General features: G+C 46.1%; 1 protein-coding gene across 3 annotated transcripts; it reads left to right on the top strand.

Annotated features, from left to right (window-relative positions):
* Positions 1-7,003: 7,003 nt before the first annotated feature.
* LOC146185337 (venom protease-like) lies at positions 7,004-61,007 on the top strand. 3 transcript variants are annotated; one of them, XM_084606287.1, is made up of 9 exons: positions 7,004-7,612; positions 17,946-18,002; positions 24,249-24,309; positions 32,840-33,124; positions 35,037-35,113; positions 37,042-37,160; positions 51,550-51,827; positions 53,437-53,624; positions 60,801-61,007. In XM_084606287.1, exons 3-9 carry the CDS (start codon positions 24,249-24,251, stop codon positions 60,963-60,965), a joined length of 1,173 nt encoding a protein of 390 aa, XP_084462413.1. In that variant the 5' UTR covers positions 7,004-7,612; positions 17,946-18,002; the 3' UTR covers positions 60,966-61,007. The 3 variants fall into 3 exon arrangements, with proteins under 3 accessions (XP_084462413.1, XP_084462412.1, XP_084462410.1); XM_084606286.1 differs by lacking the exon at positions 17,946-18,002 and having other exon boundaries at positions 7,007-7,612; XM_084606284.1 differs by lacking the exon at positions 7,004-7,612 and having other exon boundaries at positions 17,947-18,002; positions 53,479-53,624.
* The last annotated feature ends 5,561 nt before the right edge of the window (positions 61,008-66,568 follow it).

Here is a 66,568-nt window from a genome sequence, read left to right as displayed (position 1 = left end):
AGACATGGCTATGGCTTTATAAGCACGTGCATCAGTTGTGGTCAGAAGTAACGGTTACTAAGGACATCTCCAACCGATTTTTGTTCTCAGTGTAAACTGACTCTGTGATTATGTCTGGCTACGTTGACTATTTCTTTATCAGTAAAAGACTCACTTATCTTCGCAAACACAGCTTTGAAAACGTTTCCCATCACTGAATTTAAATCCAAGTCAAGGCCGAAAAAAAGTGTCACTGAATGGTAGCGTTTCCTGACATCATAGATCAGCTCAGTGCAAAAAACATTGCTTTCTATTCTCACATTTCTTTGTCGTTTTCTTTTTTCTTCAAGAACAATCGGGGGTGGCGATATTTGTATTTAATTTCTACTAACGTTTCTAGTTCATTGAAAATCAGAGAACGTATAGCCTCTCCGTCATTAGAACTGGATTATCTACCCACACAGGTTCATGCCATTACGTCATTAGTGACCCCCTATGAAATATGCCGGGCTCTTAAAAATGGATTTGCACGGAAATTTGAATTATTTGGACACTCCAAGCATTGGTAAGTGAAGAAAATGTGCGGTGTAATCCTTGCTACCCCTATATTAACCACATTCAGGAATGCATGCCTGCTGAAAGTTCTGATCCCCTGCAGACGCAAGGAACAGCAGAAAGAAAGTTGTCATTAAAGAAACCTGTGGGCACTACTTTTTCATTTTTTTTTTTACGCAGTATCGGTGACGTATAAGTGACGTAAAATTCTTGCTTGTTATCATCGTCTCAGTAGATGAATTTGTTTTGATCTCTTTCATTATCCAACTGCGCCGCATGCTCCAGGTGAGGTACGTCTGGAAGACGCAAGCAACGAGCACACTACAGCGTTGGCGAAGGCGTACTCAATTTTTATGCGCGCGGCGAGCCAACCACACACACAAAAAGAATCATACCCCAAGAAAACCAACACGGTCACTGAAAGCATGTACTAGCACGGACAAGAGCAAGCACGAGGCAGACTTCGGCCGTACGCCCACGAACGCAACAGAGAACACAGCAAAGAACGCCTCACCAATGAAGACACCCTGCGTGTTCAAATTAAAATGATATTAAGCAAAGTTTTATGTAATAGCATAAGGGTGCCGTATCGCAGAAACGTCATCATTATCGGTGTCAGCGCATATGGCCGTGAGCGAATAATCTTGATTAATCGACGCGACCATGACGTCAGAGCCACTTGCGCGGGAAATTCAAACCCACAAAAATCACGTTAAAACGCGCATCGCCACTGGAATAGAAGTCATGAAGACAAGGTATGTAACGCAAATTAGAAATCGTAGCATTCCTGAAATCGTTTACCTTTCTACAGTAATTCATTTCACTCAGATAAATTTATAGGATTCTGGCAAATTACGGCAGGATTTGGGCAGGATTTGAGCCCGTGACCTCGCGTTCGCGAACCGGGCCCGCTGCCGACAAGGCCAAGTAACTTTTTTTTTCTTTATTATCAGCTTTATTTTTTGCTTGACCTGTGTTCTTTACAGGCTACGCAAATAATGTTCCGGCGCCTTAAAAACAAACGACAGTTTATATATGTCATGTGGTATATTTTGCGTTAGGATGGTATGTAACAATTGCATGTTATGACTACGTAATACAACAGGGCCAAAAGTCGCTATCGAGTCATACTCTCAAGGAGAGCTGAACAGTCTCGCTATTTTTTCAAGCAATCTCTTTTTGGTCGTCTCGCATGAATGTCGTAAATTTTAAAAGGGAAAAAAATTATCTCATATGGTGCCTCTTTCTGTACATGTCTGCATAATCGTCGAACGCGTTTGTGTCATCGGGTCCCTTCCGGTCGTAAAATGCATTCGCTAATCCATCTTCATTCAGCTTGAAACCAAGAGACTTCGTGGCTTATGACCAGCGCGCCTCTCTCACAATACTAAATTCATGAGTTAGATTTCCATCCCATCCGAATTAGTTCAATTTTTTTTTTAATTTAGCTTACCTTCTTTTGGCTATAGGCAGCTCCTTAAACATTTTTAATCAAACCCAGTATTTTTTACCTGTGCACGAATTTATATGACCCAAAATCCTATTTTCTTGGTGTCTATACGGACGGACGAACATACAGCCGAAGAACGGTGAAAATGTAGCTGTTAATTCTCTCTTGCCATAGACACTTAAGGCTGCTTAGGTGTATAAATGCGAAAGCACTATTGTTAAGTGAGTAAAATGTTTTTCGGTGCAGTTTTCAGCATGCTTTTAAGTTCATTCTTTTAGTACTGTACTCGGCGCGTGCGTTTTTTTCTTTTTTTTCGCCGAAACCTCGCCGAACATTCGCCGAAACCTCGGTTTCAAACAGGCAAATCAAGGTACATATGTTGTTGGTTGGAATCCCCGTCACCAGCCAGCCTCCAACTTCGCTAGCACATTTACACCACCTGCAGCGAGAAATCGTATGATGCCACCCGAAACGCTGCATGACAGACGGCGGGTGCACAGCTTTTGTACGAAAGTCGAAGCCAGCCAGTGGCGATTACGTCTATAGACGAACAATATGTACAGAATAACCTGAAATACCGGCAGCCTCGATTGCGCATAGGTCTGGATCCATCCAAGTGATCCGTGGTGATAGGAGAGGATAGGATATACGTTAGTTTCTCTAGGAAGGTCTTGTGCTAGTAGCAGAAGAGGTCCATCTTCCGTCTTCTCACAGGGTCGGTGCCCCTATTCCAGGGCTCCGCTGAGCTTCGCTGCTCGCTGGGCGTGCTGGATTAGACCTAGCTAGCAACCCAGATCGCCGCTGGAGAGCCGGCTCTCCCACTGTTCCGCACTCTGGTCTTTACGAAAGCTATCGTCATTTCTGCATTCCCACGTGATGTGGTATAACGAAGGTTTGCTACCACACCATGGGCAGGTGTCCCGATATTGCGACGGGTAAATCTTGCTAAGGATATGCAGGTTTGGGAATGTTTCTGTCTGCAGTCTTCGCCAGTACACTGCCTCGTTATTTTAGATCCCGATGAGGTGGTGGATAGGGGATCCGTACCCCCTTTTAGTAGTTCAGAATGTCTGAGTACGTAGAGCCGACTCTCTCGGTATATCGTCCGATTGGGAGGAAGCTCGACGCGTGTACCCTCGAGCTACCTCGTCGGCGCGTTCATTCGCCGCTGTGTCGGTGTGTCCTGGCACCCAGTATATATTGTGTGTGACTTTTGATGGGGTCACGCTCTTGAGGAGCCTGAGCGCGGCGCGACTTATGCGGCCGTTCATGTAGTTACGGCACGCTTCTCTCGAATCTGTAAGAATGGTGAGGGACGTGTTGCTTCGATACCCGGCTACCACTGCTAAAGCAACGGCCAGCTCCTCCCCTTCGGTTACCGTGCAATCCCTTACTGAGGCGCTAGCTAATTCCTTTAGGTTGGAATCAATAGATACCGCCACTGCGCTGTTATGTGAGCTTCCTGTATACGGAGCAGCGTCCGTGTATACCGTTGTGGATTTTGTAGCTAGATTTTGTTGTACATACTTCACCCGGGCTGCCCTACGGGCCACATGCAAGTTGGGGTCCATGTTCCGGGGAAGAGGTTAACCTTTAGCGTCTGGCGAATTGCGTCCGGTATGCTCGCAGTACAATTCTCAATTTTCGCAGTTCCACCTAGCCCCAGTCGCCTAAGAAACGAGCGCCCCATAGGAGTCTGCTGGACCATGGCTATCTGCGTGACCAGTTGGGCTTCTTTGACCTCTTCGAAGGTGTTGTGAACGCCAAGAGCTAATGCTTTTGCGTTGGAGGTGTTCATTGGTAGGTGCAGGGCTATATTGTAAGCTTTGCGGGTGATGATATCTGTACTTTCCCCTTCTCCTTTGTTGAGGTTGGAATACGGGAGGGCGTAGCCCACGCGACTGAACACCAGGCTCTGAACCAGGCGCAGGGTATCCCCCTCTCGCATGCTGCTCCGCTTTTGCGACACGCACCTGATCATCCTGGCGACCTGAGTGGTCGATTGCTTGAGAAGGCCGAGCGTATGGCCGCATCGCTGGTTGCTCTGGAGCCACATTCCCAAGACTCGTATCTTGTCTCGTTCAGGAAGTAACTGTCCCTCGAGGGAGACATTGAGGGTCCCTTCCTTGTGTTTCCCTTTGTGAACTCGCAGGAGTTCGGATTTTTCCGTGGAGCAGGCAATCCTTCCACACAGGTAGCCGCTGCTTGCAATCGTTCTTTTTTCAGGCCGAGCGACCCGGAGGCAACCCAGACCGGTAAGTCGTCAGCGTACATGGCGTGCTGTATGCCTTCGATCTTCTCGAGTTGTCTCGCGAGTCCGATCATAGCCCCGTTGAAAAGTAGTGGCGAGATGACGGATCCTTGAGGTTTGCATTCGTTGGGGGTCTAGATTTTATCACTGCGAAGGTCTCCTAGCTAGCCCAATTGTTGCAGTTCGGTTAGAGAGAAAGGTCTTCACATAGCTGTGAATCTTCTCGCCACAGTGGAGGTTGTCGAGTCCTTCCATTACAGCCGCCTGGCTAACGTTGTCAAAGACCCTTTAATTATCGAGGGCCATGACCGCGTTCTCGCCTACGCTCGGGACATTGGTGAGGACTTCCACTTTGAGTTGTATGAGGACGTCCTGGGTGGAGAGGTGAGCTCAGAAGCCGAACATGCTGTGGGGGTACAGCTCTTCGTCCTCCGTGTAAATTTGGAGCCTCCGAGTAAAGACACGCTCGTAGAGCTTACCTAGGCAAGCTCTACGACTCTACGAGCAGGTGAATACTCGGCTTGATTTATGCGTCACATGGCCTCATTTCTTACTTTGCTACGTAGCAGGTAATGACGTATACTTCTAGCCATCTCGTGAACACAACGCCGCCGTTTTTTTCGCGGAACGGGAGGAGTAATGCTGTCGCACTTATACTTCAGGTACGTCCCAGCGAGGTGAGTATTCTAGTGAGAGCTACTTTTGAGGTGGGTCAGTAATTTGAAGAAACAAGAGACCAAGTGAAACCAGGGCTAGTTGCTGCATTGCTCTTAAAAGGAAAGGTTAACAGTACTAACAAATAGACACTACACATATAGCGGCTGTCCTGTACGCCTATTTGTTAGTGTCTATTTGTTAGCGCTGTTAACCTTTCCTTTTAAGAGATCAAGAAAGATCAGTAATGTGTGCAAGGGTAATAATTATCCTGTTAATACAGTCACTAGGAATAATCATGTTGATAGCCTCATGGAAAACCATACGCGTTGCGTCGATAAATATAAATTTATAAGAGAAGGCTTGGTAAGAGTGGTCTCGAGAAGGTGAGACAAAGCCGTCCCTCTCCTATCGCTATACCTTTACGATCAATACTTCTGGCTTTTCACTTCTTTTCAATTTGCAGCAGAAAGCGACTGCGGTACAGGCTACTACAATACGGAACGCTTAGTTTCCGCAGAACTAATTCTGTCGTCATTTTTGCACTGAATTACAAAATGTGGCATGGTTATTATTTGTTTTGAATAAACCTAGGCAGAAAAATGGAAAGTGTCCTTTTTTTTTTTTTTTGTCTCTCGCACAAGCCGGATAATTCTTGTTTGAATGTTCATGGCTTTTTCACTTTTATTCTGCCACTATGTACACATAAAGAAACCCGAGGGTTATGAAATGTGTGTTCCAAGATTGTGGTGTTTGAGAGTTAGGGTTCTGTGGCAAATTGCTTTGAGTTAACGTTGCAGAAAATGCCGTCTGCAGATCGAAGGATCAGTTTTTTTAAGTGCCTGTGCAGAAAAACGATATAAAGGATGCTTGTAAAAATAGTGCTTAATCCCATTAGCTTTTGCCCATTTAAAGGGAAACTGCATGGAAGAACAGAAGATTGCATTCAGTGTGGCTGCGTGCTGTAAATAATGTCAGGCCGTCGATTGTATTGCCATGGTGTTTAACGTTTTCATTTATTTATTGCGATGAAATGCTCGCCGAATTTCTCGGATGCTACTTGAAATGAACGCCATGGACAGTGAGTGCGTCGGTTGACTCAAATAACTAAAATCAAGGCTCAAAATCAAACTAAAAGAGTGATCGCGGTTTTCTCCCATGACCCGGCACGGGTTACAAGAATGAATGGAACATTGAGGTTAACGAAGTTATTTAAATTACATGTACCATGCAGCATCTCCCTTCGGTGCTGACAATGATTCTTGCGAGTCTCGGCCATCATTTAGTTTCAAAGGCCCCATCAAGGTCTGGGTAAGGGGAGCAGGAATGATCTTCGCTAGCAGGGGATCCGCGCCGAGGGGGTGAACCGCGCTGATGTCGTACAACATCTTAAGTTATCACTAGCATAATTACAGTCAATGCATATATGGCATGCCTTAACTGAATAGTACTACGTCCAGTTGCTTCTGGTCAAGAATTCTGATCCCGTCTTGCGAATAAGCGTTGTGCACTCTACAGCTCCAATTTATGTGAGCGCAGTACAGGAGGGCGGCAAAACTACAAACGGTAGAGATGGTGCAGGGCTATGGCGAAAAGTCCAGTACGAGCTCGTAGCTTGGGAGGAAAAGAACGAAGTGGTGGCTTCCGACCGCCTCTTAACGTGACAACCGGAAACAGGGTCTCCTGGATGAATACTTCCGAGGATCGGGACTGCCTCAGTCAAGGTGCCGTCTCTCTAGAAAATGTTATTTCTTCCATTTATTATTATCATTGTAACCAACTAGCAGGGTGCATGCGCTTGTGTTGCGGAAGTGTGGGCAATTTACTCAATTTAATTAAATTGTGGCCATTGGTTGCCTATCGATCCTGCTAGAACCTTACCTCGTGGACGTAAGCACTCGTTCGTAGACCATAACCAACAAGGCCAGGCAAGTATCGCTTCTTCTTGAAAGCATGCTTCACCTGACCTAATCCCGTCATCATGCTGTCTTGCATGCACCAAGGGCCATTACCCAGATTTCAGGGAACTTCTATCACCGACAGGCCGCCCCCGGCTTTTTCCATGGCATCCGGCCGCTAATGGTTTCCTCATGTCCCTAACGCTTTAGTTCTTGTCTACGTATCTTGTCACGTCGCATTCCGCCTTCCTATCGATGCTCTTTGCATTCCACGGGAAATCCACGAGCAAAACAGCAGCAGCCGACTGACCACTTACGCAGAGTCATGCAAAGAAGGACGCGCACTCCGCGACAGATTGATGCGCTGCACACCCATCGTCACGCAGCGAGGCGCCCGGTCAAGACGAGTGGCGCTATCCGGGACTAGCCCACCGACACCACCACTAGTGGCGTCTACGCTGGTCAGAAAGCGCCCCTCCTGCGAGTGCAGCGCCCTTGTTCGCGTGGTGTGGTGGTCCGAGAGAAGGAACTGGCTGAGCGACGCCTGCAGAAGCTGTGCGAGCCTGCAGCTCGTCCCGAAGACTACGACACACTCTGTGAGAGTACGCGTTTTTGGTGGCAGGACTTCTTGGCTCGTTTGACCCTCTGAGCGTGTCGCAACGGCTAGAGTTGACAACGCGGACGCCCCGTCGAGAAGAAAGGAGGCGTCCTCTTCCCTTCTGCTGACGTCAGGAAGCCGCCAGCGCCGACGGCACGTGGCACGGATCCGGTTCTTGCAACGCCTTGGACGAGGAAGCGGCGCCTTCGGCTCATCCGACGTGCACCGTAAGTTGCGCCGCGGCAGCCGCTTTCCCCGGCGGCGCGCTCTCTTTCGCCTCCGTCGGCTTCGCGCGGAATCGCGACTTTCGCTAGGCCCGGGCAACGACGGCGCGTTACGGGCGTTTCTTTTGTCTTTGCTTTTCCCCTTTCTTCCGAAACAAAAGGAAGCTCCTGTCGTGGGCGGAGTGCTCGCGCCTAGAAATTGTGCGTCCGCGCAGGAGTGGCTTGCCAAGCACCCCTATCCGCAGCACCACCGTCGCCGAAAGCAGGTGATTGTCGGAAAGAGTTTGACTGGATCGCGCCTACGGGAGAGAGTGTATCATGTCGCGCAGCGTCCGTGAAAGCCCGAGTGCCCAGACGACTCGGATTTTCCGGCGTAAGGCGGTCATGGTACGGCCCGCGTCACGCATACCAGGGTCGCAGCGTACAGGTTGCTTGGGTAAAGGCCATACGCAAGGTCACGTAAAGTGTGAGATCACTCTTAGCAGTTGACGAGTGCCCCTAGTGCTCGTCCCCATTTCCTTACCACTGCTGCGACAGGACACGGTGCAACGGACTAAACGCGTGGAATTTGAAAATCGCTATGAAAGAAATGAACAATCGCGCTCCTGTCCGTTTCATCTCATTCATATAAAAAAAAAGTAATGGTAGAGTGGGACGCGCTTTTTCTCGTACTCTTGTTCAAGGCCATTCATGAAGATCAGAGAGCCATTAAAGAATTCGGCTATCGTTGTAGGCTTGTTTATGTCTTCCAAGTGTCGTTGTGCCTTGGGATGTTTCGCAGTCATGAAGCCGTCAGCATGCATAGTCCACTAAAACCAGTAATACTAGCTTTTCTCGGCGTCCTGCCAAGCCTTGAGGCGTAAACAACGCAAAGGGTTTCTTGTGACAGTCACTTTGCGTCACCAAGCGTCGACGTAGTTTTATTCCTGCCTTCCCTGCGAAACCCACGAGAACATATAACGAGATATTCAAGCCTCCGGTGATTGACCCTACTATGGGGGAGGGGGGAGGGGAGAGGGGGGGGGGGGGGGGGGGGGGGCTGTCTTTGTTTTCTTTCTGTCTGTACAGTATATATGCCCCATTTCCCTCATCTGCTCTCAGCAGCAAGCATTGGCGAATACGCGGCAACAGTCGAATGTGGCCCTCATCTTAAACCCTCATCTAGTTTTGACAAACTGGCAGAGTTGCGACTGCGAATTCGCGGTCGAACTTTTGCCGCACAAAAGTTGTTTCCATGAATGAAAGTTCTTTTTTCGTTTCATTTTCTTCAATCGAATCTTTGAAAACACAAATATTGTTATTGTTTCTTTACCGCCGGTCCATATTAAAGCATGTAGGCGATGGATGTGAAGCTGAATAGAATGTGTAACTCACTTACCAGACCAGGGATTGCTCATTCGCGCATATTCGGCGTTGCAGACTTGCTTTCTTGAAAAATATTTCCTACTGGAGATAAAAAAAATGGCAGGGGAGGAAAGATAGCTTGCTTTGTTCTTACTGGGTCGCCATTCGCACTTCACGAAAGCTCCGGCTTTCCTTTGAACTTACATGCACAGAGTATGCTGGGTCCATACCACAGTGCACATGCATCCCGATTATCGGCGATTATACACGGAGAGAGCCGTCCGAACTGGGCGGTTGAGGGTCCCGATCACGCCAGCCAAAAGGTTTCTCGTTCCATTTTCCTAGAAGCACTACATGGGTGGGCCTTTCGAGAAAGCGTATTCGCCATCCCAGGTCAATGTGTGCGCCGAAATCGCCTGCGGGAGCAGAAGAAGATTGAAGACTGCAGTCGGTCACCGCACCCTAATCGTGTGCGCACGCACTTGCCTCAATGACTTGAACTACTGTGGTTGGGCCTTTGTTGGTGGCAGCTGTTTCTACTGATGTGATCCCGAGATATCGGCTGCTGGTTTCAAACTGCAGGCTGCTTCAGGTACTATGGGAGAGGAATGCTAAGGCGCAAAACGACAGACCTCGTCAGAGCACTCCAAAGCTACACGGTATGACGCTGGCCAGGTTATCAGTAAGCTGTATCACATGGTTGAAGAAAATAGCGCAGAAGACGGGACAAGGAAGAAGACACAACACGAGCGCTAACAACTGAATGTATTCAAAGCTTGAGCGTATGAATACACTGAGCGACAGATGCGCAGCAAAGGAGAAAGAAGAACCACAACGTCAACACGAAAAAAATGCAATGCTCATCATTAAGAGTTAAGATAGGCCAGTTCGTGGCGTGATAACGAAACAGAAGGTATTCTTGAGCATGAAGCCCCTTTGCGGGCGGTGATAAGGGCTTCAAAGTTTTCGCTGGTATGTTTGTCAGGTTAACATTCTATAATGACGCACTGTTCATAAAGAGGAAAGCAATTCAGACAAGATTTACAATACAGCGCCAAGTTGCTTTTGGGCATTATGTCATCAAGGGACGATGCATGTTCCCTGAGGCGATCGTTGGTGCATCGGCCCGTCTGACCTACATACGATGCCCCACAAGAAAAATGCACCTCGTGAACAACGTGGATTCGGTAGGCAACAAAACGCTTATTATGCCTCTTGTCGCATGTAACCATGCGAGGACCTGAAAAGTTGACCTCCTTGCACATACGCTCCAGTTTGTATGGGGTGCTGGACAAAACATGTACGCCTAGCCTGCGCGCGACACGCTTAAGTATATGGGGGACACTTGATGCACGTACGGAACAACCATGATGATTTTCTGGTTCTTCGGCTTTTGTTTTTTTTTGTGGCCCAAAGAGTCCCGGAACTTTCTCAATAAACCCTCAACAACACTTAACAAAACAGGAAAATCTTTGAAGCCCTTATCATCGCCTGCAAAGGCGCTTGATGGGCAAGCATACCTTCTGTTTCGTTGTCGCGACATGAGCTGTCCTATCTTAAATCTTAGTGGTGAGCATGACATTTTTTGTATTGACGTTGCGGTTCTTCTTTTTTCCTTCCTACGCATCTGTCGCTCAGTGTATTCATACGCTCACACTTTGAATATATTAAGTTGTTAGTCAGCACTCGTGCTGTGTCTACTTCCTTATCCCGTCTTCTGCGCTATTTTCTTCAACAATGATGAATCACCAACTCGCCCAGTAACGCACTTTGATGAATATCACATGCATGACCCAGCTTCCCATCACCTGTTGATATATCTGCTTTTCATGAGGGAACTAATCGAACTCAATGTACCTCATTGCTCCCTCGAATATCCTCCGTACGAAACTATGCAAGGCAAGTATGAATGCTTTCCATGGAGGCGACGCACCTTGCAATTTTAATATGTGCGAACAAGGGAAATCAGCACTTCTCCTTGAAAAGAAAAAAGAAAACGCGCAAACACTGTACTTCGAGCTACTGGAAAAAGCCTTTCATTTGTAGGCTAGACTAGGCAGTGCGCCCCTCCGCGGTGGCGCAGTGGTTAGTGTGCTCGACTGCTTAACCCAAGGATGTGGGAGCGAATCCAGGGCACGGTGGCCGCTTTTTTATATGGAGGCAAGAAGCAAGGCGTCTGTATGGTGTGCGATGTCAGTGCACGCTCAGCAGTGCATGTCAGTGCAAGAACCCCAGGTGGTCGACATTTCCGGAGCCCTCCACTAAGGCGTCTAGCATAGCCCGAGAACATAAACCCCATAAAACAAACCACAACACAGTACGAAACTTCCAATACCTGGTTATGCAAAGAGTATTTAAGCTCACTGAAGCGCCATCTTAACCCGGACAACTACTTAGCAATGTCACGCGAGAATTCACTGCTCGTTTGATCAGCGCGCTATGGTGGAGCAAACCGGTAAACTCGGGGAAAACTGTCACGTGCGCGCAAAGCATAGGATGGGGCGACCGTTATCCGACAGCTGTTGGAACAACACTTTCTCTGCTAAACCGAAACGCATGTTTGAATGGGCCGACTTGGAATGAGCTCTTCATTACTGATTTTACAGCGAATGTATGGTCCCTGGACTCCATACACACCTTGATCCCGTGAGGATTCGGAGAGCTGCTCCTGATCGCCCATAGAAATACTCCATAAATCAGCACGCACCCTCTGATTCTTTCCTTCGCTTATCGCGCCCATTTGGCACGTTCGGGAGAAGGCACATGGCATTAACCGCATGAAGTATGTCTAGTGCTTCAAGCAAATCAAGTCAAAGTTTCGCTGGTTCTTATATTGTTTCCATGTCTTTACTGGAAGAACGGGTCTGGCCCGCGTTTTCGATAACCAAGAGACGATAACGTGAAGAAAATAATTTAATATCAAGATGAACGTAACCTTATACGTCTACAGATATACGAATTTCCGTAGGCGGAGATGTCAAACATTGCGATAAGCGATGGAAGGAATCAAGGGATGTGTCTGCCTTTAGGAACAGCCTAGTAGGAGCCGATTCATTTATCTGAGCTTGGTGCAGTCAATCTAGTTCCATATACGTTTCAAGAGGTTCAACTATAAGTGGAACTTTTTTTAACTGGAAAGTTAGATATATAACTGTAACATGTTTTCAACCAGATTAAGGATATGCGCACGCGGCGATCTCTTGCCGTGTTGTTCTCCCCATCATGCAGCGCTGATTCACCGAAAATTGATATTATTAAAAATTCATGTAAGTAAAATTTATCTGTATGTATGTAGGTTCTGAATACATTGCAGCCTGTCATCTAATCGGGAGACAAAGAACTAATCTTCGAATGTGACCTTCACACGGTGACCCGAGACCCATCTTCCAAAGAAACCCTCTGCATATTTTTAGTCTGACCTCATAAACAAGTTGTGAAAGCAACAGAACCCTACGTGGATGGCAGTGTGTCGTCATCATGATGGGATATCTCTACGAGCGTCGCCGGGGGAAAAAGCGTAGTTATATGTAGGACACAGACGTCACGGCCCTGAAGCAGACGCCACGAAATAACACTGTTGCATTCTTGTCTTGAAACTAAAATCTGAGTCACGAAAAAATACGTATTTTAAAACAGCACATATTGTGTTATTCTCTGCTATAAAGGTTCTCGTCATTTTTATTCCTGCAGAAAGTTTTGGTGCTAGTTGTGTATGTGTAACTACATAAAAAAAAAAGATATGTTGCGTACTTGCCAGACCAATCAACGACATCCATGGTGCTTTTATTTATTGGTTTGGTTTATAGGATTGAACTTCCCTAAGCGACTCAGGCAATGAGAGGCGCCGTAGTGGAAGGCTTTGGATGTTTCGACCACCCTGGGGTTCCTCATCGCACAACACACGGGAGCATCGCTGCTCTCCTCCAACGAAAAGCGGCCTCTGCAACCGTAATCGACTGGACTTCGGCTCCGGGAGGGGTGGCTGCTCCTGGCCCTACGGGGCTGGGTCACCACGGGGAATAACCTGCCACCGGATTTCTATCTGTTGTAGGCCGTCATTGCACAAACTACCGTTTCGGTGGTGGACGACGGCTGTTGTAACACGCTTCTTTCTCTCCCTCTTCTTTTTCTTTCTTCTCTATTTTCTCTTCCGTCCGCACGAGGCAGCGGAGGTAGCTCAGCTACAGAGCCAGTAGCAGGCCCGTGCATTTTCTTTTCCTTCTTCCTTCAGTCGCAACAGCAACAACAGCCGGAATTCGATCCCGCATCCTTAGGTGCAGCAGTCTAGCTCCCTAACCGCTACGCCAGACCGGCGGGGCTTTGTACTATTTATTATGTCGCTTCTTTAGCCGTTCACTCCCTTTAACACAGGCTGAAGAGAAATGTGTCGTAAAATGTGTACCTGCGTCACGGATAGGTATTGCAACAAGGACACTATCCCGTTAACAAAACAAGAAATAATGCATTTAATATTTTAAATAATGCGTCTTTTGGTACAACATTAACAACATGTAGTAGCAAAGTAAAGTATTCAATACAAGAGGTGATCTCAGAAAAAAAAAATTAATAGAGAAACACCTTTCGTTTTAAAACTTCATTTCAAAGGTGATGCATCACCTATGAGCGCTTTCTCAAGCATTTCGACCGAGAATAGCCGAGCACCAGGCCGGGGGAAACTTTGGACCCACTGAAAACCGGTGGGTACCCGGCGGCATCAATTATCGAACCTGCTACCTACCGAATGCGAGGAGGATGCTCCGCCGCAAGATCATGGTTTCTTTTTTTTTTTTTTTCTTTTTTTTTATTTTGACAAAAACCTTGTAATGCTTCCTTTTATATTCAATGGTCCCAGCAGACAGATGCATAATCAAGTACCATCTGGACGCGAGTGAATTACAACTGTTCTTTGAGATGCTTGGGAAAACGGTTAAAATTTTTTAATAAACCTACGACCCTAGCAGTTTTCTTCGTGAAAAATACTTGCAACTTGGTGTTCACACACGTTGTCAGGTAGATGAAAGATGGCGGTAGTGTTTCCAGGCTCTCATATGTTGTCATGAAAGAGTATGCGCACTACCTTAATTAGGATATTACCAGCTGATTCCCAAAGTTTAGGCTCAACTATTACCTCACAAAGCGTCCGAAACATCTTTTCTGAAATTTCACAAAACCGTACTTCTTCAATTTATTGGCTTACAGTTTCGCTTCTGAAAACATTGAATTTCAGCTCACGAGTAAGCCGCAGTCTACGCTTCCGGTGACCGCGTAAATATGCAGGGTATATTCAGCGTATAGCGCGCGGCGTCCTTTTATAGACCTTTCGGGAGATAGGGTCGCGTCAGTCGCAGCATGTGAGATCTGAGCTAGTGGAGTAGCTCTTGTCACCCACCCTCTTGAGACGGGTGTCGATATGGAAGTGGAGCGATCGCCCGTCGTTCGCGGCTGCGCCGTTCAGTGCTCTCAAATCGACGTCCCGCCGAGCCTCTAACCGATCATCTGTCACCATTGCGGCGGGAGCAGAGAGCGTGAGTAGTCCTAGCCCTGTGTTTCCTAGTTGCGCCGGACATAATTGATACTGGAGTGACTGCTTCGACAGCCCTTCCTTCCGAATGCGCGATACGATGACAGCGGTAAGTGGCCGGTGCGCTTGTTCGAACTGCTTGGCCCTTGTTCACGCAAGCTCCCCGCTTATTTGCACGTATAACCGCGTGTTCCTCAAGAGCGCTTTATGCTCTAGGTTTCGCTAACGCTTCTAGGCCACATCATCGGCAATGTATATAGATAGTACCCACAAGAGAAAAAAGCGCACAGAAAGTTGCCGCTCTGCTCTTGCCGATTCCTGCCAGAACGTGTCGTGTACGGAAGACTGCGTAATAACTAGCGGGCGAAAGGAAAATTGGTATTGGGAACTGCACAAGCTTTGAAAAGAAAAATCAGGGAGATTAGGAAGAAACGAATGTAGATAAAAGACTAAAATTACGAGTGAATAAAAAATGATTGTGGACACGAATTACATTAAAAAGATAAAAATGCTCGCGATTACACTGCTTCCTAATGCGAAATTTGATCGCGGCTAATAAGCTTTTGAGCTTTTCGATAGATTGAGGCAAAGAACTTTTCATTTTTCACACATATTCTTTCTACAATAAACACTCCACTAACAGTTCTTGATGCAAACGCATGCCTTCACTACCACGGGAAAGGCGGCGGTGACACCAGGCGGAGAAACTGTGCACGCAGTGGCAGAAGCAGGGCATCCACCGGTTGCCTCACTCATGGCTTAGAAAGAACTGGCAGAGAATAAACTATATGTATAGGCAGGAGGTTCGCAGTGGCGAGCGGCGACGGCTACGCGTTTCGGCTCGGGCGGTGCTGGCTACCGGGCGTTGCATCGAACACAGCCAGCAATCCGTTGAACGCATCAAAGTTCTATGCCGGGAGCATGCGATGCCGGCAGACGCTTTTATGCCGAGAGCATACGGTGCGGGCAAACGCTTTCCTGCAAACTGCATGAATGCAAAAGCCTAAGCGTTGCTGGTGCACAGGGTGCATCACGTTTGCTTTCATTACCATTAAAAACTTAATGCACTATCATTATTATTGATACTGTCACTGTTGTCATTACCCTTATTTCAGCGTCAATGTCTTCGCTACTATCATCCTCGCGGTAGACAAGGAGAATTATGATCGTTTTTCACGATCCCTGGAGCTGCGCACTTGGTTAATGCTCCCGGCTGGGGATCCACGAGACGGAGGTTCAATTCCCGGTGGAGGCAGGATTCCTTTATTTATTTATTTGTTTAGGGAGTAGGTTACGAGGGACAACGGCGATGCCTCGAAACGCAGGAACGGGCGACAAAGAGCTGCGCTCTTAAAAGAACAGTTTATAAAAATGTAGCCGTCTCACATGCAGAAGACGTTTACGTAAGGTGGTGCAGGGACAATAGCTTTATGCACAGAGGTCTCGAATGTCACCTTACTAGAACCGTCTCTTAGTTTTTACCACTTCACTACTTTGCCCACATAATTCTTCAAAGCAAGAACTCGAAGGTGCTAGACGCTGCAAAGCTGGTGAGTCAAAACTGCCGAACCTATGAGTGGGCACAAGCACGCAAAAATAGCTCTCAGTAAACTTGGAGTTCATGGCGCAACGTACAGAAAGAAGGGGCCGACCGCAAGGCTACTTCTACGCAGGTAAATGTGTCTGGGATCGAAACGGCGCCTTTTCGTAAACAAAAGATAGCTACCTCTTTCCACTGAAATGTTCTTCGTAGCAGTAGATGTTGCTTACTCACGGCGGCTTTGGAAAAATTCTATCATTAGCGAATATGTCTCGTTGCCCCCAGCTCGTCTCTCACATTCATTCTCATATCTCAGTTATAGTGTACATTTTTAAGAATAGTTTATTTCCGGCTTTTATTTAAGTAATTTCCTCCTTGCCGTATAATAACCATAAAGTAATGAAATATCGACAGGCAGTCTTGCCTTTTGAGCCCCTCGCCCCATTAATGCGTAGTGCATAAAGCAGGGCAGTGGAGTACGCCGCGATTCACCGGACCAAAATCTTCAACGCGCAGAAATTTTGAGAGGTTGTACGCTTGTTTTGGCGGAGTGCCATATCACGCCTCCACCTAAGTTCACAGCCTGGAAAGATAGCGCAAAGGGGGTATCCTGCTGCGCTGATATGTCAACTCCCAAGGAGTAAACAGCGTAGATAGCCAGAGATGCCGCCCCTGCTCATGTTGTTCAAAAAGATCGCTCAAATTCTCCGTATCATATTATAGCTTCTTCCAATGAAACGCGACGTTAAAAGTTTCATGCGTTAAAAAGTTTATTCCATAATTATTAGTCTAGTGCTCCCGCAGCTCTTCGTACCTTAGCAATTTTTATGGAGGAGGTCACATAGTGTGTTCTTACCTTTCAGGATACCTCTGAGAGATGGGTGGGAAAGTTTAGATATACATTTTTTTTTTCGAACTTCAAAAAACATGGCAGTCGTACGAAGATAGCGTATCGCTAGCTCAACTATATCAACCTGTTCATGCTGCACTCAATCTGATTGTCTTGATAACGATAGCCATTTCAGCATTTTCGAAACATTAAGCAGCTTACATTTGGAAAATAAAAACTTCCTACAAAATATACTTTATCTATTTGGTGTACTAATAAAATACATTTTATGCAATCCTGGTTGGCATTACATTGTTAGCCAAAGCCCTGAAGCCAGAGTCATTCGCGTGAACATGAAGCTTTGGACGTTTACTCCATCCAGTCAGTAAATATATTGGCAGGAGTGCAATCGTGTACACAAGAGGGAGAGAAAAAAATTATGCGAAACACTTAAGCGCCACCTTCAGCATCATAGCATTATTGGCTCCCGTCTGCGACTCCCCTTGCTGTTCTTCGTTCACGTACGTGTATTTTCGCTCACTTAATTATCAATTACTTAACTTGTGCCTATAATATTTCAAACCGTTTTATTAGCATACAGTCTACAGCATGTTAGTCAGCTGCCGGTCATTAGCGACCAACCGACGTCGGTATAAAGCCTCACTTAAAAAGAAGCCACATTAACCTGGCTGCGTGGCATAGCAGTAGCGTACCTGACACGGCATCCAAGAGCACTGGAAGATCCCACCTTATCCCACCTCAGATCAGGAACACGAGTTAGCAGCTCCTTCCACCTTTATGATACTATATGTGATCTCGTTACTCCACACCACCCATCGAAAAATTGGTTCTCGGTCATGTCACTTGGCAACTATATACACCGGCCAGATACATGCCTATGATTTTCCGCTCACAACGCCTGCAACGGCGACGACATCGAATTGTATGCAAAATAGGGCGTTTAACCCTGTCGTATTAAAAATTATTCAAAATAAACAATATTGTAGATAATTACACCTGTTGCAATATATTACTCGTGGTGACAGCTTTTAGTGGAATGTCATCACTTGAGCACTAGAAACGAAACTACTGTCTTTTCTAGGACAGCGCAAACACTGGCGTTGTTCACTACATCGACACCAGAAAGGATCAACGCACAGTAAGCAATTTCGTTTTCTGCTTTGCAAGTGCTTCACCGTCATACTAACGTTGGTGTCACAGGTTTTCTGTAAATTTATTCCTCAATGCCACTGTTTCATAGATACTTGTGCGTTAACTAAGTACAATAGCCGCCTAGTGTGAGAGAGTGATTTTTGTTACGCTTGCAATAGCCAGAGCGCACGGGAATATGATAATTCTCGCTCTAGGAGAAAGCTTGCATGACCGTGGCAGAACGGTTCTTACCAGGCACTGAGCCTTTGACGTGTCGTGTCGTGGTAGTCGAGCGCCATAACCACTGCACTACCACGGCAGGGTTGATTTCAATCGAGTATTTGTGTGTCATTTTTATTTTGTGATGTTTGTTTATGGATATTCGTCTTCATCTGCACCCCGAATAAAAATAAACATTCCTGAATGCGTTTCTTGCTTTTATTGAGAAATGGCTTTTTTCATACGTGTGCCCTAAGCAGCCCTCATTTTCGTATACGCTCGTCTGCAAGACAAGATACTGTTGCTGCAAAAAGAAAAAGAAAAAAAGAGCAGTGAAGCATTTCGCTGGCGCATCATACTGAGTCGATATAGACAGTTGTTTTCTGAAATTATAATGTTATGTTTACTTGCGCACACTATTCTCTTATTCCGGTTCCACAAACAGGCAAAAAATAGTTTCACTTGTAAAGAAAATTTTCAAAAGTTTTGCTTATCACTGAAACTTGCGTGAGACCACTAAGAGCTGCACTAGGAGCTGCCAAAACCTCACAGACGATCACTGAGATCCATGTGGCCTGTACGCGATAGCGTTACTTTTCAAAGCATGTTACATGATTATGTCATCATCGAAGTAAAGATATGAGATACATAGCCTTTCAGTCAGAGAAGGTATTGTAGGAAATTGTAGGCGAGCTCTTTAACTACGACTATGCCAAAATAACCGCTTGCAGGTCCGGGCTCTTGCAGCTGGTGCTCGCGTCTCGTGTCGGCACGCTGGCGCCATGCCACCTGCTTCTTTACACACTAATTACGAAAGGTTCTTCTAGTATTTTTTATACTGAGCTATAAAGTGTCTCTTTAGTGAAAGCAGATCTAATATCGTTAGAAACATCTTTAACGACTTCCATGGAGTGAAATACAGGGAAATATATAAGCTTGATATGAAACAGCTGTCGCGTCGATAGCCTCATCGCAGCAGACAAATGATTTGATTTGCGCGAAGAATCAGCTCAACAAAGAGTGTCTCCATAGATAACACACTGAGGGCGATGATGTGGGGTGAAGAAAACAATGACATATTGGAGACATATGCACCAACGCTCAGCGTTGGTGCAGGATGTAGCAATAACGTCGTTACGAAGTACGGTATACATGACAAAGCGACAATGGCAACAAGGATGGACCGGTAAATGCAAACGCAAGGCAGTTTCCTCGTCAGTCAATGGCAGTATCTACAACGCGGAGTTGTGATCGCAAATATATAGGTATACTTGATCTTTTAGCTTGAGTTTGGCACACGATGTGTAAAAAAATGAATTATGAGGCAAGGTGCGAAAGATGTTTTGGCGGATCCAGTACATTCAAACAGGATTTTGTTTTCTTTCCTCCTGTGCTCCTCGTGTAATGACCATGATGTGAAGATATTGTACCGTCATCTTGGCAATGAAATATATCAGAGCAGTAATACGGACGTAAACCTCAGTGGTTGTAGCGACGGCCTGTTCCAGCTACGAAAAAAAACCTATAAGCATAATCTTTATGACTTATAAGTTAAAATGAACCTTTTCCCAATAACGCAACCCTCTTGCGGCCGCCAGGCGAAATACGTTTGATGGGACGCGTTACTGAGGCTCCTTTGCATATTTCCTGGAGAAACGTGTTGAAATAAATGGGGTGGGCTTATTTTCCGAACAGTGGATGAGTGTCGGGCTAGTCTCGCCGAGCCTGCATATGCAGAGCCGCTTGAGTCATATATAGACACACCGTGACACACCTCCCCCCCCCCCCCCCTCCCGTGTTAATCAACGACAACAGGACGCTGGCAAAACTGGGTATGTCTTCTCGCTTGAGGCGAGCTAGGGTAGGCGGGGACAATACCATGCGTACATTTTCCAGCGTTTAGAAGATGCTGACATTGCACACAAATATTGTGAAGCAGTTCATCGCGTCGAAGAAACGAGGAACGTCGTTTCCTGGAAAAGCACGTGCAGCGAACTCCTCCCCCCAATTTCGCCTGGCATCCCAGAGAGAATGGCGGTCGAGGAGGCTTCGCGCATGCGGAACTTCAATAGGAAAAGTCAGTTATGTCGTGGTGCCGGAGGCCGTCAGCGTGATTGTCAGAGTAATATGGTTGGCGGGCTCTTCTTGTGCCAGTTATCTATTTGATCTATGTGAGAGGCAAGGTTCGCTCATTTTATTCCTTGATGTTAACCAATCAGCAAATAATAATTTTACGCTCGTAGGATCTTCCCAAGCACTAAGAAAAGAAAGTTATGAAATCAGAACGCAGTGGCGTCGCAAGCTGCCTTGGCACCTCCCCAAGCCACTCTATGGTGAGAGGCAACATCTATTGGCCGATATCATGACACAGTGATGCCGCAGAGATCCACAGTGCTTTCACACTGTCAGGACACACGTCAGTGGTACGGTGCTGACACTTCACATATGGCTAAACGTATTCGGGCGGAAAGAGATCGCAAGCGCTTGCTTCGAGCGAACGGGTGGACCCATCGTCTGATCGACACAGCCATTTCAGGTTTTTAAGACGTGCTTTATATTTAGTACACCGCACGAAGTACGCTGTCCATCCGCAAGGAATAAATGGTTCTTTCTGATCAACTGCGTAGTACACTGGTTCCTTTCGGTGTCCCAGTTTGCACGGGCACCATTTGAGAGACACTCGTAGATTCCTTTTTATCTGAAAAGCGCTGTTAAAATACATTAGGGCGTTCCTAAGCATTTCACCTCAGAAGAGCTGCGCACCAGGATGGGGGAAAGCTTGTACTCACTAGAAACCGATGGGTACCAGGTGGCACCAGGTATCAAACCTGATGCCACCTGAATGCGAGGCGGATGCTCAACGGCAAGGCTACCGCTTCCCACGCTGCTACCCCTCTGGGAGTTTGCACGTGAGGCAGGCATTGACACCGAAATGTCGCCTCCCTAACCCTACTTGTCCTGTCCCTTGAATACGCCTTCGTGCCAGCTCCATTGATTATCAACTCATTCACTCGCTTGTTTTATTCTTGTTTTTTATTTTGTTGACAGCTGTATCTATATGTTTCTATCATTTATGCTCCCAACTTTACTTTTTGTGACTTGTGATTGCTGTCTGCGCCCCCCCCCCCCCCCCCCTGCCTTCCACCACCACCATGGGGCTCCTAAGGGTAAATAAATAAATGACGACAACAACTATTTCTATTATGCAGCCAAGGGTACGGGGACGGATCACAGTGTTACTGCACCATGTACCTTTTGCATATCCGGCCTCAGTTACGGTTTCGGTTTCAGGTCAAGTTTTCTTTTTGTTTTCGTTTATTATGTATGCAGTACACAAAAAATACTCAACAACTGTTTGCTTGAACTTATAGTTTTCAAGCGATCATCAATGCATAAACGACTTCCTTTTAATTACTAAAGGCCTAATGAATACCACGCGCTGAGTACGTTGGCGAAAGAAACCAATCGCGAAAGCGTGCAGAAAACGACCGATTGACGCAGCAGAAGTAGCCGACGTACTCTTCGAGAGATTCCCGACAGAAGGCGCAGCCATCCTGTTTGCTCGGCATAGAGTACTGATTTGGACCAATCCGCAAAATTTATGAAGGGGCTATATTCTGCTGCGCAGTGAGCCAATGCATTTCGGCTCTGTAGCTTTGGCTGCATAGCCAGAAAAAGCCGAGAGCATAGATAAAATTGCCACCCTTTACACAACCTGGCTTATGATCTCGTGCGTACTGGAACCTTGTAAAAAAGAAAACTAGAATCTTAATCAATTAGAAGCTGGACGTCTGGGACTTGAAAAATCGCACAACAGTCAGCTTACTACTCGATGTTTACATGATATTTATTAAAGTAATCGATTTCAGTCACCCGAAGTGTCAGGCTGGCTTTCAGAAATGCTGCTGGACAATGAACCTCTTTCACACCATGAAATAGACAATAAGGAAGTGCGTAAAATATAACCTAGCTCTTTTATAGCCCCCATGGCAATGAAAAAACACATTACTCTGCAGAAACCTCAGCGGGCATGAATAAATTGCATAATCAAGGTGTAAAAGATGCCTCTGTAAAGGTGCTGGAAAATATATGTAGCTATTGCGCAGAGACCATAACCGTTCACAGGAAGTGTAACAAAATACCGAAGGAGAGAGTTGGCATGCAAGAAGACACAATCCCTCCAGTACTATTCACCGCGTGTTTACACAAAGTACTAAGAAAACTAGATTTAGAAGAGTTAGAGATAAAGGCTGATCGAGAAATAATACTCAGTAGTCGCCTATTCGCTGATGACATTACGTTGCCGTGTAACTAAGGGGCCGAAATTTCATACCCAGATTGCACGCCTATCGACAGACAAGCAGTACAATGGTTCTAGACATTAGTATTAAGAAATTGAAAGTGCTATTCCAACAGTCTTTATCTATAAGAAATAAGTTTCCGATATGCATCAAAGCATTAGAAGTACTAAGGCAATTCACCTAATTAGGGTCATTAGTGACCGCCGCTCCCGTCACCAAAGTGAAATGACGACAAAAATAAGAATCGGGTGGAGCTCATTTTACAGGAATTCTCTGTTGATAAAAAGAGCAGTTTACCAACATTCCTTTATAATAAAATATATAAAACTATACCTTATAAGTACTAACATACAGGACAGATGTATGGTGGCTAACGAAAGGGGATGTGACTAAGTTTTGGACAACCCATATGCTCTGGAATAGGAAATGGTAAGTGTAATGTTAAAAGACAGAAAAAAAGCACAGTGGATCAGGGAACATAAAGCAGTTAATGTCATTCTAGTGGAAATCAACTGGGATAAATGGAAATGGACAGGGCGTGTAATGCGAAGGAGCGGTAACCGGTGGCGAATAAAAATGATGGAATTATTCGTAGAGAACTCCAGCCCAACAGAGGACGCAGAAAGTCAGGGTTTGGACGAAATAAGGAAGTATGCGAGAATAAGGTGACCGTAGCTGGTGTACGACCGTCTTAATAGCAGAATTATCGGAGAGAGCTTGGTCCCATAGTTGACGCAGTCAAGCTGGGGTTGATACTGACGTGACTTGCACGAGCACGTTGTTGTGGCGCAACCAGAGCTACGTTTGTAACCCAGATTTTTTGTTCTTTCACATCTACTTCTATTCTTATTTAGCATCCACTGGCTGCGCATCTGCCACCAAAGCCAGAGAGTAACGTGCTATTACAGGGTAAAACTTTCTTCAAGACATTGAAGCTGTCAATTGCACCAGTGCCGAGCCAGCTAGGTCCTGTGGGGACAATTGGACGACAATGAAGACACATGGGCAACTAGACCAGGCGCCATTCTACTCCTGTCCTGCTTTCTATACATGCGTCTTTATTTTCGCTCCCTGCTCTTTTCTTGCTGCTTTCTTTCAAAAGAATCAACATTTCAATGCTTTACTTTATTGAACAAGTCAAAGATATAAAAATGCAAACCTTTTACTTTCTCCTCGTAACTAACTTTAGCCTCATACGAACAAAAAAACCTGTCATAACGACCTATTTCCTTTTCAGGAGAATTCACGTCCGGTGGTTATAAACGTCAGCAGGCCATTACTGAGAACATCAGTCGCGCCCGACTTTAACTACTTGCAGATGCGTCATAGGCAGTCAAAAATTGCACAGGAAAAAAATAATAAATCGAAAAAAAAAAACACTGTTACAAGGCGCTACGATCTATAAGGGCGTCGGTAAGAAGGCTTCCTCACTAACAAAACAGCGTATTTGAAGATTGATACGTGGCATCGAGCGAATTCCAAGTGTTCTGAATTTATGCTATTAATTCATCTCTATGCTTCACGGTGGTCAATCCGGCCGCTAGCAACTGCACACTGTGCATGGGTGAATTCAAGCTTAGGCGTTCGCAAGCACCGCCAAGAAAGGAATAAGAGAACTCAAAGAAAAGGTCTCAATTGGCATCTTCGATATAGCTCAGCTGTGCGTTGTACTCAACAGGGCTGACATATGCAGTAAGAATAGCTTTGTGAGCGTGTGGGGTGCTTTCTCGCAGATGCTGCTCTGGCTGATGGTGGTGGCGCTTGTCGCGGTCGGGAACGCAACCAACTCCAGCGGTGAGCATGGACTGATGTGCCTGCAGGCCACGCCCCTCGCTTCCGTATAGGTCACCATCCTCGCATTAGAAACCACGGAGTTCGGTGACGTAAAAGAATTCGTAGCATGTTCAGCCGACAGGTCCGACTATATCATGCTTGCTATCAGCAGTGCACAGTGTTGAATAGAGGGCAATAGTGGAGAAGGCAATGGTTGTAACTGGTAACAAGTTATCTCTATAGTAACGCTAACATAAGTGGGCCGAGTATGTCCCTCCACGCATATCTTTTAAACTGGAGGGAAAAAAAAAACTAAACCAAAGGAGGGGAGAGAATAAGAGGATAATTGCGCTGGTGGCCCTCTTACGTTTTTTCTTTTTTTTTTTTTTTTCAGGGGGGGGGGGGGGGGGGGGGTTGGTCTCTAGAGGTATGCGAATCAGGCCTATTCGATGCTTTTAACCGATGATTTCGTCCAATGGCTTCGTAGAATGGAAGATGCTCCCATGGCCTTGGAATCTCATGCAAACACCTTACGGTATATTTGCGTCCTAGTATGCAACCAGGCACCAACAAAGTAGTTCACGTCTTTTGGGGTTGCGGCAGGAGGTAACTCTAAGCTGGATGCATTCACTGGTGTTTCTTAGGGCCCAATTTGAGAACGCTCCTTGGCCTACGCTATTTCCTCACCTTCCACGAGGAGCTATCCATGCTTCCTCAACTCAATGAGGCGTTTAAGGCAGGCGTCAAATTTTCGAACCATCCTTAGCGGCTCCTTGGCTAAGGAGGCACTCAGAGCGACGAGGAGCCGCTTGTATCCGTCTGGTGTCGGGAATATGCGAATAATGTTTGAGGTACCAAGTACTCATTTATTACGTTGTGTTTCTTTCGAGATGCGCTCCTATGTACACTTGTTTTTTAATAACACATTTTGTTTCAAAGCTGCACTTGCAGCGGTGGCGTAGAGGTAGAGCGTCTGCCTCGCATGCAAGGGGACCGTGGCTCGAATCCCGGCACCGTGCAATTATCCACTGGATTTAAAAAAAAATAAAAAAATCCGCGTGTCGAAGCAATTGCATGAACAGGTTTGGGGTGCGACCTGATAACGGTGAACACCTCCGGCAACGCACTGGCCACCCTGGAGCAGTAATTGACCACAACCTGCCATAATTAGTCCTATAAAATCCAAGCCATCAGTCGCCAGCGGCTGCGGAGCAACAGAACCACGGCGGTGGTTAGAGCTGTGCACGCATATGGGAGTGCTAAGAATTTCTGGCTCCACTCGACAGGCTGCCATTGGAAACTGACCCTGGCAGCGTTTAATAATAGAACCCTAGCTAGTAAGGCTATTTTAGCTGCTGTCAGAGGAACTAGAGGGTATGAAATTTGATATCATGGGGTTAGGAGGCCAAATGAGGTATATATATACTGTACTGAAGGAAGGGCATGCACTGTATTACAGAGGTTTACCGCAGAGGCGAGAACTAGGAGTACGTCTCCTTGTCAATAAGTATATAGCTGGTAATATAGAGGCATTCTATAGCATCACAGAGAGGGTGGCAGGAATCGTAATTAAGCTTAATAAGCGGTATAAACAGAAGGTTGTGAAACATAACGCGCCTCCATGCAGTCATGTTGATCAGGCAGTCGAAAGCTTCTATGAAGACGAATCGAAAATGGGGAAAGGAAAGACGCAATATTCTGTACTAATGGGCGACTTTGATGCCAATGTGGGGGAAAATCAGGCAGGAGACCAGGCAGTGGGTAACTATGGCATTGGCTTTAGGAACACAGGGGAGAGTTACTAGTTGAGTTCGCAGAACGTAATACCTTAAGAATCATGGATACCTTCTTCAGCTAATGGAAGAAAAGGAAGTGAACAGGGAAAATTCTTAACGGGGAGACTAAAAATGAAATTGACTTCATACTGTGTTCTAGCCCTGCCATTATGCAGGATGAAGGTAATCGGGAAAGTGCGATGCAGTGAATACAGGATGGTAAGGTTTCGAATTGGTCTAAATCTGAAGAGGGAACGAAACAGATTAGTAATAAAGAAGTGCATCAACGAATTAGCGGTGAAGGGGAGGACAGGAGTTCAGAATCTCGGTACAGAATAGATATTCAGCTCTAACCGGTGACGAAATTAGCCTAGAAGCAATGAACAATAATTTCAGGGATATCATTACTGAATGGGCTGTAAAAGTAGGCGGTAAAATAGTTATGGAGGACAACGGTAAGCCGTCTACGGAGACGAAAGATTTGAGTAAGAAACGCGAAAGTATGAAAGCTTCCCACCCAACAAACCAGATAGAACAGGCAGAGATATCAAAGCTAATCAATAAACGTAAAGTGGCTGATATAAGGAAGTATAACAGGGAGAAAATTTAGCATGCTGTTAAGAACGGGGGAAGCCTTAAAGCGGTGAAGGAGAAATTGGGCATAGGCAAAAATCAAATGTATGGGCTAAGGGTTAAGGCGAGCAATGTCATCACGAATATGGACAAGGTTGCCACAGTGGCCGAGCAGTTTTTTACCTATCAGTATAGTAGCCGAAATAGACAGGACGATAATGAGATTGGCAGTGGAGAAAAGCAGTCAGACGTTACGCCATTAACGAAGGACGAGGTTAAGAAAGCTTTAGAAACTTTGAAAAGGAGTAAAGCCGCTGGAGAGAATCAGATAACTGCAGATTTGTGGAAGGATTGGGGGGATATTATGCTAGGAAAACTGGCCACCCTGTATACGCAGTGCCTAGTGTCATCGACTATACCGTAAACATGGAAGACCGCAAACATCTTAATTCATAAGTAAGGGGACACTAAGAACTTGAAAAATTGCAGACCAATCAGCATACTATCTCTTACATGTAAGGTATTTAATAAGGCCATCGGTGATATAATCAGCGCAACCATAGACTTCAATCAAGCAAAAGATCAAGCAGGTTCTCGGAAAGGGTACTCTACTATCGATCATGTCCGTACCATCAATCAGGTGATAGAAAAATGATCTGAATATAACCAAACTTATTTATGACATTTATTGATTACGAAAAAGCATTTGCCTCAGTTTACACCTCGGCGGTCATGCATGCATTGCGAAATCATAAATCATGGTGTAGACGAGTCTTATGTGAAAGTACTGGAAGACGTACATGGAGGCTGCACAGCAGCCATAGTCCTGCATAAGGAAAGTAACGATATCCCATAAAGGTGACACGATCTCTCCAGTACCGTTCACGGCTTGCTTACAGTAAGTATTCAGAGACTTCGAATGGGAGCAATTAGGGATAAGGGTTGATGGAGAATGCGTCAGTAATCTGCGATTCGCTGATGACATTTCCTTGGTAAGTAACTCAGTGGATGAACTACAAAGAACGATTAATGACATAGACAGAAAAATCAAAGGTAGGCTGGAAAATCAATATGCAGAATACTAAAATAATGTTCAACAGCCTCGGGAAGGAACAGCTGTTTATGTTAGGTAGCAAAGTACTGGAAATATTAGGCGAATATTTCTACTTAGGACAGGTAGTAACCGCAGATTCGGATCATGAAAGGGAAATAAGAAAGAGAATAAGTTTTGGATGGAACTAATTTGGCAAATACTCGCGCATTATGACTAGCAGCTTATCGGTATCGTTCAAGAGGAAAGTACACAATAGCGTCATCATACCTGTACTCACATGTGGTGCTGAAAATTGGAGGCTAACGAAAAGGGTTCTACTTAAATTGAGGACAACGCAGTGGGCTATGGAACGAAAAATGGTTGGGATAACGTTGATAGGAAGCGTGCAGAGTGGGTCAAAGAAATAACTCAAGTTACTGACATTAATTCTAGTGGACATCAAGAAAAATACATTGGCATGGGCAGGACTTGTAGAGCGAAGAGAGGATAACCGATGGCCGCTTAGGGTAACAAACTGGATTCCAAGGGAAAGAAAGAATAGCAGGGGCGGCAGAAAATTGGGTAGACGGATGAGGTCAAGAAGTTCGCAGTGGTCAAGTGGATGCAGCTAGCATAAGACCGGGTTAACTGGAGGAATATGGGAGAGGTCTTCACGCTGCAGTAGGTATAGTGCGGCTGATGATGATAATTGATGATGATGTACTTGGCAGGGATAGTTGGTCTGGCAACATGCAACTGTTTGCGGTGGTGTGGGCTCTGCAAGAACAGCAGCGAATGTCTGCTCTGCGCGCTTTTCCACTCGCAGTGGGTGTCGCCCGAGCCCCCAGAGAGGCCCCACTGCGCAAGCGAAAAGCGAGTTGTTGTGCAGGGAAGCGTGCGTTCCAGTGAAGGAGCGACAAAATGAAGTATGAAGGTAGAGCAGTGGCTACCTAAGGGAAAGGACGTTCCAAGAAAGGCCTCACTAAGCGCTCCTCAGTAAGGCGTGTTTATAGATTGACCGAAGGAAGGCGCGTCGCTCTTACGGCGTTCTCAATCAGGCAAGGAGCGTTTCAAAATCTGGCCCTTAATCAACTAAGGCGTCTAAGATTCTGAAATCATCGAGTGCGGAGAGCTATTACAAGAATAAATTGACAAAATTTGTTTTCAACAAACCTCCGAAAAATACACAAACACCCATTTCGTTTCCCGTCCGATAAATATTCGCATCAAAATGGTGTTACAGACTTAAGCCTACCTCTACATACGTATAAGTACATACCTCTTTACATGTAGCGTGTGCTTATAGGTACAGTGCGTATAAATGTAGGCGATAGCAGCTAAGTTAACCTATCTAAAGCAGTACCCTGTTTCCCTTTTTGTCACCCGTTCTGGGCGAATCATGCCTGGCTTAGTGTTTAACATGGTTGTAGCCACTGTAAGAAGCATGAATGTTTAGGTGTCCGCATGTTCAAGAGTATACCTTGAGAAAGTAAAACATAACCCTCACTGAGGTTTGATCAATCCTTCGTGACCTTCCATACATCTGTCATATCACAAATACAAAGAATATCCCACTTACCTACACGTTAAGGCTTAGGCAAAAAACAAATGCAGGCAAATGATACAAAGTGAAGCGGCAGAAGAAATGCGTCACCCCGAACACACTTCAAAACGCTTTATTTGAGGCATTTCAGTGGAGGCACGGAAACGAATGGCAGGAAGAAGACTGGTTTAAGCCTTCGCAGTAAGCTCCCCTCTTTCTAACGCTCCCACTTACTGCGTAGACAAATGCGCGTTTAGTGTCGTTTGTGTCAGTCTTAAGTAAGTAAACTCCCGAGATAAAAGGATAGGAAAGCATTTCCACGTTCTTCTTTCGGCATGACTCTCCAACTACTATACTAGTGAAAACATCACGCGGCGACCTTATTTTGAGGTGGCCTGCGCGAAAAAGCAATTCGAGCCCAACTTCTAAATATGAACGCTAACTGAACGCTAAACCTGTCTGAAGGCTTAGAATTCTGAGCTGAGCCCATCGCTGGCATAGCACGCCAGATATTTCCTACCATGAAAGCATCATACGCTTACAGGTCTGTTCGAGAAGTTTCCCTTTGGAAGTGCTGAACAGACTACGTAGGCGCACGTACAAGCTTTCGCGTGCCTTGGCGGGCGTCCGCTGGCTAATGCGGGAAGCTGCTTTCGACACTTTCAGGATTTACGCCTTTCTCGCCGGAGTTGGCACCGCTGTAATGGCCTCCTCCCGTGGTAAAATACTCTCAGCTAACCATAGTCGGGTGGGAAACAGCCTTGGCTTCTATACGTGGACTCGATTTCCCGCGAACACTGCACTGTGCAGTACACTGGGCTCTCCATCACAGCAAGCAGAAAAAAATAAACTAGTGTAAGTTCAAGTTATGCGTTACAGGAAGGACAATGGGGGTAAACAGGTCGTTTTCGTCCTTCCGCCAGCAAAGTAAACATGTCCTTTTTTGGAAGAGCATAGACTGTATTGGAGACCCAGTAGAGCTTCATATAGATCACGCTCGCCGACTGCCAGGAGCGGCAGCTAACGTAACGGGAGTGTAACATTGGCACTTTTATTTGTAGCACGCACCACTCTCCACGAGGTTTGAGACTATGAGCTCGAGTGGTTCGTTACCGCTCGATTAGCCGGTTAAAATTCTGTAGATGAAAAGAGAGCGAATCAGCGTTTTAAGACGAAAAAAAGAACTTCTCCAAGCAAAGACTTAAATAAATACCCAATCTCTGTGTGAAGCCTCTGCTGGCCCGGAAAATCGACTATCAGGGTAAAGAAAGTGCACTCATAGTAAAGTAAGGGTGCGCCGTGAGCCCATTTACCAACAAACTGACCGTTCAATAACACTATCATGACCTTTGAATTTTGACTTTTAAATGAACGCACCCACCCCTGAAATTTCCTCCCCAAAATTGACTGCGCAATGGCAGAATTGGGTTGGCACTAGTTCAGAAACAACTTGGCCACTCCCCAAATTTATTTAGAATACCTCTCTCAAATTTGGGTGGTCTAATTCGACAACTTTGTTGACCCACGTTAGAACTTGCTTGACCCACCGTTAAATTTAGGTGGCCAATTCCGTCCTCCCTCGTATCGATATTGCCTAATGTTTTCGCAATTTAGGAATTGCTTTGACCCATGTCCAAAACCAACATTGTCACTGCCAAAATGGTATCTGTCCGCCCTTGAATTTGGGTGGCCCACTCCCAAATTTTTTTTTTTTTTTTGCTAAAAAATTAAGTTGCCGCACGTCTAAACTGATCTGGCCCCCGCCAAGAATGGAGTTAGCCAAGCTCCAAAATTACTTTCGATCAATCCGAAAATTTTTCACCCACCGGCTCGGGCTACAACTAGAATTTAGGTGGCCCACTCTAGAAATTTAAGTGCCCACCCTAAAAATTGCATCGGAAAGTTCTTAAGTGCGAACGGACATTCGTGTTTTGGACGCTTTCGAATGATACTGCTTTGAGTGGCTCAATCAAACCGCCTCTCATTTTTATACACCCACCTGGGAACGCTTTTTTACCAGCTCCCAATTGTGGCAGCTGCTGTGAAACTCCCTTTTCGCGGGACGTGTCGGAAAGAAAACTACCAAGATGTGATGCACGTGCTACAAAGCGTGAGCATTTCTTGGAACGTGTAATACTATATATAAAATCACTACGCTTACCAGCTACCTCTGTCCAGAAACAGCGCAGGTGCTGACATAAAGAGGAAGATTGATCGACGAAGACATATATGCAGCCTTGCACAGGCGAGAAGAAGAAGTAAATCGACCAATCCCCTACTCTCTTTATCCATGATTACATTATAGCTACTGGTAGGTTAACTTGTTAATCATTTTCAAAATTCCTCAAGGTTTTCTTTTTTTCACCAAAATCATTATAATTGTTATTAAATTCTAACAAACATTTACAGCCGCATTCCCCAGGCCAATTCCCCATTGTGGGTATATGCTGCGTTTCAAGAAGCCAACAACAGCGATCTCTCACTGTAAGCATCTAAGAGCACAACAAAAAACAATGCGCTTGAAGGAAGAAGAAGAAACCGAGCTCTTGTGTCTGTCTACCTCTTGCTTGTTTAAGCCGACTCTAACAACTGGAAAGAAAAATTATGATAAAGGCAAGAAAGAAGCAAAGCGCGAAGTGCACTTCTACAGCAGGAGTTAAGGAGGTGCAGTCGAAAGTGGGTCCCGTTTATAGTGAAATAACATTGCTTGTCCTTCGCGACTAGCAGCCAAAACGAAGTGAAAAAAGCACGAGACACGGCCTTCATGCATCTACCAGCACGGACCATTGGGCAAGTTGTCGCATTCTTTTTGAGCTTTCGGAGAGCAAGGCACTCGCAAAACTATAAGCGTCAGTTTTTTCATCGTGAGAAAAGGGGGAGCGGGGGAAGGGGGAGGAGGGGGGCGGGGGGGAAGTAAAGCGCGGCGGTGTGGTTGTGCTGCACTTGTGTAGCGCCATGATGGTACTCTTATGAATTATTTTTTCTTTGCTCGCACAAAATTCTAAAATGTAGATCTATAAAACATTAAAGATCACATTTGATTTTCTTACAGATGTAAAATTTAAGTAATATAAAGGCTGATAAAAGCGTACTTACGATAGTTTCGTATCGTTTTGTCTGTTATACCAATGCCACCTAGAACTAGAGGGCGCTGGCTGTACGCTGCTATACGTGTCTGCGAGAAGTACCATCATGGCTGCCAACACGATCAGCAAAGGAGGGGAGAGTGTTTATATAGGTGCGGTGCCATCGCTTTCGCTCTAGTCTTGGTTGTATTAACTCTATGTGGCTCAGAGTTGAGATGTTGAAACGATATTTATGAATTTATCTCCTGCATTTTAATTCGAAGCGTGATAGCAATATAAAGTGCAAGGCCTCTCGGCCTGCAGGACCAAAAATGCTGCCAGCCTAAATAACATCACGCGAAAGTGCGCCTTGAAACAAATATGGCGTCATTGTTCGCACCCTGAACGGAGACACCGGCGCTAAATATTGAAGCACCCTAAATAATGCTGATTACAAGCCGCCATTACGTGCACGCTACAGCACCCCATCCAGCTTTTCAGCTACGCGCTGTTGTTCAAGCGTGGTGCTACTATAGTGACCCCGTGTTCTCTTCGCATGAAGCCGGAGGACTAGGAGAAACAAACTGCCGCACCCCCGATGGTCGGGACGGCCACTGTATCCTGGCGTCGCAGTGCACGTCGCTGAACGACCTCTCATCGACCGAGCGGCGGCGCTTCGTGTGCGGCTACCGGGGACCGCTGGCCAAGCTGTGCTGCATCCCCGAGCCGGAGGCGGCGGTCAATTCGACGGTGGTGGCACCCCGCGAGGCGGGAGCGGGTGGAGCAGCCATAGCCCCCGTCCCGACTGAGCCACTCCCCGCAGACTACCCATCAGCACTGCCAGCAGGTGAGGCCCAGGGATAACGCGCGAAAACCTGTAAAATATTTCGCCATGTTCCGTTTCATATAATTAAATGATTTGTTTATTGTATGCGACCGCTCGCGTGCTCCCCTCGCCGTCTCCCCTTCATGACTTAAATAGAGCTTCTGCAGCATTTCACAAGCATTCACCTGTGCAAACTACGTTTGCATCATCGTATAGCAAACGGCGGAAAAAAGTGCGCGTGTGCCAACAATTTTAAATCAAAATGAATGCTACTGCAGGTGGCCTTAACACATTACTTACAGCTATCAGTGACGGGTACCTGTCGTGACGGGTACCTGTCGTGACTTTAAAGGCTGAAATGCACTGACATGTCCAAGGGTTTCGTACTGTCAACAGCTAACCCTCAGCAAGAAAGCTTTAACTCAACAATGTCGTAAAAATTATTCGAAAGCTGCGCGTCTTTCCCCATGGTCACAATGTGAAAACATAGCGTCGCTCACTTGTAGACGAAAAATGTGAACTGCACATTGTGATAATACAAGTTGAAGGAAATGCCAGAAATAAAATGCATGGAAACAGATTATCATGCTATGAGCACTGCCTGGTAGAATGTGACAATCAAATCAGTTCTTAGCCGCGTAGTATATACATGAGACGAATCGCATCGAGGGATCACCCTGTCCAAAGGTACCTAATTTGGGACCTCCTTCGGAAACATATTTCGCTGCAATCTCTTTATGAAACACGTTTTTTTTAATGATGATGCAACCGTGGCCGAATAAAGCATCCAAGAGGATTTTATGCACAAAACGTTCAATACAGGTGCATGCATTATCCGCCGAGATGCCTCGAGCCAATCTCACTAACTTACAGAAGTGATCATACCGGTCACCACTCTCAGTCTACGGAGCTCTTGGAGTTGCACCGTAACTAGTCTTGTTTGCTTTTGGAAATTGCATAAATAACGCACGCAGTTCCAAATGTAATATATCCCTCTAACTGTTTTTCCTGTTTAACAGGTTTCTACACGACAGTGACTCCTGATATCCCTAACATTTGTGAACGCCTAGAGCATATGTCACGTGCCTACGGCTTTTTCGATAACACTCGTGCACATGGGCACACGTCGACTAAAGCAAAAAAAAAAAAGATCTCAATTGCCAGGGATCGTGCAATTCTACTCGCACCGATTTCATGTCGGCGACCAGATGTTTTAAGTCGGTAAAGCGTCTTAAAAATGTGGGTAACGTCAAAATATATGTTCATGCATTTCACCAGTAACAAGCAAACTTCTCCAGTATTGGCACATAATCTATCAAACTAGGCTATTCCTCCTGTATCATTCATTCTACAGAAAGAGGCTTAAGCCAAATATTTCTCCGCGGCGTAAGCGAGAATATACCAACCAAAGGTCTCTGAGGCTCTTCAGCTTTCCTGCACTGCATGCGTGGTCTCAATAAACTATCTTGCCCATACCACAACATTGTCTTGAGATGCAACTACAGGTATCAGGCAGCGCATTTTGTCAAGCCCCATCCTTGCTCGGAGGACAGAAGCTGCTAAGCCTTAGTCTGTAGATATGAACAACGTGTGAGAGGGCAACATCCCTTTTCTAGCAGGTTAGTTGCGACCGGTTCCTGAGTCTTTATTTCTGAGACATCTTTCGCAGGCCCCCTTAGTCTTTTGTAGAATGGCATGTGTGACAAGCGGCTATAAACGCGGTCATTGGGGACTTCAAGCTCTGAGTAGGCGCACTGATGGTGCCCACTCCAGTAATGCGTACTGAGCCCCAACAGCTGCTCGACAAGCCCAGTATGAGTGTCCATTTACGTATGATAGCTCGTAAATTTGATGCTTCAGACACCACTGCCAACTATTCGGCAATTGGAGGCGAGAGTCTGAGCGCATATTTCCTGCAACTCCTGGTGCGCAGGTTGCGGCCTGTCAAGTGTGAGCGACTCTCGCGTGGTTGGAGGACGGGTGGCTGATGTCGGCGCGTGGCCATGGATGGTACGTGATATTTTGACTCGTTTGTTTCTTCGGTGACTCTTAATTTCTTTCACAGCTAAGGCATTATGTGCCCAAACGCAACCATTGCCATCACATGCGGCGAAATATTTTATGTGCGTTTGTGTAGCAAAGCCAAGCATTAATTTGCGCTGAGTGAATTCCTTAAGAATGAATCTAGATCCTCCTTGTAGCTCTTTTTTTATTATTAAGGCCTCAGCATTCGCTTCCACAATGCACAAAGAAAAATGGTCCGCTTATTTTATACGTACGAAGCTTGTGAGCGTTGTGAACAGGAAGCAAATTATTGGTGTTACCCGTTAATAATTATAATTTATTAGCAATGCGCCAGTATTAGTGCGCACACTCCCCAGACACCTTTTGAGTGTGTTTGGGGGTAGCTGTTCCGATCTCAAGGAGATATTCTCGACTTGAGTGGCAAGCTCAGCCGGAACTCAGCTACCTGTAGTGACAGAAGGGGGTGGCCGTTTGGTGCCCAAGTTTCGCCGGTTCAAGCCAGAGTAAGGGTCGGAGTCAAAATGAACAAGCAAAGAAACTTTATACAGCCAGAAACGACACAGAGGAATTCACACTAATAAGAATGCACAGACAAGAGGTTAACAGAACGACAATGCAAAGCATGCAACTAAAGACACTCTAAGTAAAAACAGAAAAGCTTCAAAACAATAAACAATGCACGAGAGAGTCAGAACAGATAAACACCAAATTGTTCACCAGGTAGTCTCTCAGTTTCTTGGTCTCAGACCGACGTCTGGAGAGTCACGACGTGGCCGCCCTGTAGACGTGCGCCGCTCCCTTGCAAACCAGTGGGCTTGCCGAACAGCGAGTTGACCCCGGGAGCTAAGCAGTAGCACTCGATGATAACGCACGCCGCAACGCTGCCTCTAACACTGGCTGGCTTGCCGAAGCGACGCGGTCTCAATAAATAGGGCACGCCGCTTCTGTCTGTTACAACGCGCCAAGGCCAGCGCGCACATACACGTAACTGTCACTGTATAAGCATTCTCTCTTCCTCCCGCCGAGGTAAGCGCCCTCATTGGTCAACTTCGGCCCAACCTTCTGGAGACATCCAGTTGCTTCTCCGGCCGGGTGAGCCATCGTCGCTGCCAAGTGATGAGGACGGGGTGACGCTGATGCATGTAAGGCTACGCGCTCTCCTCACGCGGAAGAGGAGACATTTCACCAATGTTCTAGGCCATTCTACGCAGACGCTTGCGCGCTTCCTTCGCACCGCGCTAACTTGACGAAAATGTGTGCCGATTTCATGACAGCTGGTATATGAGCGAGCTAACGCTAGCATCATCAAGCTCATAGCTGTTGAAAATCATTTTCTTGATAAAGAATGTTATTTGATCAACTAGGCCTGGTTATATTGTCTCCCGTAAAGCCACGCTGCGGTGGCTCAGTAGTTAGTGCGCTAGAGTGCTGGACCCAATGACGCGAGATCGGCCGCGGACGCTTTCCAGTGAAGGCGAAAAGCAAGTTGCCTGTGCGTGCTGTGCGATGTCAGCGCATGTTAAAGAACCCCGATTGTTCGTAATTTCTGGAGCTCTTCCAATACGGCGTTTCTCTTAGCCTGAGTCGCTTTAGGACGTTAAACACCATTAACCAAACCAAACCTAATTAACTAAATTTAACCAGTCAACTTTTTACTTTTAATCATGCTAAGAAATTGAAAGCCGTCAACATAAAAGCTGAGTCTAGTTTCTAAGGTTTCTTAATCTGCGTTTTTTTTTTATGACATTAAACCATATAAGTCACACAGTTTCCATATAAGTACTTTTCTTTTGCTACGTTTACGCCTACAAGCGAAGCATGTTGGTTTCGGCTTTCGACTCGGTCGGGGCAAAACCGGGCTTAGTCTGCGCGCCTCCTTCAGTGGCTGCGATCCTCGTCCCTTTTGCTCGCAGGCTGCCATCTACCTGAAGACTGAGGCACAGCCCAAAGTGGGGTGCGGAGGTGCGCTCGTCACTGATCGCCACGTGCTCACCGCGGCCCACTGCGTCAGCGTCGGCGCACGAGCAAGACAGTGAGTGTGCTTGCTTTGTTTACGGCTGGGGCTCTATATAGCACACGTTTGAAATATTTAGCATAGCGTGTGCAACACATACCATGAGTGCCAGCCCTCAATGTTCCTGTGCAACTCATCCTGAAAATCGTGGCCGTGTGACGGGTGGTCGTGGTGCGTGGTAGCAGTGCCTTGCACGCTGTAAAGTTTTTTATGAGCTAAACGAACTCGGCCTAGTAAGTTGTCGTCGAAAAACACTAGAACATCACATCTATGCGGACTGCATCATGGTGGCGATGAATTTTAATGGCTTAAGGGCAGACCTCACAGCGCCATGTACATAGCGTTTCCATCTACTCATGGCAGATACCCATTTCCTTTTTTTTTTTTCGAGCGTTTAACTCCAGACAAGCTGCGAACTAGGCCAGAGAAAAACATACGGGCATTAGGTAACCAATGTGCTCCCGGCGACACTAGAGTTTGAACCCCGCGTCTTTCACACGCGAGGCGGATCAAGTCGGACCGTGCTCTACGAGGCAAGACAGATGAAGGCGCGGCGTGGGTGTCACTTTTTTTCTTCCCCGGAATAGAACGAGTTGTCTAGGAGCTTTTAAATGCAATGTCCTTGAAAGCACTGTACGTCTTCTGCTTAGACGCCACCCATAGTCTGACAAGAACGCGATACTACTGCAATTTACATCGACGAGGTGGCGCCATAGATGCATCGCATAAAGCGATCATTATTTATTGGAGCTGTGCACAGGTAGCGCACCAGTGTATGTGCCTTTTTGTTGTGGGCGAAATATTTAGGCGCTTTAATGCTCCTACCAGTTGTAATTACAATGAAGGGTAAACATGTGATCAAGGGATTAAATACAGAGCTCACTGTGCGAAAACTTTGCCCGAACTTGCTGGGCAGTTTCTTGATAAAATCTTGTAAGCCCTACCATTCGTGAGTGAGTGAGTGAGTGAGTGAGTGAGTGAGTGAGTGAGTGAGTGAGTGAGTGAGTGAGTGAGTGAGTGAGTGAGTGAGTGAGTGAGTGAGTGAGTGAGTGAGTGAGTGAGTGAGTGAGTGAGTGAGTGAGTGAGTGAGTGAGTGAGTGAGTGAGTGAGTGAGTGAGTGAGTGAGTGAGTGAGTGAGTGAGTGAGTGAGTGAGTGAGTGAGTGAGTGAGTGAGTGAGTGATGTAAACTACACCCGTATTACTGAAATCAGGCGCACAAGGGGACGAGTCATGCTCCGACTTACACTCTCGGGATTGCACATGTAGCGCCAGATTATAACTCGCCTTCCCTCCCATAGAATTCTGTCGAGAGTTGGTTGAAGCATATTGCATTGCTAAGGCTGAGGACAAGTATGTGGCTAAGGCATCGGTCAGCCTTCATTGTAAGGAATTCGCTCTATTAGAAAAGTCGTTAGTTAGGCCTTGACTTTGAATTGGCTTTGAAATTTCTTTTTCATCTTTTCAATTTCCTGCCATTCCACCGGTTGGGTTGTGCGCGTGCTTTTCGGAAGGAGTCTTCGTTGTTTTCTTCGGTTCAATAAACATTCAGTTGCTAGTCCAGCCTTGTCCTGTCCTCTTCCTCCCTGTGTCTCGTCCTTTGACTGGTTAAATATGAACCCTTACAAACTTGCCCAGTCATCAACCTGGTTGAATTTCAAGATGACCAGGCTTGATTTCGTAAGGACCACGAGGCGATAGACCATATTCACACTATCAACCAGGTAACAAAGAAGTAGGGTGAATATACGTATAAGTAACCCTACCTTCGATAGGTGTTGCAGCTAGCTAATTTGCGAGAAAGACTAGAAAACAAAATACGGGAAAAAGGCGAGGGAAACCAGTTGCATATTGTTGCCAGCCACTTAGCTATAGACATTCTTCTTTATGCAAATACGCATTTAGCTATTTAAGGCAGTTTGCCTAAATTAGTATTATTCTATTTTTCAAAGTTCTAAACCAACATGGACGAAGACAGAACTGACCAAGACATGCGCTTGCACCAACTTGTCTGATCCGTCACCCTTCTATATTAGCACATGTTAGCACTAGACAATAAATGGAATTTGTAAAGTTTCACAGCTCCTTCAAAAAACCTCATCCCATTAATGGCTTGCGACAAGGAAAGACGCACGTGTATCGTTTTCCGAGCTACGAAGAAGGTTCGCCAAGTGCAAGAAAAAAAATCATGTGACCAGCGCATTCGCGAGCCGCAATTGCGCTGCCCTTTCTTTACCTTGGTTTAAAAGTACGCAATCAGCTGCTGCCGTGACTATGCGGCCCCGTTCAGCGGCAGGCCGATGTATTGCCAATGGTTTCCTCACCTGCGTCAGCGAGCTGGTGCGCGTGACAGTGTGAAGTTGTAGTGAGTGCAACGCGGTCGCTGCAATCATCGTTACCATATCGGCCCACCATTGGGAGCTTGCATGGAAGCCGTGTAGCGCACCACAGGCATTTCTGCCATTAATAACAAGCTAATTAAGACAACTTGCCAAAGTTATCAGTATGCAGCTGAGTTTCCTTACCTGCCTCAAATGTCTTTTTTTTTTTTTTAGCCCTTAGATCAAGTAAACTGCGACACCCAGCCTTCACAGACAACGAGAAAGGATTTGACTCGATCTAAACGTCAGCAGTCATGAAGGAATTGCGTAACCAAGGCTAAGAAGAGACAAATGCAAAATACTGGGAGATGTCTTAGCGACTGCACAGCCTTAATAGTCCTCAAGAAAGAACATGATAAAATTCTTATTACGAAGGAAGTTAGGCAGAAAGCCATGACCTCTCCAGTACTGTTCACCTCATGCTTGCAAGAGGTAATCGGAGACCCGGGTTTGGTATAGGTTTAGACATGAGTTAATGCCTAACCCATTATTAATCTCTAATTTAATGATGATATTGGCTTGCTGACTCAGGACACGAACTGCAAAGCATGATCGCGAGCTTAGACACGCAAAAAGTAATAGTAAAGGCCTAAAAACTATCATGATGAAATTTTGGACGGCATGGAAGCTTAAAATATCAGGGAAGCACTGGAAATTGGCAAGTCCTCAGAACTGGTTGCAACCACCAACCACGACTCCGAGAGTGGGATAACTATAGAATTAGAATAAGAAGCCGTGCATAACACATATTCTAAGGCCACGAGGATATAGCTAACTTGCCAGTACTCCTGAAGAAAAAGGTGTTCACCTGTTCATATGGCAAGGGAGACGTCGAAACGCCTCCTCTATTTACTCTTACCAACTGGTTCCATTACCATGCGCTTCCACCGCGACAGCGCCTAGTGCACACGACAGCCTAGCAACAAATGCAGCGACCGCTACGGTGCCCTTATTGCGAAGGTCTTAGAACAGTTGCATCTTGCAGTGCTCACCGACGGGGAAGAACCTAATTGTAGGCTTACGAAAAGGCACGAAATCAAGTTGAGGATGGCGCATCGAGCTATGGAAAGTAAAATTAGAGGCGTAACATAACGAGATAGGACGAGAGCAACGTGTGCAAAGGAACGTTGAGCTCGAGTTTATGATATCCGAGCTGATGTCGCGAAGAAATGGGCACATACCGTAAGCCCGTAAGGGCTTACAGTATTGTAAATAAAATTAAAATAAATAAAATAAAAGCAAGCAGGACATGCATTGTGAACTATGGGCCCTTAGAGTACAGGTATAACGTAGCTGATTCCAAAAGATGGTAAGTGTGGCAGGGTATATGTCAGAAACCAGGTGGATGGACAAAGCTTGGAAGGTGGCCACAACTGCCACAGTACCGGATTAATTGAAGGGGTACAGGAAGGGTGACCTTTGCTCCGCAGCGGGCTAAGTTTTACAACTACAATGACGATGATAATGATGACCATTCAGTGAAAATTTGTTCCCAATCGCGCCTATGAATTTCTCAGTCATTACTCAGTTTTCTTTCATATCCTCATTCGTTAATGCGGAGGCCCTACTAGGTTTGCGGCTTCGTTTTAATTCTCAGAAATTTATTCATTTATTTGCAAATACTGTAGACAGCAGTTTCCTGAGCAGTAAATGGCAAAAATTTAATTTGTTGCAATAACAGCTCAGCAAACGTATTTGCAATGGAGCATTCAACAATAAATGGAGGCAAACAATTCCGGTGATGGGTTGTGACGGAAGAATTCTGCTAAAGTGTGGTCCTGGCGAAATATGGCCGTTATTACTTTGGAGTGGACCATTCTTTTGTATCACTGTGGGGCAGCAAAATATATAGGTATCACGTGATAAATCAGATTTGTTGTTGTAAAGAATATGAAAGAATTTCAGCCTAGTGACCCGAAGGCGTAGTTTAAAAGGCTCCTGTTAAGCTGACTCAGCATGTTAGTAACCGAAAATGTTGCGCGGTAACCAGAAAAATAAATCAGGCAGAAAGACTTGGTACGCACTCTAGTCTAACAATGTCCTTTTTATAGTACGGGTCTCATACTATCGCGGCACCACTCCAGACTATAGGTCTGATTAAAGAGCGGTATCCTCCAAGCTTGACACCAGGAGTTGCGCCTTTCAATTTCCGGCAAGAAAACAAAGCTTAAGTGGTGCGCATAAACTAAAATTCTGCCTAAGAAAATAGCTGCATCAATTTAGCACAGTATATATGCATTAAGTCAAACACCAGGGCAGTTTAACGGTGGCTTAAATGTTCTGCTCAACACAAACATGATGTCGGAGGCGACAAGTATTAAAGGGGAGCTCGCGGAACCGAGTTTAACCCCTGCCTTAGAAGGTGCAGCAATTCCTTAAGTCCAATAAGCTCCAAATAGTCATCATAACGGAAAGCTGGTTACTAAATAACATTTTGACGTTCTAGCCAAAGCTATAAAATAGTCAAGATATTACGTATACGTCTACTGTGAACTACTCCGGCAGCGCAGCTTGGCGGCCCTTTTTCAGTCATGGTACGAGGTTTGCTTGCAGATAATGTCCGCGAATTTCATACCAGAGTGGCTGCAGGACCTACGAAATGGTCAACCGTGTAACAGAGAAGTAAATTACGATAAGATTCGTCAAAAGAAAATTTCTTCTCGGTAGCATATAGAAAAGACACAATCCAGTGATCATCTAAATGCTGATTAGGCAACGAAATTCGCAGATTTCACATACACGACTTTGTGCGAAGACCTCGGGAGGCTGCCTAATTAGCATCTCAACGAAATCCACCAGCGGCTGTAGCAGAATCCAGCATGGTGTCTTGAGTTCGCCTATCTAACTTTTGTTCTCTTTTTAGATGCATCCATTTGGTCATAAAGTCGCTAGGCATTATTTCTGCCTCAGTGTCCAATGACAAGTCACAATATTTGCTTCTTAATAGCACAGATTATGTCTTTTTCCATTTTTTTTTTCAGTATGTCGGCGGAAAAAGACTAGTCTCCCACTCTTCAAGGATGTTCTCCGCAAAAGAATGTACAAAGGGGCTGCAAAATGTAGCCAGAGTTTGCAGTCCTGCTGCACTTTTAGGCTTCTAGTTCTGTTGTGAAGCATGCAAAGCCTATATACGCCAAGATCTATCTATCCCGCTCAACTACTGATGGGCACTTTGGGCCTCGTTTATGGTACTTCAATGTCGAGGCCACTTCCGATTCGGTGCATTTACTCTCTGGATGAAAAGCAAGCGCTGAAAACCACGTCGCATCCAGATAGGGCTTATGTCAGGGCTTGACAAAAGCCCGCATATATATAGCGAATTTGACCTCGACGCCATAAACACGCAACATTAAAGTTCCAAGGCCTCTAACTTGAGTTCAGGAGATAAAAAGAGAACAAAATATCCCTAAGTATCTCTGGAACTGTTTTTTTTTTTTTCTAATAATACTTCACTCTGTGAAAGCACAAAACGTCACGACAGCATCGCAGTGATGCTTTCGCTATGTTTAAATTTGAGCGAGACTACCAAAACGAAAAAGAAGCTGTGCATCTCGTCCTCCAAATGCAAACAGTTGCTCCGGCTTCCTAAGTACATCTTGGCTGCATATAAGCAGCACACGACACGATCGCGCACTCAAAATAGGTTATGCGCTTTATTTTCCCAGCAAGGGATCTAATTATTTTCTGAAGTATTGCTAAGTTTTAGTTAACTCTACCGTCGAATACTAAAAATTTTGGCATCAATTAACTCGACAGCCTTTTATGTCAAATTTATTTATATATTTGCCCGAGTAGTACTCCCATACTGTCAGTTAAAGATGGATACGTGTGCTTCGAATTATACGCTTCATGACCTGCGGGGATTGTGCCGACTGTGTATTCTCCGAAAATATATTCTCTCTGTCTTCTTTACTTTGTTACATTTACTGGCGATGAGAGGTATCTTTCACATACCCGAAAGTCATTTCCTCAGCTCAGTAAAACTGTGCAACACTGCCCTGTGATCTTGTTCAAAACCAGTCATATACAAGACGCCCCAACCTACATAAGCAGAGATTTCAGAAAAGGCGAAGCGACCATTCAAGTGGTACAAGTTGAAATAAATGACGCTAAATGTCGCATGTTGCACGCACTGCCTATGCACCTCGCGCTCGACGGACAAGCCTGGATTGTCCCGACTGTTGTACACATAATACATCTGGAGCACACATCAACTGGATTGCACGAAAAGGAGTGGACCTTACAATTCTTTCAGCAAACTATTTTCATTAGAATCTAGTTTCATTGTGCAATAATTTGACGGATTACCTAACACTTCAGATATTCGCTTCCGTGCGAGGAATCATAAAGAAGGAATCGATGAACTGGTGCAGCAGCGCCGTGACGCTCGCAATCTTAAGGCTACTCTATCACATACCACGCAAGCGCTGAGGACGAATGCATCTTTACACATTATTCTTCAGCCACCTGCGCCAGTTCTCCTTCCCTGGAAGCCTGTACACTTAGAAGAAAACAAGTCAACTGATAACCGCAGACCAACATCTACAAACTCGGCATCGTCGCTTCGCCAGAGATTTGAAGAGCAAGATGCTCACCTGCCTCAAGGGTCCATTGTAGTGTACGTGGATGCTAGTACACAAGGCTTTGAAGCAAAAACTGCGCTCTGCTGTCTGTATAGACCTAGCGTGAATCAGACGTCTCTGTTTCAACTTTCTGAACCACCTACATCGTTCTGCGTTGATCTCCTGACAGCTCAGGAGGCACTCTGCTCCGTTGCCACTACAACTATGTTTCCTGCTGCCCACGTTATCATCCAGTAATGTACTTCAAGCAGTACGGTTGCTCCGACTTGTCAGCCGTTCACCAAAAATATGTCAAGACATCCACCAGCTTGCGGCACGCATCTCGCAGTAAGTACGTATTGAGTGGGTCCCACGGGACCTTCTGCCTTCCCAATGTCTCGCAGATTTAGCGACCTGCCTCATGACTTAAGACTCATCAATGCCACGACACGTTGATGTGGACGACGCCACCATCTTTTTTATAAAGGAGCACCTCCGGCGCCGCACACGTGGTCTTATCCCACAGTGTGCGGTATCCCTCCCCCGCGGTCTCACCCGTGCAGAGGAGGTTGCGCTTAGGAGGATCTAGATCGAGGTTGCCCTCACACCAGCTGTCACTCGGACATGGTCTGACATCCAACACTTATATCCCCGCTCAGGGTGTCCGATAAGTAAAGACGAAAATGTTGAAGCCGACATTCACCACCTGCTGTAGGGCTTCCCAGCACTAAAACCAACAAGAATCCGGCAACTGACGACAGCTGGCCTATACCAGCAAGCAATCCTTCATCGTAATCGCCTGGGCGCAGAGAGCGCATCATCTCTCAGTCCTGGATTTTATAAAATCAGTCATGTCCGACATGTAAAGACGAAAATCTTGAATCCGACATTCACCACTTGCTGTGGGACTGCCCAGCACTGAAACCAACAAGAATCCGGTAACTGGCGATAGCTGGCCTACCAGCAAGCAATCCTACATCGTATATCGCCTGGACGCAGGGACCGTATTCTCGCTCACTCCTGGATTGTTTAAAATCAGTCAACCTTTTTTTTTTCATTCATCTAATCATATCTTCATTCGCCATCTCATACCCAGCTGATGACCCGAGGCAATAAATACCGTTACAAAAAAAAAAGCTTCATCGAAGCTGATATCGGCGACTGTCTTCCATGCCATAAAACCACATATAACTAACAAAGCCTCAGTGTTTTAGCACAACCGAGGTGTACTATAGCATAGACAGGTGCTCATCTATAGGGCTCATTCCCGTGACGTTATTGCTGCTCTATTGGCAAGCATGGCAACCAACAAGCAACATCAGAAGAAGATAGAGTGCCTACTGCATCTTTTGACGCCAGAAGCGGCAAAATCTGGGCTCTGGTTGCACGGTTGGACGGCGCTGCAAAACGCCTGGGGTGTCAGACAAGCGAGTGGCAAGCAGCAGGGAGGAGTCGAATTATTCCAACCTCGCAGCCGCCGCCGCGGTGGTACAGTGGTTAGGGGCAGCCTGACTAATGCAGTATCGAAACCCTGATGCGATTCCTATGTTGCGGGATAGAATCCCGGCTGCGGCGGCCACTTTTCGATGAAGGCGAAAAGCAAGGCGCCCGAGTGCTGTGCGATGTCAGTGCACGTTAAAGAACCCCACGTGGTCGACATTTCCGGAGCCCTCCACTACGGCGTCTCTCATTGCCTGAGTCGTTTTGGGACATTAAATCCCATAAACGAAACCATTTTTGTTATAGTTTTAGTTTCGAATCGCGCAACGTTACGGCGACTACCGCAGTACAGTGCTAGTACAACTACCGCCGCGAAATCTGATAGTGAAAAGAGTCCATAGGAGGTATTCAAGTGACGTCACGGGCGCCATTTTGTGGTGCAGCGCAATCCGGAGCAGGCAGTAAGGCGGTTAGACATGGTTATAACCTTTCGTCCTGCTACGTGCACCACAAAATGGCCGCCACTGCGTCGTAGATTCATACTCCCTACATGTGTTTCTAGCACGCTTGTGCAGTGATAAATGAGCTCCCTTATCTCCTTCCCAAGCAAGTGTTCCTTGCAACCGCCTGGTGAGAAAAGGAAGAAGAAGAAGCGCCTGAGCTGATACGTGTCCGCTTAGAGCTCTGTGTTTTTATCTTGTTTCGCCTATTAACTGTCGTTTTGTGTGGGTAGGACAGTGCCCTCCGTAAGAACGAATGACGAAGACGCCCCTGTGGAGCGATTTCCGACTCGGTGGGCCCTTTCTCAAGTAAGAAAGTCCAACCGGATCCCTCAGGCGCAGGCTAGGCTTAGCTCGGCGTTGCCGAGCGAGGCTGGGCTACGCGCCTGCATGGATTCTGCTCCGCCGACGACAGGTGTGCGGATTTCCGCTGTGTTACAACCTGGCGCAACATCCACGTCCACGCAATCATCAACGCCTACATGCCCCCAGTCTGCTTCGTCTTCGGATGGAACGACTTCGGCTTGTCCCATGGATTGCTCCGCCGCCTCTGTGCCTGTAACCCTCCCTCAAGGAACTGTGCCCGTCGCACCGATTCAGTCTTCCCATCCAAGGCCAACTACAGCGTGTCAGCCCCTGACACCACCACAGATGCCGCCAGTGAGTCGAGCCTCGCTTCCACTTGCTGCTAACTCGTTCCGCGTAACCATCAAGCCTACATTGCGCTTTGATATAACGACTATCCCTCCCCGGTGTGTCCAAGCCACAATTGATCAAGTTCTAGGTTCTACTAACTACTGTGGATTTGTCGTCCATCGCCCATCGAACACCATTACGGTGAACTTGCCATCCTTGGTGGACGCCCAGAAAATGTGTGCAGTTACTCAAATTCCCCTGGATGCGAATGAGCATGTCCCAGTGCAAATATATTTTGCCTCTGGCCCTGACACCCTCCGCTGCGTCGTTTACCATGTTGACAGCAGAAGTCCTTCTGAGGAGGTGCGAGCAAACATTCGCTGTTCAACTCACTCAGTGTTGCAAGCACGGCCTCTGGGGCGCAGGGGTTCATACCTACTCACTCTACAAGGCCCGCTGACTTTGCCTGAGTACCTCACCTATTATGGTGCTATTATCAAACCACAGCCCTTCCGACCTCGTCGTATATTTTGTTATCACTGCCATAAAGAAGGGCACATGCAAAATACCTGCCCTAATCCGGCAGCTGTGGCCGACATGAATGAACCAATAGCGCTTTGTGCCCTATGCAAATCGGCGGACCATGACATGCGCTCCCCCGCTTGTCCAAAGAAGAAGAGAACGAGGCCGTCGCGCAAGCCGCCCGGAAAAGAAGATATTCCTACAAGTAATCGCTTCGCTGCTCTTACATGTGAAGAAACCGACTTCCCTGCACTTCCTTTACTTGACCCACCTGCTCATCATACGTCTTCTCAGCATGGTTCATACGCACAAGCGATCCACCCTCGTGGATCAAATGGTACACCAAAACGGCCAGTGCACCAATCACATGTGGATGCCGCAGATGAAGACGCTGTTTTAGACAATGCCATTGCAGAGGCTCGCCAACGTCTAGACGAACTCACCCAGCTCCGAGAACAGCGTCGCTCTCACCCCTCTCGAAGAACTATAATACCTCGTGATAAGATTTCAAATGAATCACCTCCAGTAAGCAACAAACCACAATCACGTGCAGACAACACGTTAACCCCGAATACCCCGACAGTGGATAAAATATTAGCCCTTATGGAGCAGGTGACCTCCCTCATCGTAGAAGCTCTTCGGCCTCGCAATGGATAATGCACTGTCTCTGGTGGTGCAGTGGAATTGTCGAGGCTTTGCGAATAAGGCCTCTGAAGTGAACATCCGTCTTCGCGACAAAAAGCTTAAGGCGTGGGCCTTCTTACTTCAAGAGCATAACTCACTTCCTCGCCTTTCAGGATTCTGCGCTTACCATTCACCTTCCATTCCTGATCGCCGTTGCACCACCTCTTCCCACAGCCCAGGTAAATCTGCAATTTATATTCACACTTCAGTTCCCCACACACCGATCGACCTTTCACGCTGGTGTAACACACGCCAAGAGGTGGTAGCACTCCTAGTTAAGCCTGTACGCACGCCACTTATACTAGTTTCCTTTTATGGCCGTCCTGGTTCCGCATCTCCTAATCTTGGATGGGTTCGTTTTCTGCGTTCTACCTACTCGGGTATCTCTATTCTAGTCGGTGGAGACTTCAATGGCGCACACACCTCGTGGAGTTACCCATCGGATTCTCCCAGGGGTGCACACATCCAGGGAAGCTTTTCAGATAATTCTTTTCACCTTTTAAACCACCCGCATACATCTACCCGTCCACGAGGTGGGCCTTATTCACCTGATTTGACTTGGTGGTTAGGCCCTGGTAGCCCTCGTTGGGCTGTTGAACCAGATACCTGGGGTAGTGATCACAGTCCTATCTTTATCTCTCTCACTCCTTCGCGGATACGTAAAATACGTCGTAGCGTACGAATAACATCTTGGGACTCTGTACGCGCAGACAATCGCTTATCTGATTTCACCCCATCATCAGCATTGTCTACTCTCTCTGCTGTTCTTGCGTCCCACACGATTACCACCACTGTAAATGAAGACGAGCCAAACCCGGACATCCACCTCCTGAATCTTTGGGCTCTGCGTCGCCAGGCAGATCATCATGCTGCTCGTAACCCCGATGACCCATCGGCTATCCCCGCTCTTCACCGGGCTACCGCGCGTGCGAGGCGGTATGAAAAGCGTCTAGGAAGGCAACGTTGGGCTTCATGGTGTGAACGCCTGTCCTCCAAGCAGAGTAATCGACAACTTTGGAGAGTGTTTCACGCCATGGAGCGCTCTTCTCAAGTTTCTGATTACACAGAGAGCATTCGCCTTGCTATGAATGTAGATGAGGACACATTTGCAAAACAGGCGGCCAGACAGTTTTTTCCCCACTATGATTCCGCCTCAACTTCTCCACCTTGCTTACCGGTTACCGAACCCCCCGATGCGATTACTTCTGACCTAACCATGGCAGAGCTGCTGGCCTCCATTGAACGCCTCAAATCTAACTCTGCTCCCGGCCACGACGGCATCCCTAACTCCTTATTCCGCAACTTGGAAGGGACTGCTTTGCAGGCCCTGCTTGATGCATTCAATGACGTGTGGCATTCTGGTGTCATGCCGGACGAGTGGAAGCATTCTATTGTTGTTCCAATACCGAAGTCAGGTCATCCTCCAGTATCTCTCTCGGCCCTTCGTCCAATTTCCCTGACGCCAACAATCTGCAAGCTTTACGAAAACATTCTCGCCACTCGCTTATCGTGGTGGTTGGAATCCCATGATTGTTATCCAGAATCCCAAATTGGCTTCCGCCCACAAATAGGAACGGAGGACGGTCTTGCTACTTTGGCTGCTGACGTGCTTCACCACTCTCCGCACAGTCATCTTGTTAGAACTGTGATCGCTACAGATATAACAAAGGCATATGATAACATCCTTCACTCAGCCATTCTTGCCTCCCTGCAAACTCTTGGTCTTCCTCACAGGTTTCTCCTCGCCATTCACGCCTTTCTAACAAATAGAACATTCAGTGTGCGTGTCCATGGAAAGCCCTTTGGTCACTTCCCCTCAAACAGAGGAGTGCCCCAGGGCTCCGTTCTCGCCCCTACTTTATTTAATGTGGCCTTCATTCCACTTATTCGAGCCCTAGAGGCCATCCCTTCTATACGGGTGCTTGCGTATGCCGATGATATAACCTTATGGTGCTGTCACCCAGATACGTCTGTCCATCAGGCGGCCCTCCAGCATGCGCTGGATGTATTGACATTTCGCCTCCCTCCTTTGGGCCTAACTCTTTCGCATACAAAATCCTGTTTCATTCGAATTGGAAATAAAGCTGGCTTACGGAAAGCTCCCAATATAAATTTTATGATAGATAATACCCCAATTCCTCAGGTACAAACCGTTCGCATTCTTGGCCTTCTTCTACATTCCTCTGGGACTGGCACACCGTGGCTGACAGCCATCCGTAAGACCGCTCACGCTACTTTAGGTCTCATTCGTCGCATAGCTATGCGCTCTGGCGGCGCGCGTGCTCACACGGCCCGCCAACTTGTTCGCTCTGTCCTCCAGCCACGTATAATATACCAGGCACAGTTTCAACGTCTCACCCGCAGACAGTGGGACTCCCTTGAGGCCATCAATCGTGAGGCTATGCGTGCAATAACGTACCTCCCCCGCCTAACACCCATACCAGTACTTCAGGAGTATGCCCAGCTAAATACGCTCACTGAACTCGTTGATCAGCGGATGGCAAACAGAGCTCGCAAACAGTCTTTACAACTACATCATTTAAAGACACTACCTCCATGGTCGTACTGCCAGCTCACGGACAATCGTCCCACTGCTTCCCCGTCGGTATCATCCGCACATCTGCCTGAAGGGTGCATATTATATACCGATGCATCACATACTGCAGAGCGAGGAGTTACTGCCGTGTATAGTCCCTCTCATCCGCATCTCAACACTCACGTGACATATACCGCGGATACGTGCACCCCTCTGGCACTGGAACTCCAAGCAATTTACAATGCTATACATTCCCTCCCACCAGTTCCTACATTCAATTCAGTTCATCTTTACACAGACTCTCTCACTGCCCTTAAACAGCTTAAGGCCGTTCGACGCACATTCCAAATAACACAGTCCATACATTTGCTATGTTCAAAGTACCCATGTCCTATTCGCATACACTGGATTCGCGGCCATGCTCGCGACCCACATAACATACAAGCAGATGCTATGACGCATATAAACACATCAGACGATCCACCACCTTCCCCTCTTCCCCCAGATCCGTTCCTGTCCCACGTTTCCGATTCGCAAGTTCTGCGCCACCGAACACGCGCTCTCATTCCTCCGTGTTCGCACCCTCTCCCCCGTAGTCTTACTCGGCAGGAGGAGGTGACAGTGCGCCGGATCCGGGCAGGGGCGGCTCTGACCCCATCTGTTCGACATCGATGGCGGGAAAAAGACCTACCAGTGACTGACAAGTGCCCTCACTGTGACACTCCACCTGACGTCTGCGATGTGCGCCACTTGTTGTGGACATGTCCATCAACAACGCACATCAGGCGACGGATAATCATGAAGGTGGGCCTGCGGTGGAATCGCGATAGTGATTATGAGAAATGGACAATGGACAATCGCTATACTGCTAACCTTCTCGAATTCATAAGCACATCTGGACTGCACTCCTTCTTTTAACTTTCTATCTCCTGCATCCCATTCCCCCTTTCTCAACTTATGCCTTGTGGCAAACTCTTCGAAAAAAAAAAAAAAAAAAAAAAACCGCCTGGTTTGGGTTCGGGGCAGGTAAGCGTGTACCTGGCCTTATACGAGGCTATCTGCGCATGCGCAGTTGAGGTTGTTTGTATGTAGTTGTGTACGGTAACAATACTAAACCACTCTGCTGACATTGGCGCACCACCCACGCAGGCTGCCCGCCCGAGTGCTGACCGTGCGTCTGGGAGATCACGACCTGAACTCTAGCGACGACCAGACGTCACCCGTTGACGTCGAGGTGTCCGACGTGGTACGTCATCCGCGCTACGACCGGCGCACATACGCCAACGACATCGCGCTGCTGGTGCTGAGCAAGCCCGTTACCTATAACCGCTTCGTGCAACCCGTGTGCCTGCCCTTCGGCTCGCTGGCCTCGAACACCCTGGAGGGAAACAACGCCTTCATCGTCGGATGGGGAGCCACCCAGTTCAGTGAGTGCATGGTACCATCGCCACTTTGGCCCCGTTAGCTTTACAGGAAGAATGGAAGGCGGGGAAAGGAAAACAAATAGGAGAGTAATTATTCCCAAATGAGACAAAGTGAGATCATCTGTCTCGTCGTCCAGGCTGCGTATAAGCCTCGCCCTGGAGCTCACAATGGTGATTTTCAGCTGAATACTACGAAAGGTTCGCAGTTATAAAGAGCAGCATTGGCCAGGTTGTGTCAACTAAAGGACAAATGCATCTTCTGCTAATTTCCGGTTAATTTTGTCCTGCACCTAGCTGCTGAGAGCACTCGCAAATTCCCGAACGTAATCTGCTGGCCTGACACTCTGCTGCCTCCTTGCTACATTTTCCTTCTCTCAAGATTCATTCATATACACTAAAGAACAATCACTTACCTGTTCCCCACGTTGCATAACCCCCTCCCCTCCCCGCCTCTCTAAACACACACACACACACACACACACACACACACACACACACACACACTTATTTTTCTCTCCATTTAGCTTTCGTCTAAGATATCGTATACTTCGGTTTGCTCCTCAACACAGTTCTTCCGTGTCTCAACTTTACCTTTATCATTTTCTTTTCTATGGCGCGGTTCGCTTTTAGCAACTTAATTGCAGGTTTTTGGTTTTTTTTTTTTTGTTTTGTTTTTTTTTTCGTCCGACTATGATGTGAAACAAAAACAAAGTACTTAGCGTGAGGTTGAAAACAAAGCCAGCAGTTTCAGAAAGCTAATACAGCTGATTAGGAAATCTCCTTCATAAGAATGGCTAAGCTGATGCAGGATACTGCGGGATGACAGAAGGGGTCTTTGTCGTGCGGTGGACGTTTCCTGACTGCTGATGATGATATATTAAAGGCAGATTTGTAAAAATATTCTTACTCTCTGTAGCCGTTTAATTTATCCGTCTTTCTCTCACCTACAGTTTCTGTAAGCTTATTTCGTTTTAGCTAACAGCTCGGAGCTTGTGTGGACACGTGCGACTTCCAAGGGCGTAGAACATCTACTACTGCGTCATATATTATGTATTTGAATATTTTCGTACCAGTGCGACACCCTTTGTGCTTGCTCAATCATGCATCTAGCTGCTCTTTATGTACTAAGAATGCATTTGGCTCCGTGTGGTGCTGTGGTGGAGTGCTGGTGACGAGGACGGAGGTAAATTGTTAATCTTAATAATGAGGATCAGGCACGAAAGCAACATATCGAGCAACGCAAACTCAGCTGCTTTTAAACTCCTCATCACTGCATGGTCTACTGCTAATAAAGAAATAAAAAACATCTTACAGAGCCAAACTCGCTGCTAAGCTCTGGTTCCACCGACTTTCTCACAGCATGCAATGGGTGCCCTAGGTCAGAAACAACACACAACTGTGTTGCAGGTGCTTTTATTTTTGCCTTGCGTTCATGAATGTCCTAATCTACAAAAATTTTGCTTGAGGTGACGAAATCCTTCTTTCGTGGGCATAAAGAACCTGGAAGCAAGAATGTGCTCGAACAATGCTGCAACGTTGGCTTCGCTTTTGCTAACACTCCAGCCTGGGAGCATGCGGAACCCTACTCTGCATGTCATATGCATGATTTCAGGCGAAGAAGGAGACTCTGACCCAGAGAGCCGTGCGCATGCAGATGGCGCCGGGAGCAGCGTACTACGACAGGCACAGATCCCCGTTTGGGCCGAGGCCGACTGCAAGAAGGCGTACGCCCAGCACCTGCCCATCAGCAAAGCGCAGCTTTGCGCGGGAGACTCCCGTGCCGAGAGGGACTCCTGCCAGGTGATGCGCAACACGAATCACTCTCGTCATCTCTCTAATGATCACTGGTAGTATGGTTATGCGGTCACGAGCTTGACGGCCTGCCCGCACACGTGCGGTGAGGCGAGGTTCTGGAGAATCGCTTCACACAGCGACCAAGTAAATAAGTGATACCTAACACTGACACTCAGGCATTCGATTTTTGAACACGCACCGACGAGATCGCATTGCGGACCTTTTTGGCAGCATACAGATAAAATCGAAACGTGAAACCCACTATGCTGTGCGATGTCACAAGTTTCACAGCCCCCCGGTGATAGAAATTAATCTGGAACCCTTCCGGTATACGGCTTCTCTTACATTTTATGTTTAGCTTCGTGCCGTCAATCAATTAATTAATCAACCATTTTACTGACAGGTAATATATACATCCATTATTTTATACAACATAAAAGACGGCATAAAATGACAAACTACAACGTATAGCATCTTTGCTCTCGTATGTGCGTCCTAATCACTTTTAAAGACTTGTTATACTGGAAATACTGACTTTAAGAATAGTTGAGCGCGCAAAGTATGCAGCACTAAGTCATGCGTGTCAAAGTGTCAAAGTGTTCCGTCATGCGTTGCAGCATGCTGCGTACTGCAATATGGAACTTATAATAGGTTCCGTGCCTTTACACCCAAATGGAAGTGGAACATCACAAGGGAAGCTCTGGGCCATTTAGGCCACCTGTGGCGTCCCTTCACCGAGAATGCGTGCAAGCTGTTTTTCTTGGGCGCGTAGTGAACGAGTGAATTACGCAGTGTCAGTCTTGATGGACGGTGGCAGGGAAACCGCTGACAGCTTGTCTCCTTCTCTCATGTCCATTCTTCAGAGCGAGAAAAGTGTTCGCAGGCAACTTCTGAGCATGCAACCAAAGGAATTACTTGCCTCTATGATCTCAGGGCAATGCTGTGAGAGTGGCCACCTTATGCTTTTGGCTTGCTCAGTTAGAACTAGTTCGAAACAACTTCAAGGCATTAATGCAAAAAAAAAAACTGAGCCTTGCTAATTATGTACAATAAAGAGGCCTTGCGCAAGCGGTTCGAGGAGTCAAAAACCTTGTGCAGAAAGCCCAACAGGTTTATATACTCTTTGTTGTGAAGAGATGCATTGAAAACCGGATAAAGCTACGAAGACCAGAAGTCAGATGCGTCAGTTTGTGGAGAAGAGTGACAAGCATTTTGGTAAATGTATTATTTAGAGAAATAGCACTCAAGCTAGCTTAATTGTATGCTATTTGCTTACTACGAAGGAATTCACTTATATCATCTCGTTGTTGAACTGTTCTGTTAACACTTCGTCACGCCTCTTACGCACCTCCCAGCCAGACTGCAGAACCAGTACAATCAATCGTTCCGTAAGACATAAAAGATGAAAACTGCTTCCTTCCGAACTTCGCAAAAACAGTCTTCAATGTCGATTATAGCTTAGCTACCTCATGCAAAAAAAAAAAAATGTAAGACCCTATCAAACAGGCAGCGCCACCCCCTTGGTCTTATGTTCAGAAATGAGTTTAGTCTTGGACTTGAGAGAAGTGCACAAATGTTTCCTTCTAGAGCAGCGCTGACTGTCAAAAAGAAAACTCGCGTTTTTTCCTTTGTCATCGTCAGGCGGCATCATTTCGTCGGGCACTTTACCATCTGAAAAGCCGAGACGTATGACGAGCACTTCGATCAAATAGTCATATTAGGTCACTGCAGTCGTTATTCGCACACTGTTTTAATCCCCGTGATACGGCGTCGCTGCCTACGGCACTGATCATCGAGTTTTTGTGTACAGTCTGCTCGTGCGCCGCCACCTTAGCCGTCACTAAACAACAATAGCCAATTCGAATCAACTTTGCCGCAAGATTTTTGGAACCTATCTTATTAGCGCTGCCACATATAGCAGTCAAAGCAAAACTAGGGCTCTTGTCTAGGAACCACTGGAAGAAAACTGGAACCACTGGAATAGACAACTTTTCCTTTAGAATTCACTCACACCTGGCTCATTTTTGTTGACTCTGGAGATTCGCCTTTTTTTGCGAGTGAGTTAAGGCCCTTTATTCAGCGGCCCTAGTTCCACACACTTATTACGAGCCCCAACCATAGATAGCGTCAATAATAAATGCACCTTCCGCTGCTTAATTATCTTCGTCAGCCATAAAAATGGCTGAAAGTTGAGCAGACAATGATTTCGTGATGATGAACAGAATGATGAACGCAACCTCGGAGACGCGGAATTTGCCCCCGAAATAAATTCTCTATATCTTGTAATACTAATGTTCCAGGTTAACAGAGAAAGGAAATTCTTTGCGGTAAATCTGAGTTTCCTTCCTTTTCTCTTTCATTTTGTCTCAAGGACATTGTCAGAATTCTTGCGCTTGTCAGTGAAGCGGCATTTTGCTGCCGCAAGCGAGCCGAGTTCGTCCGCATTTTTTACCTCTCCCCTGAAGACGAGCTGGGCGCACTTTCGCTCTCGCAGCTCCCCACCCCGTCGCGCTTACCAGTTTCGTTGTCCCAATGCTTCTTGGATACGCTGCTATCAGTAAGCGGCAGAAAAAAAAAAAGCGAGCCTGACATGCGAAACAAGCCATAGTAAGAAAGGAAGAATGTCCGATAATCTGTTAGGTCTCAGTATATATCACTCAACTCTATACTCGCGTCGCTGCATCGTTTGCTTCAATCGGTCAGGAAGCGACAAAACACAAAACGCCCGACCATAACCACAGATGTGCGAAGAAAATGGGGTGGCGCTGTGAGCGGTGCCCTTAATATTGCCGTAACAATGCGACCTCTAGCTGCCAGACCGGTTCCTTCGGAGGAATTGTTAATTCACGCCATTTTTTCTGACAATAGCATGTGCAAATAAACTTTGCATTTGAACACTCTTTAATACAACCACTAACTGCCGAAAAAGGGTGTGCAGTGAAGCCGATCTTTTTGTGGCATTCTGAGTAACTTATTTTAGTGTTTTAGAAATAAGAACGTTCAACCTTTCTCTTTTCATCTCATTCATGCTCTTAACAGAATCCAGTGGAGCAGTAAAACGAACAGGATTGTTTTCATTGCTTTTGGAGAAAAAAAAATGGTAAATTTGGAGATATGGCTTTGCGCATAGATTTTTGCTTTGTGATCTGGTAATTTTGCCGCTAAAGCGGTGAAAGTAGCAGCATATTCATTGTTCAGAACTCCACAAGGACCTCTTCAAAATAATTATACATGCAAAGCGGGCTCATGCATATAAAAAGGTAACTGCGTGTGCAATTTTTAAATATCGAAGCCAGCCTGGGGTGTCAGCATACCTATACTCGATTTGTGGCGACGTCGAACCAAACGAGCGCGTCGACCCGCTTTCCCAATGTCCTGTCACTCTACAGCCACTCTACTAAGTTTTAGTCTCGGTGCCTGGAAATCGAACTACCTTAGCGCACTTATTCAACACCCGGAGGACGATATAGGGTCACGTTCCTCACTCTGCCAGTAGGTGGCTTGCAGATGAGTTAGCATTCACAAGCTGCTGTATGTTGTAAAGCCTTACACGGAATTACGGGGGCGCTACGTCACACGGCAATTTTTCACGGCACGTTTATCGCGCAGATAGGTAGCCAAAGGCAAAGATGAAAATCAGGATGACCTAACCATCCATGAAGTTATGTATACCGTTATTCGTCAACCTTAGCAGGCGCTAACGATGGCTCCATCTGAGCCCATACTCAAGAATTGCGGTCTTGAAATTTTATCAGCCCTTCCGGGAAGTCCATGCAAAGTATATTTGTCGCTCTGGATGCACTCATTCTTCGTAAAATACGAGTTTCGAAATGGCTGAACCTAACGTGCACCTTTGTGAACAGCACTCGGGAACCCTTCGATCCTCGGCATGCATTCAAATGTTGCTCGTGTTCTTTGGCGCACTACACTATGCCCAAGAGAGGCCAGCTGTACAGCTCATACAACTATATCTGCTCGTGAACTCTCGACACAACTAATTAGAACCAGGCGCGATCCGAACGTGGTGGGAGAAGTGCTGTCCTGCGACGACGAACCTAACAACACGAATACGTGCCTCGTGTTTACCGTCTTTCAAAGCATGCAGATTAATCCAGGACTGTGACAGCACATAGTATGCAGACGCATGAACGGTTTCTTAGCCTTTCGGGTGTTACGTTACACCTGACGCACCCAGGTACAGTCCACAGGGCGTAAACACAAAACGTTTTCTTGATAAAACTAATTTCTTTTTTTTTCAATAATGTATATTGCTAGGTAAACTGATGAGCGTTCATTGTAAACAACAGTACACGAAACGCAGACGTGACACAAACCTAAAGACAAGATAAAAGTGCTCGTCCCTTCTCATTTTCGGCTTGATCACAACTCAATCCACACGCTATCCGTGGGTTCGCACATTGTTTTAACTCGGCCATCGATCGTTTAGCTCACGAATCTAAACCATGCGAGCACGTGAGAGCGGCCTTGAATTTATAGCGAGCGACTTTACTAAATGCTCTCCCATAAGCCCTTGCAAAGCGCGGTCGCGACTGGTTTCAGTACGCGCACAGTGTTCGCCCTGCATTTGGGCAGGAAACGCTCACAGGTTTCTGCCCTGTTTGATGGTTATTGCATACAGTGTGGTGCTGTAAAAAAATATCTCCGCGGTCACCGACGCACGCAGTTTGTACCAACATCCGTTCATATGAGATCAGTGCATCCAGGCTTCTGTGTTTTATGTCTTCCATTTGTGTTAACACTTATGGGATCTTGCACTCGTATTATTGCACTGATGCAGCGTTTTAACCTTCAAGATATATAAATTGTATACGTTGCTCGGACCAGTTTTCAAGTATCAGCCAGGCTCCATGTTCCACTTCGTCTACCACTTCGCTGTATCGCGTGTGCTGCTGTCGGTCAGATCCACTACAAAATGCCTAAACACATTTGCCAAAATAATTCAGTTGTTCGAATAGCTTTAATTTCATTATTGGATAACAACTGCTTGTCTGGTTGCTCTCTCTGTCTCTCTCTCTCTCTGTCTCTCTCTCTCTCAATCTGTGGGAAGCAAAAAACATAATAATAATGCCCAGTCTCTGTGCTATTGTCGACTTTTCTGGCACATAAATTTTCATTTATTTATTTATTTATTTATTTATTTATTTATTTATTTATTTATTTATTTATTTATTTATTTATTTATTTATTTATTTATTTATTTATTTATTTATTTATTTATTTATTTATTTACTTATTTATTTATTTATTTATTTTACATATATTGCAGCCCCATCATGGGCTATCGCAGGAGTGGGGAAAAAGCACATGCTTATGAACTGTCAAGAACAAACCATAGAAGTCAGGAGTTAGCAGCAATTAAACAATGAATTACCAGAACAGCCAAAACTACACCGCATAACAAGTGAACAACATAATCAGGAATTTTCAACAATGTTTAAAAAGTGTTCTGATGGCAACGAGCGTACAACACCGGGCAGAGAATGCCAGCGCTCAGTGACACGAGGGAACAAGCTATAAATTTGAAAGCGTCTGTGCGTGCTTAAAAAGGCGACACATTCATGCAATGATAATTCCTTGTAAAAGAAGGTTTTGAAAACTGCAGGTATTCATTCAATGGAAAAAAACGAGATGAAAAGGCAATATTATGAAAATACTTTAAGCACTCAATGCCGCGACGAATACCGAACAGGGACTTTAGGGAAGAATACCAGATTATGACGAAAAGTTCCTAGTTCCTTTGGCATATATAAACCGTACTGATTCAAGCTTATTCATGTCGCTTTGTTTTTAGGGGTTCCAAATTATCGACCCATACTCTAAATGTGGACGAATTAAAGTTTTGTAAGTGACCAGTTTTGTTTCCTTGGAGGCAAAAGAAAGAGACCGTTTTAGGTGCCTTAACCTCCGCTATGCATTGTTGCATATTGTGTTAATGTGTTTTAACCACGACAAATTGGAAGGAAAAGAACACCTAAATATTTACATTAAGACACTTGTTTCAAAAGCTCATCGTTGAATGAATAACAGTAGGATGGAACTGCATGGTTACATAATGGCATGCAGACAGATTTTCGAAAATTTATTTGCATTACAACACTGAAGTACTTTTCTCACTTCAAGTAAAGCCAGAAATTAATAATAAATCAAAATTATGGACGTGTGCCGCCTTTTCCTGAGTTATCAATTGCGCGCACGTTTTTGAATGGTGGTACTCTTACGCCTCAGTCGCGATGTGCTAGAACCTGGTTTTTGCTAAACTTGGTAATATAAATTAAGGACTTTTCGCGCTTATTCTTTTTATATTTTTGTTTTTCTCGCTCAAAAGTGAGAAAGCGAGGGAGAAGGGGGTAGGTTAAATAGCTAATTTACAGTGAGTAATAAAATAGCAGCGCAGGCGCTAGATCAAGCAAGCTTCGATACGTTTGTTTCACCCTCCCCTTGCCTGCATTCTCTTCCCTGCCCTTTCTCGCAGGATGCGACACTTTGTTTTGCTCAAGATATTTTCTGATGTAATAATCCCCAATCGAACTTTTGTTGTGGCCAGGAAGAGTTTCACCTCTTTTCTAACCCCTGCAAACAATCTGTCCGCCAGCAAGAAGTAAACGCTGGGGCGTCATCTATATCCCCCTGCATGGAACACGTCCGTTCTCGGGACTCTGATGTCGCAGCGTTGTTTCTTCAGAAGCTATTCCCGCCAGTGATTTCATCTATGTTGCCTTTCCCACATGAAACTATCATCACACTGCTTCCCAGCAGCAAAGAAAAAAATAAAAAAAAAAGATGCCGGCGAAAGTATGTCGGATTGACTGGCTTCAGCCAAACAAAGAAAAAAAAAGGCCCAATGACGTTCGCCATGACGGTGGTAATAATGCATCTGGTCATGCGCTTTGCCTGCTCGCTTTCGGTGGCGCCAATGGAGGTCGCCGCCTTTTTCTTTCTTTCGGCAGCAGTGTATTTTGCAGGTATGTAGCAGTGCGCGCTGCAAAATGGCAGATCTGAAAGCAGTGAAAAGAAAGAAAAGCGTCAAAATTCGACCAAAAACCGCTTCCTGCTTTCGCCGCTCCGGTGTCCGGTGTGTTTCTCGGGACGCACTGCGGAGGACGTCCGGCGGACGTAGCTCTCCTCCTCTTGCTGATCGCTCTCCCTGTGCCGGTGCCGCAGGGCGACTCTGGAGGCCCGCTGCTGCTGCCGCACGAGAGCCGCTACTACGTGGTGGGCATCGTCTCGTCGGGAAAGGACTGCGCCACACCGAACTTCCCGGGAATCTACACCCGCGTCTCTTCGCACCTCGACTGGCTACGCAACGAGCTGGGCGCTGCGCAGTAATAAAAAATGGGCCAGCTGTGCTTGCTCTCCCACACTTGCCTATACAGCCCCACCAGGGTGGCTTGTCTCTCTTTTCGCACTGATGTTCGTGCTTTCATTTTGCTGTGTCACGAGTTCAAGGTATGGTGATGCCCCTGCACAAGTGTGAGCCAACGCAACTCCCCCCACCGCCAAACACTGCAGTTCTTTTTACACTTTTTTATAGACGCATACCGAGTGCACACGAAATGAGGGCAAGCCTTACTCGTCAGTTGGTCAAACGACGCTCGTAAAATCCACAGAATTCTGCAATTATACGCATCTTTTCACTGGAATTTCAAATCTACTGGCCGGGAGGTTGCCCATTCGTATTCTCAGTGAGAGCAGATCGTGTGATCACCACCCACCAGTGCGGCAGGATCATGCACTCTGTCCATTATCCTTCCCAACAAAGTGGTTCCAGGCTCATGCTGCGCCTCTGATTTTCTTCCGAGCCGGGAACACAATTTCTGAAGCAGCCCACGGCTGAAGTCCAGTGAAGTGAACCGCCGGTATAACTAAACAAGAAGGTATCGTTAGGAAGCTCGCAGCAATGCACTCTTTCTCTAAGTTTCTCATTTTTCGTAAAGTAGAAATGTGCAAAGAGCACGAACACCACATTCCCGTGCGCACGACTTTCTGGAATAAAGGCTAAATGAGCTAACAGCTACTGCCACTAAGGAAAGCGTAGCTATATTCTGAGTTGGTGAGTATAAAATAACATAACCATATTGATATGACTAAAAATGCAGAAGAAACCATATGCCGCCAATGGGATCCGAGCCCATGATCTCTGAATTACGCGTCCGGTGCCCTTACCGACTGAACGCGATGACGGCGGTAATATAGGATGTTCTACGCAAGCCGCTACATGGACTAGGATGGAGCTAGTGAACGCACTCAAGGATAGATTACACGCAATGTAGCAAACTAGAAATGTAGACTGGAAAACCGTGCCGCCGATCATTTGATAAGAGCACTGAACAGAAGACTCAGAAGTGATCTGCTAAGGTCTCAAAAGAGCTGCATATGGTAGTTTTGTTTTCTACTTACTAATGAATTATCCTCATGATTGCATTCTTATTTCACATTCACTAACAACCAAACATCTATGCGCTCCTTACTGTCCCTGACTGTTGGCTCCGTTTTTTTATTTCTTAAGAGCCCCCAATTATTTTTTTTTTTATTGCAGATCGAAATAATCATATTGTTATGTGCACAATTCAACACATTGTAGACCACCAAGGGAGATCCTTTTGAAAGGTCACCTAAATGTTCTGAGAGCTCAATAGTGTGCAGCTAAATGAACACAGGATCAAGCATCACCAAGCATTAGAAGACAAGATTTTTCAACAAAGATGCTGCACTCCTGTTCTGCTCACCACTAGCGATAATACATTACCGCCGTTCAGAAACAATCAGAAAAAAATAGCTAATAAGGCTACAGCTGGCTTATCGCAAACGCAGCACCGCATTATGACATACGAACACGTTAGTGGTCTATTTACAAGTACCTGACTGACAGTCACCTTTATAGTTGAAAACACAGGCTCGTTATTAGCAGAATGACCCATCAGTCAGTCAACTTTTTGTAGCGAAAGCTACACTGCGCTAGGTTCTCAAGCCTCGGCGTGGCACTATGGCACCGTGTGCCGTATGCCTTATGCTCTGCGGCGCGTCGCGTCGTTGCCTAGCAACTATCACGTGGTATAGACCGAGAGTTGGGCCAGGGGTTCATGCCGTCGGCGTGGCACGGCGGCCTTATGCTACGCGGCGCATCGCGCCGTTCGATAATCACGTGATGCAAGAAGGTAAATAATATAGGGGTAGACAGCACAGACGCTGGCAGTAGGAGGATGGATTCAAACCATGTAACTGAAAGGGTAGACACCAAGTCTTACTACTTTACTGATCATCGAAGCGTCTTCATTGGGATAAGTAAAGTTTAAGCCGTCGCCTAACCTGTGTGCTCCACTATAAGTTGAACCTGAGCGCGGCCAGGGAGCCGTAGCTTTCGCTACACCATTAGGCCCAACCGTAGTTATACCACAACTTTTTTTTTTTTTAAGTCATAATGTGTGCAGTAGCAATCAACTGAACAGTTGCTCTCCGAACTGTTTGGCATGGCTTAGAGTTCCAAGGCGCATAAAGCCCTGGACTATCCTGAAATTGATTTCACGCGTCGATATTTCTCTATACAGATTCACCGTACTTCTTCCCCTGCTGTTTCTTTCTAATTTTTGTAGCAACTTTTTTTTTTTTTAATTTTCAATGTCTCATTCGTAGCACCACTCTGGCAGAGCTTCACGGGTACCAATCTGAAATGCCAACAAAGCATTCGTTCTTTATTTGTTACATCACAAGCAAATGCTAGGCTCTAATTGTTAAGACACTCTCTGGTGCCCTTCGGATTATGAACTATTCAGGATACAGCATAAGGTATACAACTGTGATGTAAAAGAAGCGAAACAAAACGAGAGCAAACTGTAGAAACAGATCTTATCCGAGGATTGGCCCATGTTCTCCTAAACTACAACCTTTTCTGCGTGCACAGGAAAGTAAACAACCCCTCCGGGACTCAAAGAGTAAGTAAAAAGAAAATAATAAAACTAGTTAAATGCTTACAGTTGTTCCTTCCTTCCTTCCTTCCTTCCTTCCTTCCTTCCTTCCTTCCTTCCTTCCTTCCTTCCTTCCTTCCTTCCTTCCTTCCTTCCTTCCTTTTTTTTTTTTTTTTTGCCTTCCCTCATTTCTCGCAACATGCTCCACGCGGTAAGTTGAAACCAACTGCAGAAGTGTAACGTGACTAAAAATATTATAACGTGCAAAACCCTAGTTAAGAGTAGTTTATCTTTGTACATGGTATATGTAGATGACGTTGTGACGTTCTCCCTGTGTTCTCGCGCGCTTTGGTCATGCTGGCTAATTTGGAAAGCCAAGTAGTCGTCGTACTCTTTAAAGGCTCCCGCCTGCCGGTTTCCCATACGGACCCTCGTTCAAGTACAGTCTTGGTCAAAAGTCCTGAAGCCAAGGGAGTTTCGTCTCAGCTACAACATGACGCCTTCATGCAATTACTAAAGGCAAATGGGCATTTATGTAAAATGTTAGAAAATTATTTTTTATCACAGCAAGAAACTGTCTGCTAGCATTTCACGGCCCTTTAGACTTTAAGGGCGCCGCGGCAGTTTTATTTTGCGGCGAAAACGAAAATTGTTTGGCTTCACTTTTGACTAAGACTGTGCCTGCACTCTTTTACCAGTATTTCAATCTGTGCCTCTGTTATTCCTTACATGCTAATCAGCATGCTCTGGTAAGCTACCACATACATCAAAGGCCGGCCATTCGATGTGTAAATAAAGCCCTGCTTTATTCAACCCGCACGTACGCGCTCACGTAACCTGGGAGTAGTGTATGAGTCGCGATGAAAAAGCACTGGAAAGCTGCATTCCGATGCCACCCTCTCACATCAATGACGAAGTCTTAGTTGGTAGCGCGTGCCAAATAGGCTCCAGAGATACATCTTGTTTTCCGATTTACCCTGAGGAGTAGTTATTTCGCATTTAAGATCGTTGTGCGCATCTCCCAACTTTCTCCCTGCCTCGGGGTCATGCTTAGGCGGAGGCGAAACTCAAAGAACGCCCGTGAACTGTACAACTTCATTGCACGTTAAGCATCCCCAGGTGACCTAAATTAATGAAAGGTTCTCCCTTACGGCATTCCTCACATCCCGAGTGGCTTTGGGACGTTGAAACCTACACACCACATCACAACATGCACCAGATAAAAGCATCGCTGCGCTATATAACACTTAGAGACTTTTCAATGTTGCAACATTTAGAATTTGCATGAAATAAGATGTGAACGAATTCTCTCAGTGTCCAGCAGCCGAGTGTTCCACACGGTAATGTACGACAGCGCTGCAAGCGGGAATTTAATCATCATACGCAGGATGCACTAGGCTTCGCAATGCACCAGGAACACGTGTATACGTTAGAAGATAAGCACTCGAGGTGGGCAAGGCGAAACAAACTCGATTGGAAACAACGTTAATGTATAACAGTGCACACATACATCATCTTTTGCGACAAAATGAAGAGCTATTGCTAAATCCTGGCAGCTTGAATAGAACGGAAGTGCTTTCCTGCATACAGGCACTCTCCCAGAGGTCGCTAAATTCAAAAGCACGATCAGGAAAGGATGTAATTTTGTTTTCTTGCTTTTGTCTCACTGCACTAGCGCGTAACGTGACACAATTCATTTCAGCAATGCCTTCCCACCTTAAAAATATGTAAAAAAAAAAAAAAACGAGCAAGTAAAGGAGCACGCGGAGTGCCGGGCGGGCTAAGCAAGGCTGACCTCTGAGTAACGTGAGTCTCGGTTGCGATGGCCTACATACGCCTTGCCTTGTACGCCTTGTACGCGCCTTGTACGCGCGGTGCACTGGGCTCAGTATTAAGCGGTAAGCTGTCAGCCCGCAGGATTTTCCAGAGGGGAAATGCGTTCCTGACCCGGTGTATGGCTTTCCCTTCGGTAAAAAGAACAACGGATGTAAACATACTGCTGTAGTCATGAGGTCATGGGTGTGCCTCGGGTGAGTCTTCTCCCGAGAACATGGGCCTTTATGTAAGTAAGTCATCAGATATTGGGCTGTAAACATGCAAAAAAATAGGGGGCGGCTTCAGCTTCGCTTTAAGAGTAGCCGCGAAGCGCTTTTAACACTACATTTTCATTGCGCGAATTTTTAAAAAAAATGTGTTTAATTCAGTTCAATTTCTAAAATTATTACTATTGTAACATTCGTGTACATTCCAAACGCACATTAGTAAGTCAAACACACCCCAACGCATTCATAAGGTGCCCCTGTAAAACGCTCGGTACCAAGGACCCTTCGTGAAATGTGCGTAGCGTGCCATCTGGTTTCCAGAGGACATAATTTTGAACCTGAATTACGACAAATTGATTTCATTGTATTACAATTCTTAAACACCTCAAGAGGGTACTATCTCGTGAGCTTTGGTTTCGTTTGAACGCTTCCAAAATTAGTTATATAGGTTTATTTTAAATGCGGGGTGTTTTAAATTTGGGTGAAGTCGACCGCCGCCTCGAAGACGGCGAAGAGCCGAGGTGAAGGCGGACCCACGCTTGGCGAGCGGCCTCTCTGGGGTGGTGGCTTCGTAGCCGGCCACGGTTCACGACTCGGAGCGGCGACGTATCTCCGGAACAGCCACGCGTCTTCCGGGAATCGAGTTGGGCTTGAAGTGCGTCACCAATCATCGAAATAGTAATCCAGCCGAGAAACCGAGAAAAAAAAGAACTATGGCCACACAGAAGTAAATAACGTGAGCAGCTTGAAAAGCAAAGAAGCCATAACACAATGCTCTCTTTTGGTCATGTGTGAAACATTTCTTGAACTGAGTAATAAGGATTCCAGTCATCTCCCTACCGATGTTTCGAAGTTACAGAAATAGTCTTACTCCGATAGGCAACTTAGCTTTCCTATGCTTTGGCTAATACCTGATGACACAGCCTTAAACTTGTGAAATAAAAATGATTCTCTGACTCTGATTCTCTGACCAGAATCCAAAATA

The sequence above is a fragment of the Amblyomma maculatum genome, chromosome 6, assembly GCF_055883805.1.
Source record: "Amblyomma maculatum isolate TAMU_Amacu chromosome 6, ASM5588380v1, whole genome shotgun sequence".
NCBI classification, from domain to species: Eukaryota; Metazoa; Arthropoda; class Arachnida; order Ixodida; family Ixodidae; genus Amblyomma; species Amblyomma maculatum.
This window is presented reverse-complemented; position numbering and strand designations above follow the sequence as displayed.

What these genes read in the sequence shown, in the direction of transcription:
- LOC146185337 (XM_084606287.1), top strand. Translation starts at nt 24,249, where the DNA reads ATGCTGCTCTGGCTGATGGTGGTGGCGCTTGTCGCGGTCGGGAACGCA. An exon ending in GAACGCAACCAACTCCAGCG is followed by an intron (nt 24,310 to 32,839) that starts GTGAGCATGGAC and finishes CTTCGCATGAAG; the next exon opens with CCGGAGGACTAGGAGAAACA. An exon ending in CCGAGAGGGACTCCTGCCAG is followed by an intron (nt 53,625 to 60,800) that starts GTGATGCGCAAC and finishes CCGGTGCCGCAG; the next exon opens with GGCGACTCTGGAGGCCCGCT.